The sequence below is a fragment of the Pisolithus orientalis genome (genome assembly GCF_024613125.1).
Source record: "Pisolithus orientalis strain OTSU chromosome Unknown F5J12scaffold_39, whole genome shotgun sequence".
NCBI classification, from domain to species: Eukaryota; Fungi; Basidiomycota; class Agaricomycetes; order Boletales; family Pisolithaceae; genus Pisolithus; species Pisolithus orientalis.
The window spans coordinates 174,627-244,281 of NW_026260820.1; the positions used below are offsets into that span (position 1 = coordinate 174,627).

Below are 69,655 nucleotides of genomic sequence, written 5' to 3' on the forward strand. Positions count from 1 at the left end.
ACAAGGGATGCAAGGGGAGATTGACCTACCAGAGAGTGAAACAACCTCAGATGAACCTGGAAACAAGTCAGATGGTGGGGATGGTGAAGGACACACCTGGGGCAGTCAAAAGAACAAGACAGCAATCGACAATGGCTCACAGATCGCTGATGATCATGGCTGCTCAATGCTCAAGCCTAAAACTCATATTAAAACAGAGAAAAGCATTAGTGGGTCAAACCATGAGCAGAACAATGAAGTATGGACCTCAGAATGTTGACACCAAGTGCTGTCTGTAGCTGTCCATCACTCTGGCTCGATGCCTGGGCCTCCTGGTCCTTATCCAATCCCTATCCCCCCTCTGGGACTTCAAAGGTCATCCTGAGCCAGAAAAACATCTATTCGAGACAACAATCAACACTATTTCATCAATGCATATCAAAAACATAGCTTACTGTCTGTGGAGGATGCAGGGGAAGAGAGTGAGGGTGCTGAGACAGAGGTGAGCACATGAGAAGGTGTGGCAATAGTGAGGCAGAGTGGTGACAACCCAGAAAGGGAAGAAGTTACCATGTACCAAACAAGCACAATCTGTGACAATGAGCCTATGATGTTCGCAGAGGTGATGTGTTGTGCTGATGCTGACCACTGGTATGCAGTGATGGCTGATGAATTAGCAACATTTTGTGCTATAGGATTGTATGAGGTACCATGCCCACCTGACAGAAAGATTATAGTTTTGAAGTGGGTCCACAAGATAAAGTGAGGCCCTACAGGTGACATTGATAAGTACAATGCCCAACTGGTCACAAAGGGATTCACACAGGTCCATAGAATTGATTATATGGAGACATTCAAGCCTGTAGCTAAGTTTTCTACCATCAGAAGCCTACTTGCCCTCACTGCTAAGTATGATCTGGAGATCCACCAGATGGATGTAAAGTCTGCCTTTCTAAATGGCAAACTCAATGATGAAATATACCTCCATCCTCCCCTTGGCTTCCAAGACTTGAATGGCATTGTTTGGTGCCTCTATCACACACTCTATGGACTGAAACAGGCTCCAAAAGCTAGGTACAATCAACTACAAGAAGTCTTTGAATCTCTTGGATTCACATGCAGTGATGCTGACCACAGTCTTTTCTACAAAGATGAAAATGGCATTTTAATTATAGTTGCTGTCTATGTCAACAACAAACTGATCCTCTTGAAGAGCTGTGAGGCCATTGACCACCTCGAAGTCCAATTATCAGCTGAGTATGACCTCTCTGACTTAGGCAAGGCTCAGTGGATCCTCAGTATGGAGATTATATGAGATTGTGACAAGGGAACCATAGAATTGTCTCAGTGTCACTATATAGAGCTCATTCTCGAGCATATGGGCATGCAGGATGGCCATGCAGTGTCCACACCCATCAAGCAGAACTTAAAATTAGAGAAACTTGATGCTCCTGCCTATGACCTACATGCATATCAAAGTGCTCTTGGAGCATCGATGTACACTATGCTGGCTACCCAGCCAGATCTTGCATTTTCTGTGGGTATGCTTGGCAGGCATGTGGCTACCCCTGGCAACCAACACTGGGCCATGCTCAAATGAGTTTACAGAAACCTTCAAAAAACTGTTGATGCACATTTACGGTACATGAGAGACTCCACAAGCTCTCTTGTAGGCTACACTGATGCTGACTGGGCCACAGATGTAAATGACCACCATTCTGTAACTGGCTATGTCTTTACTCTGTCCAGTGGAGCTGTTAGCTGGTCATCAAAGAAACAGACCTCTGTTGCTTTGTCTAGCATGGAAGCTGGGTACATGGCAGTTTCAGCAGCTGCAAAAGAGATACTTTGGCTATGAATGCTACTACATGAACTAGATATGGATATGACCATGCAGCCCACTTCCCTCCTAGTTGACAATCAGTCCATGTGATGAGACCTAAATGACAGGGTTTGTCATAGGCTCACACAAAGAACCTGAAGAAGAAGACAAGAGATGAAGGGAGAGGAGAGACTTAGAAGCAGGTGTTTAGGTTTGAAGACCCAAATGAACTAGCTTGGGAGCTAGTCTGGGAATTGTTGGTAATACTTATAGTACAGTACACAAGGTACAGGGGAGGCATACATGAGGTAGGAGCACAGTATGACATGATGATGATGTCAGTGGAGCAGAACATCCTAGAAGGGGACATGTGCATGCAGTGAGGTGAAGGACTAGACCAAGGGTCTATGCCAAGACTTGAGCAGATAAGATAAGACAAGAGATTAGATAAAGCAAAAGAGAAAAGCAAAAGTGAGAAAGTGTATGTATCATAACAGTCTGCATTAGCCCTGATGAGCAATGCAATGTTCCATGACTGCATGAAGCACATAGCTATTCATCATCATTTTATCCACAAGAAGGTTGAAGATGGAGAAGTGAACATCAAGTACATTTCTACAAATGAGCAGATTGTTGATGTTCTCACCAAGGGACTGTCATGTGAGAAGCATGAACACTTGTCTCTTGGTATGGGAATTATTATTATTTTCTAAAGACTTGCTACACTGAGAGGGTGTGTTGGAACATGTGTCCCCTATGTTTATTTGCTTACAGCATACAAGCTTACATAATAATTCTTCGCACTTAGGCAGTTAGTTTTTCCTCATGCACCTCAGTCTTCTTACCACAGAAGCCTGAGGTATGTTTACTATATTAACCCTACAGCTACCTTACTGATATACTACCATAGACCTTCTTTATAGGTTAGCCTGTTAATATTTAAGTCTTCTTACCACAGAAGCCTGAGACCTTCTTTATAGTCTTAATTTCAGCCTCCTCTTAAGCAGCTGTAGTCAGTCAACATGTACATGCACTTTACAAATTGATTTCAGATTCTTATTTCAGTGTATCTACAATAAACAGGAGCATGTGCATTTAGTTTTCTGCAACCTTGAGGCATTTCAGTGTTAATGTAAGTGGAGTGGGAGAAAGCAGATGCTTGGAAGGGGTGTCAAGCTGGGTGAACTCAAGTGGCAGATATCCACATAATGCTTGCATACACCTCACAAGGACAAATGTGCTGACTGATTCTTGAGAGAGCAATGAAGATTGTGAAGGAAGTTGGTCGTGGGCTGTGATGAGGCTATCACCCTGGGTTTTAAGAATACCTGCCTTAGATAATGCAGTCTTGATCTGCTCATCATCACTCTCTGGCTCAGTGGTGCTATCATCAACATCTGGCAAAATGAAGGTTAGTATCAGGTTCTGATAGCCAGGGGAGAGCATGTACAATTTGACTTACTGGCCCTGTCCTTCAATGGAGTTTTTGCTGGTGTATTGAAAAGTGATGAGGATAAAGATACCAATACCTTGCCAAGATTGGAAGTGGGTACAGGTTGTTTGTCACAACCCATAGACTTGCAGGGCTTGGTGTGTTTCAATGGAATCAACTTGGACTTGTCCACCCCTGTGTTGGACAGGAAGCAAAGTCATTATCTTGAGAGTCTTGGAAAATAACAATAAGTTTATATACTACAGAGCTGGATGAATTGCTTACCACAACACCTGATGCTGGCAGTGTGAAGGAAATGTGATACATGCCAGGTTGTGTGATAGGGAAGTATATCCTCTCTTTGTTACTTCATCAGGCCATAGTCAAACCCATTGCCTTGATGCCAGATGCCTTCAACACACTGAAGCACAAGCAACTTGAAAAGGTTGATGTAGGGAATAGTGGAATGGTTTTGAAACCATTAGTCATTGGATCAGGGATCTAGATTCTACTAGTGTATGACTTACCATTATCTTACCTGCATCCAATGATTTTGTTTGTGTCTATTTGTACCTAGGCCAGGGTGTGTCTGGGTCATGGGGTGCAGTTGCTATCATCTTTAAGGCTGGATAAGTGCTTCCTCTATGATTGATATGTCATGATTTTCAGAGGGTGCAGTCATGCAGAGTCAACTCCTTCCAATCTCTGTGCAGGTGCATGGCTTGGGACTGCTGCCATGCAGTGCCAAGGGCCACAGACCCTTTTCTGTGCTGCCACATGGTCCTCATCACATTAGCCACTGTGGGTGCATTCTGGGCAGGTGGAAGGGCAGTATCCATTGACATGGGTGTGGACTTTAAAACCTTGCAGGTGTTGCATTCTCTGTCATGCACTCTTCATTCTGGATAGATATGTCAATGACCACTTTGGTTGGTTTTTTTGCACTTTCAGGTGGCCACCATGTACAGACAACAAAGGCTGGTGGTGGTGTGAAGGCATATCATTGCCTTTATAACACTGTGTTGCAGTGTGTGTTGGGCCCTGTCTTTCCTGTGCAACTGCACATTTATAGTCTGTTTAATGGTCTGTTGCTCATGGATGACTCTGTGGCTTATGTTATTGTGAGAGCATACATCCCACCATCTATCCCTTGTGACCCTATCTTATTGGAAGCCTCTGATATTGTGCCATTCCCTGGTGATCCTGGTTCTGAGAAGTTCAAGGCTGCTATCCCTGACTGTCCCTGGCCCTTTATCTTTGGTGTTGGCACTGTGACCATGCATGCAGTCTCACTGCCTGATGGTGTCACCAAGGCTTTTGCAGTGACATCATCAGATTTCATGCAGGATGTGAAAATGTCCTCTACTGTTGTGTGAGTGGTGTCTGTTTTGACAGTCTTGCTACTGATTGTTGATTTTGATGCCCTCATACAAGAACATGTCACAGCTTCAATCCCTGACTCCCTCTACATGTGCCTCATATCCAAATCCAGTGCCTACAAATACTACAAGACCTTGATGGGTCAATTCCAAGATTACTCTTTGGTTGTTGCTGTTGAGCTGAGATGTCAGCTTGGTGAAATGAAACTGAAGGATGGAGGAGATGCTCATGCTCACCTTGACAAGATGATAACCATTCATGAAGAGCTTGCAACTACAGGTCAACCAGTCTCAGATGAAGATCTCTTTAATATAATCTTTGCTTCACTTCCATGCAGCTACAATTCAACACTCTCATCACTTTCATCAAACATGAAGTTACTAAATCAAACCATTACTTTGGACTCCCTCATGTCCTACATACTCAATGAGCAAGATTGCTTTGTTATCCAAGGTGGTGGGAAGACAAAGTCTCCAGGAGAAGATGTAGTATTTTCCACAGACAGCTCCAGGAAAAGCAAAGGTCAAAAGACAAAGTTCTCTGGTACTTGTTTCAACTGTGGCTGGACTGGCCACAGGGCAGAAAACTGCTGGGAAGAAGGCAGTGGCAAGGCAGGAAAAGCCCCAAAGGGCTGGAAGCCTAGAGGGAAGAAGGACATGTTGGGCAAAGACTCAAGGGGTGGGAAGGCAAATGCAGCTGCAGAAGCAACAAGCACTGAGCCTGATGCAGTGTGGCTGGCAGGGTACAGTGCAGGAGGTGTTGATGAGTCGGAGACTACATCGGCACTGCCCTATGCCACCCTAGCTCTGGCAGACTCTATGTCATCAACTACTATGGTTGAACTCTATGACAGTGGTGCTTCACAACATTTATCCACTCATAGGGATCACTTCATCAACTTTGAAACCAGTCCCCAAAGTCTGCTATCAAGGTCACCAAAATGTGACAGGTGCCATTTCATGAGGCCTTAGGCTCACTCATGTACCTCACCATTGGAACAAGGCCAGATATAGCATTTGTTGCATCTACTCTGGCCCAATTTACAGAGAACCCAGGCTGGATGCACTGAGAGGCACTAAAATGTGTCTACCACTATCTCATAGGGATGAAAGGCTGGTTGCTAACCTATGGCACAGAGTCAAAGGGCCTCATAGGCTATGCCAATACTGATGCACATCACAGGAGCACTGCCATGCCATTTCTGGCTATGCTTTCCTCATTGACAGGGGAGCCATTTCCTGGGGATCAAAGAAACAGGAACTCATTACCTTGTCAACCACAGAAGCTGAATATGTCACAGCCACACATGCCACAAAAGAAATTACATGGCTACATCACCTTATTGGTGAGGTTTTTCACCCCCTCAAACACCCAACTATTCTATATGGTGACAACCAATCAGCTATTGCACTGACCAAAGATGGTAATTACCATGCATGTACTAAACACATAGACATTCATTACCATTTTATTCATTTCACTGTCACAAATGGTTCCATTCATTTTCTCTATTGCCCAACCAGTGACATGGTTGCCAATACTCTTACTAAAGCACTCCCTTCTGTTTAAGCTAAACATTTTGCATTTGAACTGGGACTCCACTCTGTTTGAGGGGGAGTGTTGGAGTGCAAACATTGTGTGGCTATGCCACTTGCTTACTAATCACATACTCTCTTTTCATTGTTTGTACTTAGTGTAGCCTCAGTGACTGACTACCAGTACACTGAGCTTATATCAACTACAGTTTCTGTGGCAGCTGCTTCAAAGGGAAAGAGTAAGGTCAGGTGGGGGTGGTTGGGGCCTGCATTCACTGCCCAATGTATAGCACCAGTTTGGGACTCAACTTCTGTGCTGATTGAAAGGATTCTGTCTGTATTGTTGAAAGACTCTTTATGTGACATTTCTATGCCACCATCTCATCACCATACACATCATTCATGATCACACCACTGCCAGTGACAACATCCTCATCCCTTGTGTCACCTTTTCATCAGTGCTACACTCTGGACACCCTCATGCAATGCCAATATCCATTAGCCCCTGCCTACACCACCACATTCAACACCTGCCAAGGTCTAACATTAAATGTGGTTGGTGTTGACCTCACAAGACCTGTCTTCTCTCATGGTCAGTTATATGTACACTGCTCTGTCCCACATCTGGCACTGGAACCATGCACAGATTCTACTACCTAAAGGATCCAATTCCACTGTCAATGTTGCCTTCAACAAGATCCTCCTCTAAGCTCCTGGTCTCACACTATCCTCATATATTATTATGATAGAAACCCCATGTATTGGCATCCTTTACAATAATATCATGTACTACCTTCATAGATTTCACCAGTTCATGTCTATTGCCATACCTTTATCTCAATGTAAGCAATGCCATTACTAAAGACTCTCCCAAGTGAGAAATCTATCTAAGACTCCACTGCCAGAGCAAAGCAAGGCATCTCTTGTGTACAAATATTGGTTGCCTGCAATGGATAGCTGAAGTAACATTTTTTTCAACAGGTGAATTGGCAAACCACCAGCCAGCAGATCTAGCAGTCCCACATGCACAATCTTCAGGGATTTGCTTCCTAGTTGAGGAAATAGGTTTTCCATGGCCTGCCAGACCTAAGTACATACTTGCTTGGGGGTGAGAGTAATCTGGTGTTGGAAGTTTATGAACAACCACTGGTTCTAGGCTCACATTATACATGTGATACTCTGCTTATCACAACAACCAGTCACATGACTCATGTCATAATACTCATTACTCATGCTGACTGATGTTTTATCAATCACTCCACTTGTTCCATGACATTCTATTACTTTCTATACTATACATGGTATATACTTTCTCCTTCTAGTAGGTGTACATGACTATGCATTACATGGTCTGTGTGCAAGTCCCCATGTATATAATCTCTACTCTGAGGTCTACATCCCTCAGTCAAATCAACTCAGATTCTACTTTGTTCTCAACAGAACTCAAGCACCTACAAGCTTTACCACTACCACTCAACTCTTACTAAGGCAAGCATTTGCTTTAGCTTCCCCCCATTCTATTCCTCTGCACAATATCTGGAATTCTCTCTGTTGTAAAACTGACAGGACACACTCAGCATTGTAGACACAAGTGCTGTCATTAACAATACCTGACAGGTCACACTACAGGAGGTAAGTATACATGCATGTCCTCAGGGGCTACTGTACCCACCTCAGCATCATAGACACAAGCACTGAGGTGTAAACTAATGTAAACAACTCTATAAGTACAACCATGCCTAACATGTGACCATTGACACCAACACACCCCCACAACAGGACATGTGCAAATGAACAAAAGGGAGAGTCCAAACTAACATGAGTCCTGTGCATAGAGAAAGGAGAACAGAACAGAAATGAGAAACAAGAAAAGTGAAGGTTCCATGTGCAGAGAAGAAAGAGAAACAAGCAAAGCAAAAGTTCCATGTGCAGAGAAGAAAAACAGAAATGAGAAACAAGCAAAGTGACCATTGAAAAACCTGACCTCCAATGCCCCCTCAATGGGACACAAGTGCAAGACCAGCAACATGACAGGAGAAGGACAGATGAGGCAGGACCTTGGTGAGGACATCAGCAGTGTTATGGAAGGACATGATCCACTCAAGCAGAAAAGTCCCAGCCTTGATGTGAGAGTGACAAAAGTGATACTGTACATTGATATGCTTAGTGCAATGATTGTTTGCAGCCTCTCATGAGAATGTGATTGCCCCCACATTGTCAGCATAAAGATGGGTGGGAGGTGGCACCAGGAAACCCACAGACAGAAGGAATGACTGAATCCACAGGCCTTCCTGGATGGCTGCAGTGACTGCCATATACTTGGCTTTGGTGGAGGACAGGGCCTGCATAGTCTGTTTTTTTTAGAGGAGTGAGTGATGACACCCCCATAATAGAACCAACAATATCCTGTCACTGAAATATGATCCTCAGGGTTTGTACCATGCTGCTGTTCCCAGCAGGTTTGAGTGATCTCCCAGGCATCAAGAGCCTGGTCCTTGTGAGCAAGCAAATGTACATGTAGGATGTGGGTATAGTCATCATGGATAACCATGAAGTACAGTTTGCCATGGAAGGTCTGGACTGGCATAGGTCCCCCAAGATCAGTGTGTATGAGCTCAAGAAAGGTAGTGGTGTGGCTCTTAGAGGGTTTGAACAGTGAGCAAGCATGATTTCCAACTACACAGGACTCACAGATTGACTGCAGGCTGGAGGAGCTAATGGTGACACCAGATGCTATTGAAGACAGCTGACTCACTGCCCTGCCACCAGCATGACCAATCCAGGCATTCCACAAATCATAGGTGACCAGGATGTGAGCAAAGGCAGTGTCACACCCCAAAGGTGTTTGGTGATGTGTCCATGAACATAGCAGACTTCACCTAACTCATCAACAAGTTGTGTGCATGACCAAGAACACACATGCATGTATGGTCATGGCTGACTCTGCCTAACTCAATGTTGACTTGTGCATGCATGCATACACTCATATGCCCACACATGCCCACACACACACATGGTCATGACAGACTTTGCTTAACTTGATGACAACTTGTGCATAATGACATGAATGGAGATGAAAGACTAGATCATGAATACATACAAGCTGGGAAATGCTCTTTGATTGGGGGAAGAGTTTTCATGCCAGACAGCTCTGACATTCCTAGGACAGCTGTGGGATGGAATTTCAAGGAAAAGATTGATAACTTCCTCACCATGCACAACTTGATCATTGCCTCAGCAAATCTTGTCTCAGTTCAGGGACCCAGCCAGCAGTCATCCTCATCCTGCAGGCATGATATGCCTGCCCATCTCATCAGCACTATGTTCTTCAGCAATGAGGATGCCTTGAAATACCAAGTCAACGTACACCCCTCTTCCTATCTAATTGATGAAGACCTAGAGGAGGATGCTGACAAAGAGGACCAACATGCCTTAGCAAGGGCTTACACACAGGTAGAAGAGTTGAAGAATACTATCAAGAAAAAGAAGACAGCTTGCTTTGATGGCATAGAAGTCCCAGCTCATTGTCAAAGGCTAGCACTAGCAGTTCCAGCATCAGTCAACATGCTGGCAGCTGCTATCCCAGTTAGTAATTCCACTCCAGCTAACCCTGCCTCATCTTCAGAAGCCCCAGCAGCCAGAAAAACTCCAGTTGCTCCCAATCTTACAGATCTCTGGAAGTTTAAGCCATCTACAAATTCCACACCTCAATTCTGTTACCAAAGCAGCTTTGATGAGGCTGCAGTGACCAAGCAGATCATAAACCAGGTCTTAGATGCAAAGATGGAAATCTCCACTAAAGACTTATTAGCTGTCAGCCTGGAGATTCACAAGCAGGTCAGAGAACTGGCTGCAACAAAGAAGATAATGATTGGGAGTTTAGAAACCACATCAGACATGACACCCTCAGCTACCTGGGTGTCCTATGAGCAGTACTGGGTCAGAGACACAGAAAGGAAGTGTGTAGGCCTTGCTACAGCTCCATTACATGCTGTTGATGGAACCTTAATGGACAAACTCCACATCAAATGTGTTCTGGATAGTGGATGCCAGGTGGTGGCCTTGTGATTGGAGTTGTGGGAAGCCTGAGAGGCCCCTCTCCATACTGACATTACCATGACTCTGGAGGCTGCTAACCAATTCAAAGAAAGTACCCTTGGGGTCATAGAGAATGCCACCTTGTGCATAGGAAATGTTGAGGCCCATCTACAAATCCAAGTCATTGATCATGCACTGTTTGACTTGCTGCTTGGTTGACCCTTCTTCTGCCTACTCTCCAGTGTACTTTGTGATTTCCCTGATGGAGAACAGTCTCTAGAAATCTGCAACCCTAACTCCAGGAAACAAGTTTTAAAATCTGACACAACCTCACAACAGACTGCAACCCCTTCCATGATTCATAAATTCCAAAGATGAAGAAGACTTCTTTGCATGAAAACAAATGTGTCACCACATGAATCCACCTGACCAGGGTTTTAATATCAGTTGAGGACTCATACAAGCTATGAGGAGACTAGGACTGCACTTTCTCCATGTGTTCTCTTTATGTTTCTGATCCTCCTTTATACCCTTTGAAGTCTACCACTCTCTTGCCCACAGACACTGCCATAAATTCCCCTGCAGCATTTATCTATGATTTGCGAGGCAACAGTATGCTCCCTGTCAATCCCTTTGATACTACTTTCATTTCTCTGACTGATCCTTTCTTATTTTTGACTGCTACTACCATTTCTCCACTGACAATCTCTGCCTTATGCTCTACTTATCAGCTCAACCCCATTTATCATGTCTTAAAGTACAAACCTGTAGCAAGGAAGGTGAGGCTGGTACTGACATTGATGCCAGCAGAATTCTGGGTAGAGCATCAGGAGGCTGAAGGCCCACTCACAGACCTGCCTGTCTTACCTACTCATACCCCTCCATTCATGCCAGGTTCCAGGTTTACTCAGGAAAGAGCTGATGAGCTCAATCTGGGCCTGGCAATGTTCCTTTGGCCTATGGAGTTAGACCTAGTATGATGGTTGGTCAGGGAGCAAGAGGATGCCTTTGCTTGGGACACTTCAGAAAGAGGGACCTTTCAAGAGGACATGTTCCCACCCCTGAAGATACCTACACTAGCCCACAAGCCCTGGGTCAAGTGAAATATTCCCATTCCCCCTGCTATTGTCCATGAAGTTGTTAACATCATCAAAGAAAAGATTTCCACAGGGGTTTATGAACTGTCTACCTTGTCCTATCACTCAAAATGGTTCTGCATAGTCAAGAAGGACAGAAAATCTCTGTGCCTCATCCATGACTTACAACCTCTAAATGCTGTTTCTATCCAGGACTCAGCCATTCCCCCCTTCATCAATTCAATTGCTGAAGCCTTCACTTGCCATTTGGTCTATGGAATTTTAGATCTTATGGTCAGATATGATTATCACACCATACACAATGATTACCACAACCTCACTACCTTCCAAACTCCTATCAGTACCCTTTGACTCACCAAACTCCCTATGGGCTACATGAATGCCATCCAGATTTTCCATGGAGACATCTGTTGCATTTTGAAGGACAAAATTCTGGAAGTTACCATTCTGTTTATCAATGACTGTCCTATCAAAGGCCCCAAATCCCACTACCAAAATCCAGACAGGACCTATGAAATGATTCCACAGAATTCCAGGATTAGATGCTTCATCTGTGAGCACCTGCAGAACATCAACTGAGTCTCACACCATCTGTGTCATGCAGGAGCCACCATGTCAGCCAAGAAATGCATCATTGCTGCACCATCCATCATAGTGGTTGGGCATAAGGTGTTGTTCAAGGGTAGAATTCTGGACAAAACCAAAGTCCAAAAGATTAAAGATTGGCCTTACTGCACAAATGTTACTGAAGTTTGCAGATTTCTAGGTCTCTGCTCATACTGCAGGATCTTCATCAAAGACTTCACTAAACATGCCCATCCTCTTGTAGAGCTGACCAAGAAGGATGTCCCCTTTGAATTCCACAATGAACATAGAGAAGTGATGGAGTATCTCCACCAGGCAATTGTCTTGTCCCCTGCATTGTGAACTATCAACTATAGTTCAGAAAGGAAAGTCAGCTTAGCAGTCAACACTTCTAACATTGCTGTTGGGTACCTCCTCATGCAGGAGGGGGAAGATGGAAAACACTACCCTGCTAGGTTCAGCTCAATAATCTGCAATGATTGTGAATGCCACTACAGCCAAGCTAAGCTCAAGTTGTTTGGACTATTCCATGCCCTGCACAATGTCCAGCTTCATATTTTTGGCATGCAGAATTTAGTTGTTGAGGTGGATGCACAGTACATCAAAGGGATGATTAACAATCCCAACCTACAGCCTAACATGACCATAAATCATTGGATTGCCAGAATTCTTTTATTCAACTTCAAGCTTGTACATGTTCCAGAACACAAGCACACAGCACTAGATGGACTTTCAAGGAGGCCAAGAGCAGAAGAAGATGAGGAGGGAGATGAGGACTATGAGGATTGGGTAGATGAGTGTGGGGCCTTCACTGTTGAGCTCTTGAATTGTAGGGAAGCACATTTCAAGTCTCAACCTTACCCCTTGGGAATTCTGAGCATCATGTCAGACTCATCTCTCCCCCTGTCACAGAGTCTAGGTATCTTTACCACTGAAGAATTGATGCCCAGAATCCTCAAGACTGAAATTCCAAGGTCAGAGAAAGTGAAGCAGAGAGAGGAGAGGATGAGAGTGGTGAAGGAGTTTTTGGAGACAAAGAAATCACCAGAAGGGTTGGAAGAGGTGGAATTGGAAAGCCTAGTGTGTCTTGCAACTCAGTATTTCATGAAAGGAGGGTAACTGTGGAGGAAGGATCCCCAGGGACAGCATCAGCTAGTGGTACCCTCACACAAACACCTTGGAATTCTCTGCCAGGCCCATGATGACCTAGGGCACAAGGGTATCTTCTCAACTTGCATGCATTTGCTGACTCACTTTTGGTGGCCCATGCTAGAGCAGGACATCCATTGGTATGTTAAATCATGCCACAAGTGCCAGATCCACCATTTGGATTGCATTCATATTCTGCCAGTTGTTGCCATTCCCAAACCCCTATTCTACAGGGCGTATACAGACATATCATGAGTCAAAGCACAGTTCAGTGGTGAAAACCAACCAAAACCAACACAAAAGACAAAAGAGTGAGTGGTGGTGTGCCTATGCAGTACCTAGATGGTAGAACCTTTGATTTGGGTGGGTTTTTGTGAGCTACAACACTCAAAGACAAGTGCTGAGGGTTGGGGGTGCTCCTGATGAAGAGGGAGCAAGAATGTGATAGAAAGTGATAGGGTAGACTGCTGTCAGCCTGCAGAAGGATGGATGGTGACTTAATTCAATGTGCAAACACTTGGTAAGCAACTGGTCACTGATGAGTAAGGAATGTAAGCAAGGGTAATCATCTTGGAAAGCATTGGTAAGCATTAGTAAGGATTAGCAAGCCAAAAGGCAAAGGATCAGTAAGCAAAGTCAAAAGATTGGTAAGTATTGGCAATAGGTGAGTCAAAGACAGTCAAAACATCAAAGTACAAGTCAAGTGATGTCAGGAACTGGGAAAGTGCACTGGAATCACATTAGGTGGAGGCTGTGCATGTCACATCTCAAAGAGATCACTTCTAGGCCAAGGTGGGATGACAGAGAGGCAGTGCTGATCTGATGCTGATATAGTACATCCAAAAGTGGACAGGGTGAGTCAGATGTCAACAGGGGTCAAGCTTTGGGGGTCTGTGAGGTGACAGGAGCATAGGGGATTGCAACTTTCCCCCCCAAACCATCCTCTCAGTGAAGCAAATAAAAACTTCATGAATGAGGCTCTGTTGGAAGAGAGGATGAAGGGGGTGTGTCTTCTGCTGTATCTTGCAACAAGGAGGCAAGATGTGCATCATACTCATCATGGATGCAATCAGGGAGAGTGGAGAACAGTAGATTATACTGTAGCTGTCACAATCTTGGAAGAATGATGGATGAGACCAGTATGAAGACATTGCAGGGAGCAGGGAGGAAGGATCCATATGCTTCTTGGACTGGAGAGACTGAAATGACCACATAAGACCTTTCCAAGCGAATGACAGACCTGAGGCAACCAAAGAACATCCTCCTAGAGGTCATACTGACAAAAAGAACATGCTGTCCAAGCTGGATGGGCTGAAAGGGCACAGACAAGGGTGGGATGTACCAGGATGCTTCAGGACAGAAGCTGGTAGGAACTCCTGGTAGATATATGTAGCCATGGTCCCTAGCAAAGGGGACAAGCGAAATGAGCATCTTTTGGAGGGAGTGCTGTAGAAATGTGTGGAGTGTGCAAATCCTTTCCAATCTTGGAAGGTAAGATCGCGTGGCTGAGCACTACAAGCAAGTGTGGGAATGGTCTCTGTATCTGCAGAAATGGTGGAGATATGTCAAAAACTGGAATGCCATACATGGGTGCTTAAGAATTTTAGCCAGCACTTAACTCACTCCCTTTCTTTTTCTCTGGCACTGATGACTTGTTCTTGTGTGAGGGATGACTGCTGACATTTCTGGCTGTCCTTCTTTGCATGAGGGCTATGGTCTTCATCTCCATTCATCAGCTGTATCCATGTCCACCTCATCAAACACCTTTGGTGTGTGACAATGTTCCTAATGCCAAAGTCAAACAGCTTTCACTACATCACCCAGGCCTATTGTTCACTCACCAGTTACCCCAGGTGGGTTATGCTTTGTGCAGAGACAGCCAAGTCCATTGGAAAGTTCATTTTCAAACAGATTTTGTGCCATTCAGGTGGCATTGCAGAGATTGTCACAGATAACAGGGGACCATATGTCCTTGCTCTCAACTGGCTCTCCAAGACCTTTGGAATTTGTCACATATGCATCTCCCCTTATAACTTGCAGGCTAATGGAGTTGTTGAACAGTGGCATTTTCATGTAAGAGAGGCAATGGTAAAAAGTTGTGGTGGGGAAGCATTGACATGGTCAGAGGTTGCCCCTGCAGTATCTTGGGCAGAACAGGTTATGGTCCACAAGGCAACTGGGTTTTCTCCATTCTATATGGCTCATGGTGTCAAACCCAGACTCCCTTTTGATCTGGTCAAAGCAACATTTTTCACCCCTTTTGAAGTGGAATTCTACTTGACCACAGATCTCATTGCTCACTGTGCTCACCAACTCCAGAAATGCCCAGAGGACCTTGCTCACATCCATGATCTGGTCCTACAATCACACTTTGCCTCAGCCAAGGATTTTGCTCTGTTTTGCATGTTCTATCAAAGACTTTAACTTTGAACCAGGGTTGCTCATCCTCATTCAGAATTCCTGCATTGAACTAGAACTTGACTGGAAAACCAAACTGTGCTACCTAGGGCCTATGATCATTGTCAGACACACAAAAGGCAGCTTGCACATACTTGCAGAATTAGATGGTGCTGTCTTGAAATTCTGCTTTGCTGCCTTTTGCCTATTCCCCTATTTCCTGAGGAATAACACTCATATTGAAGTCACCCAGCTGACTGGTGCTTCCATGCAAGACCTGGATTGCCTTGAAGATGATTTGTTCCCAGACCCTATGCTCACTGGCATCCATTTGGATGAGTCAGATGAGTAGCCCATCTTTCTTTTTTCCTCCATTCTTTCCTTTCTCCATTCTTTCTTTTATCGATACCTGTTTTATCTCATGTATAAAATCTGCACTGCTCACAAGAAATGCAAAAAAAAAAAAAAATTCCACAACACTTCTACCTTCAGAAGTCTTACTTTTCCTTCCCTTACTGTAGTACTAATACTGACACATGAAAGACTCTTACAATTTCGGAAAATACAAGTATGAAAAAAAGACAAAAAAAAAACAAAAAAATCCCCAGACACTAGTACACTATTTACAGGTCCTGCAGTTTGTCCTTCAACCTTCACAACTCCTCCCATCTAGCCCATGCAGTCTCAATCTGATGTGTTACCTGCCTTGCCAACATCTCCAGCAGCTGGTAGACCTGCTCCAGCTCGAATTCCTCACCCTCAGCTCTCACCTCGAGCACTTGCAGATGTTTGACAAAGCTTGCTGTTAACCACTCATGTGGGTTTTCGACCTCCAGAATTTTGGTGACCAATGGAGTGGCACTCTGGACTGCCTCTTCAACACCTCCTGGTTCATTTAGCAAGCCAGTCGCAGTTGCAGAAAATGGCTCAAACCTGATTTGCAGTTCATTGAAAGGGAGTGTCAGGGGGGGTTCATTGACAGGGGCTGGTGAGAACAAAGGTCCAGGTGTTGGAGTAGCCCCACAGAAAAAGAGATGAGGGGTTGGTGAAGGATTGCAAGGGGAGGAACATGGTTCTGGGGTAGGCAAACATGTGGGGGTCAGATCAGGTTGTCATTTTTGAGGTGGAATGTTCAGAGTGAGTTTCTGGGCAGGTCCAGTCACAGGTTCTGCTGGGGCTGCCTTTGAGGTTGTAATCGATTTGACTTGTTTGTGGGACAGCCCTGCCTCCAAAACAGTACCAGAGTTCTTTCACTGAAGGTGGTGTCAACTCATTCCCTTGTGGAATTTCACCTGTGCAATACTCACCTTTCTCCCTACTCCATGAGAGCATGAGCACTTGCGCTTTTCCTTCCTGCGCCATTTGCAGGACAACTCTGGCTCCCTGATGCACACAAGGTTTGCCTGGGCACACATCTTGCAGGGCTTGTTGTCCCAGCTGTGCAAGGTCCCTTTGTGGAAGAACCTGCCTCACCTTTGCCTTCACCATCACCCTCATCATTGTCAACATCATCAGCCAGCTTGTCCTCCTCACTGGTGGCCTGTGGAATTTTCATTGAAGTCAGCAGTCACACTTGGGGTTGTCAAGGACATAGAATGCACCTTCTGTTTCCCTTTTCCCTTGCTCACACTACCAGAGCCCCCCCCAATCAAACATGCAGCTCCTCTTGACAGGCATCCTTCAGTGTCATCTGGTGCACAGTCTTGACCCTCACCTCTTTCTGCTTGGCCCTGGGTGCCCATGGATGGTGCCTTGGCCAACCTCTCAGCCTCCAACCATGCTCTCTCCTCTACCCACTCCTGGTAGTCCCCAAAAAGGTCATTGATGTTGAATCTACACTGCCCTTCTGGCCACTGAAGATCTGCTATTGCTATAGCTGTTGGGATCACCTTGTTCTGCTGTATCACAGATTCTTTGGTCATGTTGTGTAGGTTGGTGTCATGCACCTTCAGGATGGAGATCTTGTTCTCATCAACATACTTCCACCACAAGTAGATGCCAGCCTGGGGATCAGTCAGCACATCATGTTGCATGGGTCTCTAGTGCACTCACCCAAGTCTGGTCCCAGTCCTCCACCCACTCATATATTACCTCTAAGCTCTCTTCAGGCCATGGCACTGCATCAATTTGCACCATAATGTGTCTTAGAGCTGCTGACAGCAAGGTGGTTGCCTGGTCCCTCATGCTGCATACTGGTCACACATCATGGATTGAGTAGGCTTGCATATCAAAAATTGGGTATGGGCTTGGGTAGTGGATACAGGTGTGGCTGGGGAGTGAAAGTTTGACAAGTGGTGAGCCACCTTCTGAGTGCATTTGAATTCCACAGGGCCATCTCATACAATGTGGAATTTCCCTCTGCATGAGGCAGAATTCCAGCCATGTGCCATCATTGTTACATAAAGCCTGCTGATATTCTGTGCTCATCTCTGTCACATCTCAGTTTGGTCTGACCAAGGACAGTCAGCATTTGAAGTCCCCAGGAGGTGTAGGGAGCCATATACTCCCTGAGGCTGGAACAGGAGTTGGTCACTAACTTCTGCTGGCTTTCAGATGCTTTTGGGGTTCTTCCCACTTGTAACCTCACGTTGCCTCCCAACCCCTGTTGCCCAGCCATCAATAAGCTGATCCAGAAATTCCACATTCGCCCAGAGTCATCTGGAATTCAGTAGCCAAGCCACCCCCAGCCATGTCACCACTCACCCATGTCAGTCACTTTTACAACAAACTCTGGTTCATCGAAAAATACAACCTCCCAACATGAAAGATTGCCCACCCCTGGGAATCCAGGGGCTACAAAGGAAAAACCACAGACTGGGTGATGCACATTGCATCCTTCCAAGCCAAGATTTTGGGGAAGAACTATGCACATCCACACCTACATCCTCAAGCTCAGGAATTGGGAGTCCCTCCTTCTCAGAATGCCCTGGCTCCAAGAACACAACCCTATCATCAGCTGGACAACCCAAAAGCTGATTGGCTGGGGGGAACTCAATCATGGGCTGGATAAGAAGAACCACATCCATGGTACTAATTTCACTAGGACCATAAAAGTCAACAGGACCTTGATCTTGACAAAACTTGAGGCCTCACACATTCAGGCAGATGTAGAGTTGCCCCCAGAGTATCAGGAGTTCTCAGTAGTCTTCTCTGAAGAAGAAATCCCTCTTCCACCTCACCAAGGTTTCCTCAATCATGAAATTCACCTGAAGCCTGGCTTCCAGCTGAAGAAAGGAGCAATCTACCTGTTGTCACTCAACAAGAACCTTAAGTGCAGGAAGATTTGCCCCTTAAAGTCCTCACAAGCAGCCCCTGTCTTTTTTGTAGGAAAGAAAGACAGGAAGTGACAGTTAATCCCAGACTACTGCTACCTAAATTCTCAGACCATCACCAACTCCTACCCTCTCCCTGACATAAAAACCCTCCTTGACAAGCTCACTGGCTCCTGCTACTTTGTCAAGTTCAATGTCCATTGGGGGTTCACCAACATCCAAGTGAAGGAGGGGGACAAGTGGAAGAGAGTGTTCATCACCCCCTGTGGACTCTTCAAGTCCACCATAGTGTTTTTTGGACAGTGCAACTCCCCACCTACCTTCCAGTGGTATATGGATAGCACTTTGGGGGACCTCAAGAGAAAGCAGAAAGCAGTCATCTTCATGGATGACATAATGTTACACTCAAAAGTGAAGGAGGGACTACATGCAAATGTCCACAAGTTCCTGTGTGTTGCTACAAAGGAACACCTTTGCCTTAAACTCAAAAAGTGCACCTTTGAGGCCAAAGAAATAGAGTTTCTTGGGTTCATGATCTGTCAGGGTCAGTATGAGCCTTTGGAGATCAAGATTGAAGCCATCAGAACCTGGCCCACTCTGACAACCCTAAAGGAACTCTGTTCCTTCCTCAGGTTCTGCAACCTCTATTGGCAGTTCATTTCTGGTTTCTCGCAGACAATGCACCTGTTGCACAACCTCTTGAAGAAAAATGCCAAATGGACATGGGGAGCTGAGCAGTTGACTGCCTTTGAGGCCCTCAAGAGGGCCCTCTCCTCAAAACTGGTCCTCCACCTCCCCAATCTCCAAAAACCTTTTGTCCTGCATACTGACAGCTCTAAACTGGGCACCAGAGCAGTTCTGTCACAAGCCAATGACTCCAGAACCTTACACCCCTGTGTGCACATGTCCCAGTTGCTTACCAGAGTGGAACAGAACTACCAAGTCTATGACTTGGAAATGTTAGCTGTCATGCATGCCCTCAAGCAATGGTGCCCCTATCTACACTCTCCCCCAGAACTGACCAAGGTCTACACAGACCATCAGAATATTACATACTATGTGCAACCACAGAAGCTTATGGCCCACCAGGCCCACTGGCAGGCCACCTTGCAGGAGTACCCACTCCAGTTCATCCATGTTGCAGGGACTAAAAATATTGCAGCTGACACCCTGCCCTGCCACTCTGACTTCAATGTGGAGCCCACTACCATCTCCACCCTACTCCTGAAGGCAATTTGGCTTGAAGGGGGGGGGTGAGACCTCCTGTCACTTCCATTTTCAAGCTTGATCTACCTACCAAATGCCTACCTGAGGAAAAGCCAATGGTTCCAAAAGGAAAAGGACATGTCTTCCAGCTAAATGCCAATCTCTATGAGAAGGCTAGGAAGTCTTTGGCATCCCTGACTGTACCCAAAATGACAGAAGGATCTGATGGCATAAGGAGAAAAGGAAGAAGAATATTCATCCCAGAACCCATTCACCAAGATGTTCTTCAGCAGTATCACAATCTGCCCATGTTCAGGCATCCCAGGGTGAAAGCAATGATGAAGAAGATGAACAAGTATGTGTGGTGGCCCAGAATGTACCAGTCCATCAGGAAGTACCATGCCAGATGTCCTGTCTGCCAGGCTAACAAGGTCAACATGCACCTGACAACACTGCCAGTTACCCCACACAATGTTGCCAAAAACCCCTTTCCATTCAAACAGATCTCCATGGATCTCATAACTGATCTACCCCTGTTGGGAGACAAGTATGACTCTATCCTTATGATCATTGACCAGTGTTGACAAAAGGTGCATTCTTCCTGCTGACCACCAAGACTGTTGACAGTGTTGGGATCACTGACCTCTACCACATCTACATCTACCCACATTGGGGGGTACCCAAGGCTGTTATCTCAGACTGCAGTCCACAGTTTGTCTCTGCCTTCCCAAGGGACCTTTACAAGGCCCTTGGCATTGAAATGAAGGCATCCACCACTTACCACCCACAGACAAATGGGGAGGCCAAACATGTCAACCAGGAAATCAGTACTTATCTTCGAACGTACTCTGACCAAAGTCCCCACAGCTGGCATGTCAAACTCCCTGATGCTCAAATGGCACACAACTCATGTGTGCACTCATCCCACAGACACCATATTCCCTCATGTACAGGTTTGACCCTGTGCCATACCCCACCAGTCAAGCACCTGCTGAGTCACTCACAGGAGATTGCCTCAAACAGCTGGCAGCCAATTTGGATGTGGCAATAATTGCACATAAAAATGTGCAGGAATTAATGAAAGCCCAATCAATACAGAGTTTGCCATAGGAGATAAGGTGTGGTTTGATGCTTCTGACCTAAAAAGGGATGTCCCATCAAAGAAGCTTGCCCCTCAACATCATGGTCCATTTTTAATTTCTGAATGGATCTCCCCAGTGGCATACAAGTTGGTACTACCCCCTAACTGGTGTGTCCACCCCATTTTCCATGCAAGCAAACTCACCTCCTTTGTTGAAACAAGTGAGTATGGTCTGGCCAAACCCCTGCTGCCTCCTGAACTGGTAGGAGACAAGAATGAATGGGAGGTCAAGACTATTCTGAAACACAAACATGCCTGACATGTCAAGAGCCACAGTGGTGAAAACCTGCAGCCAAAATACCTCTACCTGGTAAAATGGCTCAGTTTCCCACATAACCAAAATAGTTGGGAATCAGAAGACAACCTTATAAATGCCCCAGAGGTTCTCTCCAAGTACAAGTGCATCCACAACCTCTGAGATGTCATATACTCCCAACTATGAAAACCCCAGCTCAGACTACTTCAATAACAACTTCTTCACTGACTTCAATGAACCCTACAATCCTTCATGCCTCTTGGCCTCCTTTGAATGCCCCAACACCCCTCTACACCTCTCAAGCCCACCTGTGCACTCCCCCCAAGCAGTACATTCCACATCCCCTGCACTACCCACCAACCCCACACAAGGGACTCCCTACCAACCCCTTCATGACTCTGTCACCTCTATCATGTGCCCATACCCATACTCAGTTGTTTGTTCAGTCAGCAGTACCCAGTGAGCCTCTAAGGATGCCTGAAAGGGAAAATCCAAGGCTCCACCTGCCACTGAACCTCACTATGATGCCACTTACCAGTCTTGCAATACCCCCCCACTCTCCCAAGCCAGTTACAGATCACCAACCCCTGGCCCTAGCACTGGTCCATCCTCTTCAGCACCAAGGACTGTTGAACCAGCCATACTGTCAGCCAGTACCCCTGTCCCTCAACCAGGAACCAAGCCCTGCCTGGTACCTGAGGCAAGCCTCTTCCTCAGTTATGTTCAGGTACTTAATGACTTTGAGCAGTGGGAATCATGCAGCTGGAGAGCAGGAGAACAGCACAAGCATCTTCAGGTGCTGTCCAAGATCTTTGGAAGCTCAGAAATGATCAGCAAGTGCATATACGACCAGGTTGCCACTACAGAGGGAACCTTTGAGGCCCAGACTGCTAGTGCCCTTGATACCTCCAATGCCACCATCCTCCAGCAGGCATTGCAGACTGAGGAGTCCATCATACATATCATGCATGGGGATTTCAGGCTGTCCCTAATTGATTCCTTCCACTCCTTTCTCAACCAACTCCCAACCACTGATGTGGTCAATGGCCTCCTCACTTCTTCAACTCAAGCAGCAAAATGAGGATGTCACATACCTCAGGGGGATAATGGAAAGAAAGAAGAACAAGAAAGCCCCAGTAACTCAGGGGGTTTACAATGCAATGGAGGAGGTAGCCTGCCTCAAAGAGATGTCAGCCTGGGGAGTGGCCCTCACAGCCAGGAGACTGGACCAAGGAGTGTATCAACATGTGACAATAGCATTGGTGCTAGTACTGGTTTGATGTGCATCTTGCTTCTTAACATGTTCCTTCTAACTGAGGCAACACTTTTCTTTGCAAATGTCCTAATGACTGCTAGCTCTGACAATAAACTAACTTTATCTAAGCATGTCAAAAATTGGGTGAACATTGTTGACACAAGTTCTACATGATCTTCAAGTGCCAGTGCCAGTCCTCACACATCAGCTGCACCACCTCCATCCACAAGTACCCTCACTACAAGTACTATCAATGTTGAGTCCCATGTATTCAATCTTAGCTCTCCACTGCCAAATGACCCCCAATACAACTACAAGTTCAAATCCCAACTACTAGAAAACTTCAACTTGCCACCTGACTGCAAAGATGGCAAAGCTAGCAGGCTGGTGAGACCTCTGGTTTTGGACATCCCCACTCTTCAAAATGTTCTCATTGAGTATCCTTCACATTGAAATGGTTTTTACTCATGTGATGGTAGTCTCAGTGCACTGCCACAATGGCCAAGGATTGTGAGGCCAATGATACTGCCACCAGACTCACCAATGTCAAGAGGAAAGTAGCTGAGTTGGAATATGTCTCAACCTCTGAGGTTGAGGGTGATGGCATTGATGATAACTGCAGCAATCTAGACAATGCCATCTGTGTTTTGGGGTGCAAGAATGCTGTGGCCAAGGTATGTGCTAACCACCTTTCCCCATGTTCCTTCATCTTTTATTTTCTTTCAGTCATGTGTCATAGTTACAAAGGGCATGCCAAAGAAGATCAAGATACAAGCTTGTGACTCTATGTCCAGCTTATTGGCCACATCTACTAGCAAGAGATCTATCAGAGTGAGCAATTCATTGAGTCAAGTGCAGACTGTCCCTGCACAAGTGCATTTCAACAATTTGGATCTCCCCTCAGATCTGCATAAAGATCAGAAGTGGAAGAGGGAAGTTATCCCAATGCTAATCCTATGGGCCAGAAACCAAGAGGATGCATTCAACATCACCAAGCAAGACATTTGCAGGGCTCTACAGGAGATTATGCCAGTCATATACCCCATACTCAAGAACATAGCAAGTAGCATTCTTCCCAGCTCACCCATGGTTTCCATCCCAAGTCCATTTCATTCTGACTTCATCTGTAGCTGACCATGTTCACCATAGGCATCTCAATGCTTGTGTGATTGGAGGCACAGCTTTGCCTCCACAGCCATTGCACAACTCATAGCTTTCTTCCTCAATCCTCAAGACCCATCACCCACTGTCACACACCAAAGGTGTTTGGTGAGGTGGACATGGATACAGCTGATGAATGGAGATGAAGACCATAGCCCTCATGCAAAGAAGGACAGCCAGAAATGTTGGCAGTCATCCCTCACACAAGGATGAGTCATCAGTGCCAAAGAAAAAGAAAGGGAGTGAGTTAAGTGCTGGTTAAAATTCTTAAGCACCTGTGTACAGCATTCTGGTTTTCAACATATCTCTGCTGTTTCTGCAGATACTGAGACCATTCCCACACTTGCTTGTAGTGCTCAGCCATGCAATCCTGCCTTCCGAAATTGAAAAGGATTTGTGGACTCCACATGTTTCTACAGCACCCCCTCCAAAAGATGCTCATTTCACTAATTCTTCTGATATGGCCACCTCCATGTCAATCATTTTGCTTGTCCCCTTTGCTAGGGACCATGGCCACATATATCTACCAGGAGTTCCTACCAGCTTCCATCCTGAAGCATCCTGGTAAATCCCACCCTTGTCTGCACCCTCTCAGCCCATCCAGCTTGGACAGTGTGTTCTTTTTGTCAGTATGACCTCTAGGAGGACGTTCTTTGGTTGCCTCAGGTCTGTCATTCACTTGGAAAGGTCTTATGTGGTCATTTCAGTCTCTCTGGTCCAAGAAGCATATGGATCCTTCCTCCCTGCTCCCCACAATGTCTTTGTACCAGTCTTGTCCATCATTCTTCCAAGATTGTGACAGCTACAGTATGATCTACTGTTCTCCACTCTCCCTGATTGCATCCATGATGAGTATGATGCACATCTTGCCTCCTTGTTGCAAGATACAGCAGAAGACACACCCCCTTCATCCTCTCTTCCAACAGAGCCTCATTCATGAAGTTTTTATTTGCTTCACTGAGAGGATGGTTTGGGGGGGAAAGTTGCAATCCCCTATGCTCCTGTCACCTCACAGACCCCCAAAGCTTGACCCCTGTTGACATCTGACTCACCCTGTCCACTTTTGGATGTACTATATCAGCATCAGATCAGCACTGCCTCTCTGTCATCCCACCTTGGCCTAGAAGTGATCTCTTTGAGATGTGACATGCACAGCCTCCACCTAATGTGATTCCAGTGCACTTTCCCAGTTCCTGACATCACTTGACTTGTACTTTGATGTTTTGACTGTCTTTGACTCACCTATTGCCAATACTTACCAATCTTTTGACTTTGCTTACTGATCCTTTGCCTTTTGGCTTGCTAATCCTTACTAATGCTTACCAATGCTTTCCAAGATGATTACCCTTGCTTACATTCCTTACTCATCAGTGACCAGTTGCTTACCAAGTGTTTGCACATTGAATTAAGTCACCATCCATCCTTCTGCAGGCTGACAGCAGTCTACCCTATCACTTTCTATCACATTCTTGCTCCCTCTTCATCAGGAGCACCCCCAACCCTCAGCACTTGTCTTTGAGTGTTGTAGCTCACAAAAACCCACCCAAATCAAAGGTTCTACCATCTAGGTACTGCATAGGCACACCACCACTCACTCTTTTGTCTTTTGTGTTGGTTTTGGTTGGTTTTCACCACTGAACCACACTTTGACTCACACTGCCAACACTGCAAAACTATTACTTGATCATTTCACATTCTTATATGAAGACCTCAACATGACTGTTCCTGAGAAAGCCTTCCACTCCATTTTTGTGCAACAGCTGCTGCTGAGCAGCCATTTGACTGCAACCAAAGGATACATTCAAGTCCCCACTCTTGACACTTCATCTTTGGTGAAGCATGGTGTTGTTGGTGCTCTTGGACTTTGTGCTGCTGCAGTAACATTTATCAAGGCATTGTCATAGCTACAGTATTGATTAGTTTTTTAGCTCTCCCATGGCTTGAACCTCATTAGATCTGGTGATGTTGAGCTCAAGTCCCATGTCAACATCAAAGATGGTATTGCCAATGTGGCAATGAGGTTTGTGCCAACCCCCATCAAATACAACATGGCTTCAGGGAAGGATAGCAAGACTGTGTGCACATTTTCAGACCAGAATTGGGGAGCTTCAATGAGGAAGTTTATGGGGGCCACCAAAAGAAGATCTATTGCTCAGCTTCAAGCCATCATAGAGCTCACCCTTGCTTCACTTGCAATAGGGAAAGAACTTGACCCCAAGCTGTTGAGTGATGCAGGATCTGATGACAAGTATGCACTTATCTGTAGGTTTTCATTCCCTACTGGTTATATGATCCACTGAGTCCACAACAGGATTCCTAATATGTCTTCCCAATTGCTATCACTAGTCCATCTACATTTTTCAATCCCTCACTTTTACTGTTGCATAATCTACTTCACTGCTACTTAGCATGTGCTTAGCAGATATTAATTGCACCCTGTTGCTGCTTATCTGCTTGACAGAACAGAACCAATGTTATTTCAAGTAAGAAACTAACAAGCTAAGCACACATTAAGTAAAAAATAAGCAGTGCTAAGTAAGTAGCCAGCAGAAGGATCTACTTATCCAAGCAGGCAGCTTGGCAGTTGGTATGATAAGCAAGTGTTAAGTCAGTAGCTGTCAAGTAAGGATAAGTAAACTCGTGATTTGCTGATGTGTGTTATCTGCGAATGTTTGTCATGACTACAGCGAATGCCATACCTCTGGGCACTTCTTATCTTCCATTGGCAAAAAGCAGGCATCCCGCGGCGCCCCGCTGACCTTCGTTTGATTCCGGTCACTCAAAAATAGCAATAACAACAGTATCTAAGCATCTGGAGGGGTCTCCGGAATTACTCCCATATTAGACAGTTAATGCCCCCCTCGGGCCCCCCCTGGCCGCAGTGTCTCGGCATTCCCCGACGCGTACCCCTTGGGTGCGGGTGCAGTTGGAGTTGTGCCACACTGTACCCATACCCGTGACTAAAATACCGCGGTGTTACCTGTACCCGTGAACAACCCTACGCTCGAGTCGAACTGGCATTATTAAAATTGAGCAAGAACGACAACTACTCGAACGCCTTCGCAACGCCTTCTCTGCTGTTCAGGTTCAGAAAAAACACGATTGATGAACTCCTCAAGCACTCCGTGACATCCCCGATTAGCCGTTTTCCGTTTCAACTCTTTATTAAATAATCTATTAATGACTGTAACCGTCCGGTTGACTTTGCCAATCGGTCTAGCAAGAGGAGGTTGGCTAGGGTGTCGCTTCGTCGGAGAGATGTGATTCTGATGTCCCCAAGTCTCTGGTCCACTATTGCGACACATCCTTTGTGGTCTACCTCTCTCATGATAGCACATGCGAAGACAAGTCGTGAATGTCCACTCGACATCGAAATATCCGACTGGCGATTTACCAGAGTTCTATCGGCTCCTTGGCCTTGTTATCTGCTGTGGCCCTCAAAACCCTTCGGCTACAATGTTCTTCTCTAGGGGTACCACTGAAGCTGCATCGATAATGTTGCTCAGAATGCTAACATTGTCTGGGCTGAATTGTGGAACTCTACCTCCTGACAGTATCCACTTGCCACTTTTCCAGTCTTTCATGATTCGTCCTTGAAGGTCCCATGTCATTTTTGGGTGCCATTGTGATTCCAAGGCTCGATCATTTCACCTACTTGCCTCCGATGCTCAGCATCAACCGGTCGCGGGTATTCGAGGATCTTAGAGGAATGCCCAGCATCTTCGCCTTCGATATGCTCGGAGCTCTTTTGATTTCGCGGACGTCAAGGATACTGCAGCTGCCTACGCGGCGTCCCCTGGTGTACGCCATCTAGAAATGGAAGCGCCTGCTGGCCGAAGATATAATTAGAGGAAAGTTCTCAAACGCTCAGCATCACTGCCTTCCAGATGCTCAGAGCTCTCTTGGCTATGCAAACATTGAAGACGCTGTAGCCGCTGTACGGCGTTCCTTGCTGTACGCCATCCAGATATGGAGGTGTCTGATTTCGTTGCTTTTTGCTTGGTGGAGCGTGAAGACGTAAAGATATTGCTTTGACCACCGTGGGCCACCGGACGTGCCTTGAGCACTTGTCCGTCGAACAGTTCAGCTGCGCAGATCTCGGTGACGGCCTCGTTAAACGACTTCGCATTCGAAAACTCCAAGGCCGACTTGCTTTGCATATGACATAGTCTGAGTTCTCTACTGAAGAAGGGCTGACCGTCCCGTGGTTGATCTCATTGTGCAGCTCATTACGTAAGTATTGCCTACTGGAATTGAGGGGCGTTCCGCTGACGCTCAATCTGACGGTGCGCCCATCTGATTTGGTACGTGTTTCATCCATGCATGCGGAGTGTTGTGGGCTTCTCAGGATCTCTATGGAAATCCTCCTATCGCGGGTATGGTTGAATGGGTAGTAGGCACTGAACTCGTATGTACAGGTACTGGAATGGTAAGTGAGTGGGGGGACAAGTTATTTTCCCGACCACCAGGATCTCTGCTCTGCTATCTTCAACCTGGCTTCGCTCCTGGGGGCTTAGGCCTGGGTTACATAGGGGAAACACCTGACCCATATGCCTATCAGTTCGCAAATACGGTGCTACCAATGGTATCGTCCTTGCTCTGCGAGATCAGTGACGCCGGTGAAAAATAAGGGGTGGGTCGACCGAACTTATCATTCAAGTGTGGATGTGAGCGGCACCTTGGGCTGAACCAAGTGAAGTGCTGTCTGGGGCCGGCTGGCATTGCCGTTGTGAGCCTGGTATAACCGTTGTTGCAAACCCAATCTTATGCAACAATCCTACCAGTGGCTGTCTCCCTCTCCCTGCGGGATGAGTAAACACGGGTACGTCAGAGGAGAAGATGAGGCTGGAGGCCTGCAATGTTACATCGTCACGTATGCAAACACGCCAAGACACTGATTCAATTTGCTATCGTACACACGAGCGATCAAGACATGGATACCGTTCGTAGGTTTTACATTAACATACAATCTGAGGCATCATCTCAAACCCTCTTTGCTACGGTGAGGATGTCTTTGCCAACTCGCACCTTCGATTCCTTCAATGGTATTTCGATGTCGTTGCCGTCGTCGTCCTTGCCAGGCTGCATGATCGGCGTCACGGTCACGCCACCGCCGAAGATGAGGCAGTGGGTAGATCCTCCGAAGTGGAACATGCCCAGCTGATCGCCCTTCTTGAGTACCTGACCCTCCTTGACGGTAATATCGCAAGACGACACCTCGCATAAGCCAACACCCACGAAGCACATCAAGCCAACGGGCTCCTCAGCTTGGATAAAAATCAAAGCACGGGTAGATATGGCCGTGACGAAGTCCTGCGAGCGAGTAACGACGTCTGGATCCTCCTCATCGTCCCAGCGAGCCGCGAAGTAGGTAGGCGGCGGTTGGTTACCATGATTCATGCCCGCAATGAGGCGTGTCTTTACGACGGTACCGTTTACGGGACTGCGCCAACGGTGATAATCGAGAGATGCAAGCATAGCCTGGATAAGAGTCCCGCCGACGAAATGGTCAACAAGTTCATCTTCTGCGAGCATATGGTTGAGGGAGTAAGGGGTGTTTTTGAGCCAGAATCTATCAATCCTCTTGAGGTTGGAGTGGATGTGGTTGATGGTGGACGAGCATGCTGAATTAACGATCGCTGGGTCCTCAGGAAAAACAACGGCGCGGTGGGCGGCTTTCAACTCCCTGACGAAGAAATCGTCATAGGACTTGTAACCGTAGTGAGGATCGCTGGTATCACAAATGTAAATGCTGTCAAATGTCTGCTGCGCAGGGTCTCCACCAGCGTACTCGACAATCTCATTGAGCGCTGCCGTACTGAGCCAGCCGCCGTCTCCACTGTGAAGGACCCTCTTGGACGCTGGTGACGCGAGGAACTCGTTCCATTTCATGAATAGCCTGTAGAATTTCTTATTTACTCCAGGGTGGGTGAACGCGATATAGCCCGCAGGAGTGTTGCAGAAACGTGAAATGACAGCGTAAAAGGGAACAGACGCCGCCATGTCGCTCGCACTGTCCCCGCCATGGGAAGGTGCTGTCGTCAGGATCGTGTCGAACATCTCCATTAGGTCCTCATAGTTGTTGATCTAGACTGAAATGAGCCGCGTAACGGTCACAAAAGCCAAAATTATATACCTTTGCATTACCCGTTCCATCAGCAGGCGGGGGAGCCTGCTCGAACATCGCATTGAACGCATCGTAGACCACGCGCTCCTTTTCAATGTAATCTTTGAATTCCTGCACTATAGTGTCCAACTCGCGGACAGTGCAAACAAATTCCTTCTCGCCGTCCCGGACGCGGTAGTGGCACCGCAGGGTGCGGGGGTTAACGCTAACGCCGGATTTGCGTATCGCTGACTCCAGCTTCTCCCCCACCTCCGCGACACGCTTGCCGGTTTTAGGGCTACGCCCATGGACGAGACAACTACGCCCGTAGTATTCGTCCACGAATCTGTCAACGACTGCTCGGTCCTTGGGAAGCCATCTGCAGACGGTGGTTTGGGGCATGTTCAATGCTGATTACTGTCAGTATGAAAGTGTGGTAGTACCACGAGTTGAAAGAAACCCACGAGTATGACTATTGTGATGGGGAACAGATATTGCAGAGACAAAAGCCTGAGGAATGAAGGAAAAACCTGAGCCCTTTTATCCGATCCAGCCAGCCGAAGTGTATAGGGCAGGCCACGCTGAAGCAGCAATGCGATTGGAACTTTCGCTTTTTCTCACAAGAACTCCGTGTCAGTTGACCATGGAGCAAACACAATTTCGCCCCCGCTGTGTGGAATGATACGTAACCGAGAGAAGGAATGGGGAGTACGGAAGCAAAACGTAAGATCCGATCAACCCCGGAACGTTGAAACGAAATTCCCTGCAAATCACGATTAGACCGGTAAAGTGACACATCGCCGATACTGATGATCAGATAAATAATCATGAACTAGATGGCATTGCAGGTATCTGTCCTGGAAATCGTGGAAGAGTTTACGCTCTGCTGCCTAGCTGGATCTGGAAGGACCGTATAGTTGATGCGCCATGGACCTGTTAACATACCTGATTGCAGCACTAGAGTGTGGCTAACTGTTGATCACTTCATATTTTTGGGTCCTATAACACCATTGGACCACCTTGCCAAACGTTCCTCTCGAGGTGTTATTGCCGTTGCTGTCGTCGTGGTCGTGCTCGTTTGTGGTAGTCATGGCCGTTGAGGTTGGCACAGGACTTAACCCATTGACCTACTGTAGTAGGCAGTAGTGTTGATCCACATTTGGCAGGCATCATTCTTCCTGTCATTAGAATCGCGGCATGCGAGAAATGCTGTCATGGCTATATACATCCTTACTAGATATATCGTGTAAACGAGGCTCAGCTGTTGTGTTCTTCTTCGGTCAAAATACCACAGCATTCCTCCACATCTAGGCATTACTCGGCAGGCATCATTCATCCTGCCATTAGAACCGCGGGGAACGAAAGCACTTACTAGAGTTCAGGACCACACCTTTTCTTTTCTCCAAGAGTAACATACTCCATTGATCATGGAATATAACCGGATAGAGGGAAGGGGTAGACCGAAAACCATCGTATGCGGCATAAAGTAGCCCGCAAAGACCCTTTTTCTTCATTCTTCGTGTATATATGGGCAGTGAGGCGGCTCATTCTTGAGCTGAAGCAAAGGCTTGTTAGCGAAATCAAGAAGGCAGACCACCTCCGTCAGTCAGTCTCTGAATCTCTCGAGGACCCACTCGAATTCCAGCAAGTACATACGCACTGACACCCATTCAGATAGGCAAAACCCACGTTTGAACCAGTCAGGTGATATATGATCTTCGATTGACAGTTACATGTCATAGAATGGGGGTGCCACTAACATACTGGCAGTTCAGAACGCCGTATTACATAGATATTGGTAGGGTCACTTAACGTTATTGGGCACATTGTCATCGTTCGGATTTCGTTCGGATGCGACTGGAGAACTTCACCATGTTGCAGGTGCCCGTTTTGGGCAACCGGATTTCAGATCTCGCAATTTGGGCTGGAGCCTTGATTAGTAGCTACCTTGATAACTACGGCCTAGCAGTACTACATTTCAACAATATTTTTTGTACTGAGTGCAGAGTTCTTCATCAGTCGACATACCACGAATGATTTGAATAATTTCCCTGTAACGTTCACCGGCAAGGAGATTTGAGAATTCGACGACACAAACTACCCCCTCACGGTACTCGTGCAATGCGCTGCTCAGGGCAGCACCGGCTAGTGCAACGAGACCATCGATAGTAGCCGCATCGTCGACGTCCAACGACTTGAAGAGTGCTCCCGGCATTGTCCAGGTGGCGGATATCAATAGATGGGTGAGGGCATGATGCCCAAATCGTCGGGGAGGATCCTATGTTGGTTGTTAGCAGGGAGTGTAGTTCAGCAAACAAAGTACATACCTCCGTGTATAAGAAGTTATAATCTCGAAGTAGGTGTTGGATGCGACCACAGACAGATTCTCGGATTTGCGTTTGGTCGAGCAAGAGGTCATCGTCGCACACATTGATACCATAGCCGATTAGGACCTGCGCACACGCAACGTTCTTGAAGAGTGTTCGGATGCTATTAGGTATTTGGAGAACCTGAGAGATCGCTTTGCCATCTTTGGCTCTGTCAAGGACCCAGTGGGGATCTGGCATGGCAGTCACGAAGCGTTGCGGAATGAATGTGAATAACGCATACCTGTTATTAGAGTTCTAAGCGCGTCAGTGATTGCATCCTCTGCGAACGAGTTTGCTTCGACTTGGGTGGGGAAAATGTTTGTACAAACGAGTCGGCGGCGCATGCCATTTTTTGCTTCCTGAATTACCTTGCTTAGTTGATCTGGTGGGAGTTGCGTTATATTCTGAATTGGGGTTTCGTCGGTTTCGTTCGTTGGAGCTTCGGGAGTTGGTGGCGGTAGTAGTGTAGAAGTTGGCGGAAGCGTGCGACGAGTTTGGCGCCGGGACGTGATCGTGTGATTGGCTCCTGCCTGGCTTGAGATTAGCTACAATACCATCATACTTAACTCATAAATGACTTACTTTGATGACGCCGATGTTGACAAATGAACCACGCTCTGTTTCAGAGAAACGTCGTGGGCCATATGCAAAGACACGCCGGATGCCACTTGAAATAATAGGGTAAGGGCTGGGTCGTGCAATTTGGGAAATTCGCTGGGAGCCCTCGAACGACAACTCCTGGGGGTATTGCAAAATCGATGGCGTCGGAAGACACATTGGCCGTATTGTCGTAGCCAAGTCCGGTGCCCCACAGAATGGGAGGGCGTCACCAGCCGGGTGATGTGACATCGGGGTTTCTGAGAGGCGATCGCGCATCAAAGTTGTGCTTGGCGGGGCTGGCGTCTCAACTGCCCATGGCGCTGTCATATGGGCGAAGGCTGTTGAGTATGACGTCGGGTGAGCCATCGATGATGAAGGAAGTGGATAGTCGTATGATGTGCCGTCGGCCACCAACGATGAGGGAAGCGTATAGTTGTATGTCATGCGAGCAGCTGTCGACGATGAGGTTGCATATGTCTCATCAAGCGGCTCTTCATGAAGTGCCAGCATAATGGGCTGAGAGGCTCCGCTGGGGTCTTCAGTGGTTTCATTGGGAATGCCGAGCTGAGACCCATCAGGCTGTAAGCACGGGTTAAGACCGCTGCCCTTTGCGGGTTTCTTCATCTCCTGTCAGTATTGTCAGATATGTCATGCTGAATTGGCAAGGAGTATGGCCGGCGCACCTTTCGTCCCCGATTCCCCCCCATCGTTATACAATGCAACCTAGTTAATTCAAACGTAGATTTCTCTCAGTGAATACAGGGACAATGAATGCAAATTAGGCAGGTCAGCGAGATTGCGCGATTTGGCAGACTTCTTTCCTCATTTAGAACATCGCCAGAGTGATAAAGACGCATGGACAGCATGCAAAGATATTACATAGCCTTCGATGTGGTGTACAATGCGGTGATACAGTCACTACACATTACGAGTCATAAGGCTTATCTGTGAAGTAATTACCGTCATTAGCTCGTAAGGGCTCAAGGTTAAGACCATATACCATTCAGAGACTTCCGTCGGAAAAAGAATCCCCTCGGGATCGCTCGTGTACGGAACCTCTGGGTCACTTGTGGGCGGGGCTGGTGGATCGCTTGTGGGGGGGGCCTCTGGGTCACTCGTGGCAGGGTCGCTTGGATATAACGGAATCTCAGTGTCACTTGGGTTAGAATCCTCTGTATCACCGGAATCTGCAACCCCAAAGTAGAAGCTCTGAGACTCCTCCGACTCGTCGAGGACACCCAGAGAAATAGCAACTTCCTCAGTGTCCTTGAAATCCTTCTGCATGGCGCCCAGTGCTGCAGCGTCTCTCTGCAATGCTTCCATCAAGATGTCCCTCTCCTCTGGGCGACCCTCAACCCCACCAAGATCTAGACAGCACTTCTTGAAAAATTCAAATCTAGACACTGAAGTAGTATTCTTCTCTTGGAGATAGTTGAGAGAACGGTCGAAGAAGCACTTCCACCTCTCAAGTCGTTCGATCTCCCATGTTGCAGTGATTATACGGTAACGGGTTGCTTCGCAGTCGGCATATTGAGCCATTACGGCCTCCCACAGAACATCGCTTGGAAATTGAAACTGTTCTAGTTCTGTTCTGGCTGTCTTTCTCCTAGCCTCTTCGACCTGGTAGAGCTTGAGTCAAATCTCATGAGGATTACAACCAGGAATACCTTTCCAGCTCCACCGTCTGCGCTTTGAGGGGAGTGCACGACAGCTGAAAAAGCCCTCCTCATAAAGGGGACCTGGGGCGATGAATGAATGTTGGTAGCACTTGCGATATGGAGACGACCTCAGGGACAGTGATGATGTAGAAGGGTTGGAGGATGTGGGGAGCTCAGAGAATCAGGGATACACCATTGATGACCTTGGAGGAGAAATATCCCCTGCAGAAAAGACTAGGGCTGACAGACTATGAGACAACATTGCAGATGCAATGTGGACAGAGTATCAGAGGTATCTAGCTGAACAGTAGGTACAGTTGATCTAGGTACCCAAGAATCAGAGGAATAGAAATGTTCAAGCTGTTTCTGTAAATAAACTGACTGGGCACTCTTCCTCAAGCTGAGATACCCCTCCACAGCAGCCTGACTTGTGCCAAACAAGTCAGCAACATCAGCCATCTCATTATCAGACAGACCTTCCTCCTCTGAAGCAAGGTGAATTGCAGCCATGTGTCATTGTGGGGATGTCACCAGAGAGGTTATAAACAAAGTGCCTCCAGCTGGTGCCTCAGTCATTGATGATGATGGCATTGCAGCCACAGCATCAGCAAGGGATAAAAGTGCATCACTGGCAGAGGTAGTTGCCTGGGGGCCAGATATATAGCCATGGCATGAGGTAGTCACTGTCCTCTTGGCTGGGGTTTTTGGGAGGGGGGAGAGCTGCATTGCAGAGCACTTGTGAGACATGGGTGTCAGCTTATTCTGGGTCAGACAACATGTTTAGTGGGCAAGAAGTATTCACACTTACCTCAATTGTATTATCCTCAGACTCTGTGTCCAAGTCAGTAAGGGTGGCATCACCTACATCCAGGCCATCAAGAGCATCTACAGCTGAGATATGACTAACAGGACAAAAGGCTAGACTACCAGTGGTAACTACACCATCAAGGCTCTGCAATGGCATCATACAGAGGGAATGGAGTGGTCTGCCAATGCTTCACACTCTTATGAATCTATTGATAGTTGTCAGTATAGAAACAGCCAGGTAATGTGGACTCACTTCAATGTAGGCATCCCAGACCTCCTTTGTGGCATGCACCATCTTGGTCTCCTCATTCCACCCAAACCCAGATGCCTTTCAAAGCTCCTTGACAACACCATAGTCCTTCTTGAGCTGGGGCATTCAATCAGCATGATAGACTCCTTGACAACCAAACTCACCTTGGCCCAATGTGTTTTGCACCATTCAACAGTTTTTGGAGCTCCACCTGACTTGGTTTCACTGCCCTGAAGGGCCTTCTCAACCTCAACCCAGGCCTTGCACTTGAATCCACTATCTGTTGCAAGTACATTGTCCTTGGCTTCAAGGAGCATGCTGACAAGAACTGACTCATCAGCACTGGACCACGATGTGGCATCTGCCCTTGTTCGTGGTGTGGCTGTGCCACCTGTTGTGCCCAGTTCAGCTGTGGAAACTTGAAACTCCTTCGCAGACTTTTTGGCCATAAGGACTTGGGACAGAAGGTGACAGGAAGACAAACAGAACAACTATGCTCTGGTAAAATAAGGGCTACCAAACAGCAATCAAAATTTTCCCTCATGTTGTGACATTTGACAGACCACAATAAGGCCCATCAAACACTCATCAGGCAATATTTCACTTAATCAAATTTTCATGATTTCATTTGAGTTTTTTGCAGGAAAAATCATACTTAATTGCATCCAAACGGGCCCTTACACTCAGCAAGTACTTTAACTTGCTGTGCGGTTCCAGGCAGATCATTTTCTATCGGAGTCCGCCCGCTTGAATTCTCGTCCTTTGCACCTTGACCTACAAAGCGTATACGAACCATGCGCTACGATCTCCCAAATGGTCAGATTCATCATCTTTCGCCATAGAAAGCCTCATCTCTGCCTTCGCACGGTTCTCCCGTGAAAGGTAAAACAGATTTAGAGATAAGACCACAGCCTGGCCAATGGACATGGCAATGAATGTGATCGTGGCTGCCGTATATTTTGGAGCAGGTGACAGGAAACCAAGCAACCAGATGGCGAGAACGCCACCTAAATTACTTGAAACAATTGCGAAGGCAATGCTACTTGCTCGACGGATGTGAGGTGCGCTGTTATTGGCGAGCCAAGTGACGCCAGCTGGAGCACTAGCATATGCGCCAGTCACAGAGAAGAAGAGTGAGGCATATTGAACACGCTGGGAAGTGGCCGCTGAGTTGTCGAGTCAGTAGATTGGGGGGAATACAGAACATTTAACTATACCATAGAACATGGAAAACCCGATTACGGACCAGATTGCGAAAAATATCACTGTAAAGCCACGGCATCCGTACCGATCAGAAACGAATGCGGAAATCATGGAGGCTGCATGTTGGCAATGCGTCGGTAATTAACAACTCACAGCGCCGGTTTATGCTTACCTAAAAATGCAGCGGCGAAAGGGGGAACACTCATTAGTTGTGCTTGATTGCCTGTGTACCCCAAGCCAGCAACGACTGTTGGCTCAAAGCTGCACATATAATGTCAGGCAGAAGGATACCATTAAATACGGAGACTGACAATGAAAGCCCGCCAAATAGTGTCCCTCCAAAGAATACCAGAACACAGAGCATTAAAACTTGCGGTGAACGAATTGCTCTTAGCACTTCCATCCAGCTGAAGTCGTCGGGCCTATCATCATCGGAGATGGCCTTGCTGCTCTTCAGTTTCGAGACAACATACGATCTTTCCTTTAAAGATAAAAAGCGCACGATTTCTGGGGACCGAGGCAAAACGAAAAATGAGAAGATACCGAATACGAAGGTGAACAATCCCTCCTGGAAGCCCCATGGATATCATGCTCGGTGACATTGAAAGGAAGACATACGAGAATGAATATCCATGCCCATCCTGGTTTTCCACCTATTCCGTCCATCTGCAGTATAGTAGCGGCTAGTAAGCCAGAGAAAGCGCCTGTTAATGACACTGAGGCAAAGAAAGCCGTAATCCTGCAAGGGAACATCATGAGCTCGTGGGTACTATCATTGGCGTAATAAAATCCCTAGACTAACCTGATCTGCAATCTTTCTCTGGGGTAGAAAGAAGAAAGATGAAGGACAAGCCCCGGAAAGAGGCCGCCTATTACGGGACATCACGGTTTATGAGAGATTTGGTATCTTATACATTTCTAATTTTACCTTCGGTCAAGCCCAGAAAAAACCGACATAAAAGGAGTCCAGTGTAACTAGTAACAAGTCCTAGATAGAATCACAATTAAGAGAAAGATGTCGATCACCCGAGAGTCGCGTACCTTGCATTGCAGAAACTATGCCCCACAGGGTAACCATAGCAGGTAACATGAGATTTAGTCTGACACGCTACAAATTATAAAGGTCAGAACAATATACAATCAGAATTAGGGACCAACTTTCAAGATCAGGTTTGAAGGTAACTCCATAGCAGTGTAGGGGTTACGTGGTTCAAATAGAAATTCCGCAACTTCCCTTGAACGTGCTTACATATAAGTGATCGTTAATGCCAGGGTATACTGTGGACAGGATCAGATAGTCCACAAAGACATCATTCAACGTCAAAGCTTACTTGGTAGTTTGACATTTTCAGTGCTGTCTGCATACCGGCAACACGCGCATTCCCAATGTTATTCCTGTCCCGAATGTCCGGGAAGCTAAACTGAGCGGGCCTTCGAATGTACGAAATGCATAGCACGGCTTACGAGGGAAGAAATCAAGTAGAACATGGCGCACATAAAGAGGACACATCTATCAAGCTTCCTCCAGACAACGCGTTCCAGGACAGCAGAATCCTCCTCAGAGAGGTCGTCCTGAGCGGGATTGTCGAGGGCGTCCATGCGCTCTGGGAATGAGAAGGATTGATCTCTCAACCTCGTCTCCAGGGTACTTAAAGAAGCTCCCAAAATCGAGGTGACTACACAGGGGGCGGTAAAATCCTGCGTGTGTCGGTTCAACAGTTGTTCGCCAGCCCGGCTACTGGCGTCTAACCATGTCGTAAGGACCATTGAGAATAGGAAAGTCTGGCTGGTATCCGGACTAGTGACATATGTTCCACATGCTTCATGGCCCAAAGATGTGTGCAGGTACAAGGTTCGAGTGTTTGGATGGTCGAAAATGGCCCGTTACTGCAATGTGCTGAAGTGTTCCTAGTAGTATGGGCCACTACTAGCTAGGGATTACTACGAATTCAAAACCTGATTGACGTCTTTCCTACCCAATTAGTAGTCTGTCGTTGCGGCAAACCAGAGACTCGACCAAGACTCGACGGAACACAATAACCGTTCCCTCTCGACTCCCTTTTCCCTGATCGATACCGCATTGAAAGAGGAAGGCCAGCCGTTCCCACTGGTGATGTTTGCGATCCGAGTGAACCTCTTCTCTCAGAGAGGTGTGCTCAATTGTTGTTCAATCCATGAACCCAAGTTCGTGGTCTCTCATTTCGTCGGCTATGGTATACAGTGGTTTACAGAGCTTCATATGGCAGTACGACTCGGCCTGCGTGTGTGAGACTAGTGTCTGGCAGTCGAGGTCACGAAACCTCTTTCCACACCTGGACTAGGACGGTGTCCAGGAATACTCTTATGACTTGAGGCTTAATGACGGTCTGACGGAGTTCGACAAGTTTAGCTCAGCACCCTGCCCACACGTCCGCACACTGCAGCGATTCGATTTACTCCTCAAGTACTAACGTGTACATCTACGAGACACGCTTGTGAGCGCCTAATTCAGTTCTCCATGGGGTACTTGCTGGCTTTTCTCCAACGTCATCAGTTCCACCAACTTGTCATAGTATGGCCCGTGCAACTGCTCAGCAGTCGCCATGCGGAGTGGTGTCCTGACATACTCTTTTCCATAACCAAAGTTCTGAGAAACCAATGCTTTGATGGCGCTGATACTACCTAACTTTGAAGTTGCATAATCACCCTGTCCCAATTGTGCCTGGAGATTCATTGCTTCGTCGATTTTTCCTTCCTGGTACAGTTTATAGAGGTTCATGTGCAGCTTCGGAACGATGTTGGGAAGGGCACCGATGGCGCCTGCACTCCCCGATAGCAAGCCCTGTAGCAGCACATCTGATGAACCGGCGAATGTAGCGAATTCGGAGCTCGGTTTGGCAGAGGTAAGTCGGTGAAGTTTTCCTATACTTCCACAGGACAGCTTCGTGCCGACAATATTCGGATGATCGGAAAGTTCAAGGATAACATCTGACTCCAGATTAATCCCCGCTGTGACAGAGGGGAAGTTGTATATCAGGTAGGGTAGCGGCGAGTGGTCTGCGACCTTAAGGTTCGTGTTATCAATCATGCAACTTTAAAGAGTTTTCTCATAACCAAGGACATACCTCGCGATGGAATGCCAAGATGGCGTCTCTGGTCATCCGTTTTACCCACACTGATGGGGTGAGTACGATTACAAAGTCGGCCCCCGCTTCTTTTGCATCTGCGCATAACTTTTTGGACTCCCTCGCAGATGGGGCGCCACATCCCGCGATGATAACGACGTTCTTGTAGCCATTCTCGTCTAGTGTTTCACGAGTGAGACTTATGGCCTGCTTCCGCTCCTCGTGAGACAGGTGCTGGGCTTCGCCATTGCTACCCTGTACGATGATGCCTGTCAGACCAGCCTAGTTTTGGGGGTGTGACGGCGGTTGGTCAGTTTACATCGCAGAATTGTCGGAGATCAGATAGGCATCTGGGTCACCTGGGCAAGGCGGAGAACGTGTGCCTTGATGGCTGGAATGTCAAAGTCTTCATCTTCGTTGAAGAAGAGGACGGTGGGTACATATATTCCCGGAGGAGGGGGTTTTGACTTGGACATGGCGATAAGAAGAGGACAGTCTCTCAGCCTTAATAGTCTAGTGGTCCCGAATATGTATGAGGGCATGTTGCACGTGACCTGCTTTACGCGAAGAGTCAGTTCACTGTCATCTCGACTTCCTTCACCATCTGAAGACATCCTGACACACCAGCAGTTTCAATGTTATCACACACTCTAAAGAGTATTCCAAAGTGAATACAGCACATTTTCTTATGAATCAAATTATGAGACTCTTGTAAATATTGATTTTGAGCAAACATATAAAATTTATCCAAAGTCTACATTGTGAAAAACATTGAGATGTGTATCCAAAGACAATTGAAAACTATATATTGCAAGAATGTCACAAGGTTATTGACAATAATATCTTCCTAAAAAGCTGGTAACAACAGTAAAAGTTCAAATTTGGAAATTGCTTCATAGGGGATGCATAATTCAATAACTAAATATCAGTTCCAAGATGCTCAGAAGACATTGGGCAGAGAGCAGACCAACAATTGGCTGGTGACTGCCCAGTGATCTCCATATTAGGCATTCTCCAATGTGATTAAGCATATCTAGGTGACAGTGTGATTGACTAATCTCCTAGTAATGGTACTGGAGGGAAGCATGCAGCCCAGGCAGTATGTAATATAATGATGGGGAGTGCACTGCCTTTGTTGTTATAGTTGTAGGTAAATTGACCATTCTGAGGGATACACCTCATTTGGTCATTTTCATGTCCAGAGGCATATCAATGCAGCTCATGAAGGTGATGTCTATATACAGATCCTACATGTGTCTATACAATGTGACTATATGAAAAGCACTGAAGAAATGTCAGTAAATTGATCATGATTAGGCTGAATGGCCTATCTTGCAGCATCAACAAGTCACACAGTGATGACCAGGCAAACATCATATAATGGGAGCTGAGTCCCATTCTCTAATACCACCCCTTTCAGGGTTTTTTTAGTTTGACATTTACTGATGTGGTGAATTTTGTCTTTGAGTGTGCCCTTCAGTATTAGGCAGTGCTGACCAGTACTTGTTGGGTTGGCAGGAGAGTGTGATGTTTGATGATGGTGCTTGAGGTCATGGTGGCTGACACATGCCCAGGAGGCACCATGTCATGCTTCTCCAAAAAGGAGGTGGAGCTGCAAGGATGGGCTGAATGACATATGGGCAAAGCCATCAGTGGCTGGGAGCTTCAGCCACAAGCAGCCTGAGGTAAAAATTTCATAGTGATGGTTGCACCCAGTCGATTAGTCTTGTATAAACAAATTAATTAGCACTAATGGCAGTCACCATATTGGCCACTGACCTACACAAGTAAGTATGCTGACTTGGATAAGTACAGGACCATTGGCGACTAGGGCAGTGCTATGAGGAGACTCAAATGAAAACAAGTAACACTAGAAATACAGATTTGTAGCCAAGGAAAAATGACAAGTGTGAAAAAACCCAAAAAAAGCTGAATGGCCCAAAACTATGACTCAAAGAACTAAAAATACAGGGGCAAGGGCTGACAAGCTTGATAACTGATAATGATAGGAGGAAAGAAAGTGGCCTTAACATGAATGAAAATGGCATGACAAGGGATGGGTGAGCAGGGAAACAGAAAAAATGGCACTGGTGATGTGGTAGGACAAGTCAGAAAGGAGATCTGACATGTGAGAAATATAACTCACCTGGCAATGCAGTAGGATGGGTCAGAAAGGTGATGCCAGATAATAAGGGGCAGAGAGGTATGATGCCATACCTGAGCTGTGAGGTCATGCAAAAAGGGGGTAATGGGACCACCTGATTGCACCTCATAAGAATGAGAGAAGTCCCATGTAATGTGCCCCTTGGTGACCCATTAGCTCAGTAACAAACCAAGTTTATACTCCAATAACCAAATTAATTAGTGCTAATGGTGGTCACCATATTGGCCACTTACCTATGTAGTGGTGGTAAAAGGGAAAAGGTGTTTGTGAGAAAAGTTGTTGTTGATATACTGAATGCAACTCATGATCACATGCATGTGTCAGGTTTGGTGCTTTGCTTAAGTGGCTACCATGTGATCATAAGTTGCATTCAGTATATCAGTGGCAAACTTTCTCATGAACACTTTTCCCCTCTTTTCACTATCCCACAGGTAAGTGGCTGATGTACAGTGCTACCTGTGTACTAACTGCATCCCACAGTTGTGTCATATCCTTTGCAGTAAGTCACTGGCATGATGTTCAATTCACAATTGCTCATTGCAGTTCAAGCATTCCACCCAATAAATGTGCATGGTAGGGTATTGTGAGCAGCATCTGACTTGATTGCCACTGCAACAGTGATTGGCAACTTGAAGTACAATGTCTGAGTGCTGTTGAGTGTTTAACCCAATAAACATACATTTGTATATATGTAGACACTGTCAACCATAATAATTAAGGTAGCTTGTAGTAACTTATCAAAGTGGGCATTACAGAATTTCAATAATACCAGTGTAGACCAAGATATAATGAAATTGCACATGCTTGAGTACAGATAGACACAATGTATAGCTGCACTACTTGGTTATTGATCTGACTACATACCCCTAGATCATTCTTATTGTCCACATCAAAAGATACTGCTGAAGTTTGTACATGTTAAGTCAACTAGCTCACTCTACTCCTCTTACTGATGAATTCAATCATTAAATCATTCTCCACAGTGGCCCCCCTATGATCTGCCTTTGGTCAGTTGGTATTAACTTCATTGGGTAGGCAGTAACTAACTGCAACATCATAGGTGAGCTTCACCATGAAGGCAATGGTGAGTAGTTGCATTAAGAATTGTATTGTGGTGTGTATAACCCCAAGCAGGGCCCACAATGAGCATTTTCTCTGCCCTGGCTGCAATTGCAAATCCCTCTTTGGCTTCTTCCAAACCATTATTGTATTGTCCATGTCATTATTGGAGGACACTGCAATGATTCCTGTGTGATCCTCCCCATCATATGTCTGATGCATGTGGGTGTAGGATTGTTTCTACATTTGTGAGGATGCTCACTGTAATCGTCTGTGTCAGTGCCATCCTCGAGTGCTGTAGCACCTGTCACTGGGTTCTGGTATTCATCTCGAAGATATATACTAACCCATTGTCAGATCCCCCAATGATCATCAGTGCTGTCCTCTGTGAAGGCTACTTGTTTGGGGTACATTTTTAGCAGTTTGGTATTGTACATCCTTATGCAGCTTCTGTCATTCAGTCAATGTAGACTAAATCCACTTATAGCATTATCTATGACAAATAAACTTCCCATCTCATCGATGCATGCAGAACCCCTAGGTGCAGGTCAGATCAATTGGTTTGCTGAAATGTTAAGATCTCTTACTCATGTTGTCATTCCTGTAGACCTCATTTTGGCTGACCATCCTGTTGTCACTTCGTAGAACATGTCTTGCAAAGGGCAATCTTATTAGATCTGTATGCATGAGTCTTGGGTCCTATTGTCTTACATGTCTCCATTGTACATCCTGAAAACTATGACATTGCAGCCTTGGAGGTACACATCATGAGGAATGGACATCGTTAACTTGACACTGAAGATGTTTGACAGTTGATTCCTAGAATCTATTGTCCAGGCCTGAACTCATTTGTCCTGCATTGTCATGATGATATGAGTCCCTGTGCTGTTACTTGCATCTGAAGCAATGGCCATGATTTCATGGCCTCCACTAATCCTCCTGGCAATTACTTCCTTGAATTCGACCACAGTATGTGGGCACTGCCTCCAGATCAGCAAGTAGCCCAGTCCTGTCCCACAGCACAAGGTTTCTTGTATACTGTTGTTTTGTGCAAGCCAAGTAATAGTTGTAATGGGATCTTTGGGACTTCACATCTGCAGAGGTTGGGGTAGCTGAACCTCTTTGCATAAGTCCCATGCCCTCAGTCCATCAAAACCTGCCAACTAATATGCATGGGATTCGAAAATAACACTACTGAGTTCCTACCTCCACTTGCCAACAGTGTTCCAGAGTTTGACACTGCTAGACAGAGGATGGCATCCTGGTGCCCCTGCAAGTGGCACCTGAGTGCATACTTCATTGGCAACTTGAGAATAGAGCTGAATACCATTGGGTAAATTGTTCATTGGTCAGGCAAAGTTGTCAATGTAAATACATTGTATCCATTATTGTTTAACACCTAACACCTGCATAATGTTGTAAAGGCAAAACCCAGGCATTGCCAATGCAACAATTCTATTATTTTTGCACCCTCATGACAGTACCTACCATGGCTAATAGAGGTGTGTTTCCTTCTGACTATGACCATTACAACATTGACCATTACTTCAGCTCCTCGTGACATGTAATTGTAGGAAGAATCCCCAATCTGATTTTAACAATGTGAACAAAAAGCTCAGTGTGAAATGCAATTTACATAATGATGTAAGTGGCACAACTAAAATTACTACTGTAACTACAATCAGGTAGCAGATGCCCATGACAATGGAGGTGCATTTTCCTGGCTGTGCTGGAGACTGACCAGATCTTTATCTTTACTTTTGAGCAATTAGCTGCTCCAGACCCATTCTGTTCACCTGACTTGGGTGATTATCAGTGATTGGTCCATACCACTGCATGCATCTGGATCATTTTGCTTCCTTGTACTTGAAACTAATACCCAATATGTACCATGCCAATGACAAGCAAATCTTGTCCTGATGACAGGGAGGGCCCTCATCCATATACCATTAAAAAATCCTTGTAGTCAATATGTACCATGCCAACAACATGCAAATCTTGTCCTGATGATGGGGAGGACCTTTGTCCATGTACCATAAAAGAAGTGGTAAGGGGCACAGTTTGACACAATTTATGAACTAAATTCCTCTTCCTCTTCTGCTCTATGCCAGCTTGATCTCAACATTTTCAGTGTCTCTGTACATTGTGTTTGAGGTTGATGAGCATGGAACTGCAGTAAATCCCAGAGGAAAACCCCTCCCTCTAGCATGCCATGCTATACACCTTGCTGATGTCCAGTGAAGGGAAGAATTTTTGAGCCAGAACCTTCCCAGTGAATCCACATGTGCTAGGTTACATCTTGCCTGCCATGTATCTTCCACCTTGCATCCTTCACTGCAGGCAGAAGTGGATGAACTCACTTCTGCCCTCCCTGCTTTAACTATCTCTGAACCTGCACATGCTGTGTCAGATCTTGCCCACCATATATCTTCCACCCTGCAGTCTTCATTACAGATGGAGGTAGGTGAACTTGCTTCTGCCCTCCCTGCTTTAACTATCTCTGATGCCCCTGTGATGGTGGGTACAAATGTTGCACACAGGTAACATGGCATAATTGGCATGTACAATTTGGTAACTGAATGTTATGGCACAGCCATATATCCAATCATGAAAGTAACAACTGCACAGTGAAAGTGCACAAGGTACTCAATGCTATTGAGAAACAGATCCAAACTCTACAACAATTCCCCTCTGCCAGCTATTGGCAACTTTGTCCTGATCTCGAAGCAGTTAGGAATGCCTTGGGCAATGTAACAAGACAAGTGGATTCTGTTACAAAATGCAAGAGAGAACTTAGCAGTTTGTGTGACAAGTTAGAAGAATGCATCAGCCCTGAGGATAATGACAATGGGCCTATAGACTATGACTCATGTATGCATGTCAATTGAACTCACAATTTGCTACTAATCCTGTTAATGTAGTGCACCACTTCAAATTATCAATCAATAAATGTGATGAAACAGTCCAGGTCTCCCTTCTCCTTGCTACTGTTAGTGTGCTGGTACTGGGTGTTAGCCACAGAGCTGGGGAATTTTTCCTACAAATGATTTCACACCTCCTCAGCTTAGTATTTGACTTGGTTGGCCTGAGGGCAGATGCACTATGTGAGTGCACTCTTTCCCAAATCCTGAAAACTATACCAGCTGCACTTTCCCATTTCAATCTTGAGCCATGCACAATAGTGTATGCTGTGTGTCCTGTCTGCAGCTATATATACAAGCCTCAAGCCAATAAAGGGAACTACTCATACCCTGTGCTCTGCACAAATGTGCCTCACCCAAGTGAGGACATCTGTAATGTTCTTCTAGTTAAGGATCTGGAGGATGGCTGCAAACATCCCATCAAGCCCTTTGTTTACCACCATTTCCATGACTTTGTTGGAGGCTTACTTGTGTGGCTCAGGTTAGAAGACTTCTTGGACAAGCCATGTGATCACCTGGTTGAGAACCTACATCACAAACCCTCCTTCCTCAGAGATGTCTGGGATGGCAAATTCCTGTGGACATTCAAAGGACCTGATGGAGAAAAACTATTTGTAGATTGTGGGGATGAAACTTGCCTTGTATTCTCCTTTAATGTTGATTTCTTCAATATTGAAGGAAATCAACAATGTAATGCGACTACCTCTTGTGGTATCATATCCTGCACATGCCTGACCCTCCCCCTGGACATGCATTATAAACCCAAAAACATGTATCTAGCTGGTATTATCCCAGGCCCAAATGAGCCTGTTGGTGACCAGATCAATTATTTCCTGGATCCCCTGATTGATGACCTGGTCACCAGTTGGGAACAAGGCATGCACTTCTCTCATTTGGGCACCCAGAGAAATTGCATTGCCTGTGCAGCCTTGGCTTGTGTTGTATGTGATCTTCCTGCTAGCAGGAAAGCTGCACAGCTAGCTGCAGCAATGAGTCATTTCTACTGCAGTACTTGCAACTGCAGTTGCATCAGTACCCTCAGGTGAACAGATGTCACCTCTGATGACTGGAAATTTTGAAATAACACCTTTCTATGATCACAGGCAGAATCCTACAGATGGGCTCACTCAGTTGCCAAATGCAACAAGATTTTCACTACTTATGGCACAAGATGGTCAACACTCCAGGTGCTTGCATTACTGGAACCCTGCATGTCAATTAGTGATTGATCCGATGCACTGCCTCCTGGAGGGGTTAACCCAAGATGAGATTCATGAACACCTGGGAACTCATGACAGTTATGGCAAGTAAAAACCATATAGCAAGTGCAACATGTGTGGCATTTGAGCACAACTTTCAGCAGCCCAGGTGAAGACAAGGTTGTCAACTTAAACCACAATAGTAAAAAGCAAATCGGCATCATTCAGATGCTGCTCCTCAGTGCCATGGAGGACTATTGTGATGACAGTGAAGATGATTGAATCAACATAGCTTGCCACTTCTCCCAACTAGAGAAGAGACTCAGGGTGAAGAACACCAAAGCATTACAGTACATGGCTGAAGGACTTGGTGTTCGACCAACACTGGAGAGGGGGAGTAGAGTGTGCAAAGCACACTGGGTAAATGCATTATCAGCCTGGGTGAGTGCCACTCCATGATGAATACCATTATCTTATCTCTGAATAGCATCAGGATGAAGCCCATGAGAGCTCCCCCTGTTGTCCAAACCTCAACCCCAGAAGTGATGCACCAAATCCAGCAAGTGATCAAAGACACTGATGACCCATCATGGGTGAGATCAGTACCACATAATTTTGGCAATACATGGGCTGGTCCCTTGATAGCTGATGAGTGGCATACCTTAGTCACAATTTATGTCCCCTTGGCTTTAATCAGCTTATGGGGACAAGACTCTAAGCATTGTGCTGATGAACTAGAGTCACAGTATCTTCGCATCTTGGAGCACACAATGAATCTAGTCTCCACTGTGTGTGTTGCATGCCTGCAAAGCATGACTGAGGAGTGGATGACTTCTTACTGGCACTATGCCAGGAGTTGGCTGAAGTCCCTGCCAGAAATCTTCCCCCATGTGCCTATACATCCAAATTACCACATGTCTATACATATTTATGACTATCTCAGACTTTTTGGACCTGTGCAGTCCTGGTGGTGCTTCCCTTATGAATGTCTCATTGGACACTTGCAACATATGCCCACAAACCACAAATTTGGTACATTGTCTTGGAGTTCTTCAGGGTCTCTATAATGCTCATGCTATCCACAGGCCAGCAAGAAGAAACTGTTTACAAACATTCATATGAAGTTCCCAACTCAAATCTTGGCTCTCTTGCTCAGATGCTCCAACAATCATTCAGCAATGTAAATCTCTTTTCGACAAATACCTATCTGACTCCAAAGGCTTGACTTATGACTCTAACTACAAGTCAAACAAACATCCTTCCCCAGTTCCAAGCAATCTTCATAAACTCATGTCATCAAGGTCACTTGTCTTCTATTTCCATTTCTGGTTTGGCAGATCCACTTTCAGTGGCTGCTCCACCCATGTTGGCAACAGTTTAATCTTCTTCTACCCCAGAGGCTGTACTTGTACTGCTGTTCCTGGCAGTATCAAGTACATTGTCATGCATGAAGGGGAAGTTCATTTTGCTGTTCAGTGCCAGCTTCCTGCTAGTGAAGATGTGCCCAACATGTTTAGTCATTATCCACACTTCCCTGCATCCTTCTATAGTGCTAAGCTTTCAGACATACTAGAGTTTGTCTGGCCATTGTGGGTGGTGTGTCATTTCATGCAGTGGCAGTATTCTCAGAGAGACACTGTCATTCTTCAACTGCTTCAGGTATGTCATCATAGCCACATTGTGCCATGCAAGTAAAACTGTTTTAGGACTGAGTGGGGCCTTTGGTTGAACATTAATACAAGCATCTTCTGGTACAGCAGCTCATGAAATTAGTATTGAGATTAGTACATGAGATATAAAGACATATAGACAATCAAATACATTATACACCATGTACAATGACCTGCATCCTCTGAAATTCTTTGTCTGATGTAATGCTGGGATTCCTTTCTAGCCAGTCAGGTTTGTACAAGGAAGGCAGGTAAGCCTTGTACAGGTTGATGAGATGATGGAAGAGGATTAGATAGCCTGACACGCTTAGCTGGTTTGGCACCTTTAAGGGAGAAAATGGCTTGATCTTCTCTGCATCTAGAATTGATGAATCATAGTTCTTTGTCAATGTTGCATCCCCATGGCAAACTGTGAACTTCGGAAAACCATTTGCATATCTTCTTCCTTGCTGTCCTCAGAACTCATGCCATCAGTGCCCAAGTGTTTGACAACATTGGAAAGCCATTTCCAGATGTCTCTATCTTCTGTTCCCTGTCCCATCACTGTGCATAAGAGGGACTTTGTAATGATTGAATGACAGTGGAACTTCTGCAAATTTGTCAGATGATGCAAGCAAGGATGAAAAAAAAAACACTTACTGCTACCCTACACATATCCTTCCATGCTGTCCTGAGGGTATCTGTTTTTTCATGTGTCAACCTAGTGGAAACTTGGTCAGGCATTTCCAGAATATCATTCTCAAGTCTCCAAGGTCTTCCTTTATTCCAAGTCACCTTGATCCAATTAAATTTGTCTTTGATCACCTCTTTCCAGTATAGCATCACTTCTTGGCAGGGAGGTCCACTTCTCTCTCATGTGCAGTGCATGCAACTCATTTAGCAAAATACCAATAATGGCTTGGTTCCAAACTGATGAAACTGGGCTTGAGAAGTCCCATTGCAAGTTGGGGAGATTGGGGCCTGGACTATTGCCTTCAGTAAAATCCATTACCACCTCATGTGGAGGTAGTTCATAGGCAGGGAAGTCTTCATCCCTTGTAACTGAAAAGATATTACTGAACAGTTCCCTGATGTGCCCCTATGGTACATTACAACACAATTATCATTAGAAAGACATTGCAATGGAAGTAAATCACTTGCCAGATTATCATTATGCTCTTGATCATTCAAGATCTCCTGTTTCACTCTAGTTGACTGGCAATGTTTCCTGGAGTTAACTTTGCAGTGTGGGGAAGGTGTACTGTAAAGAGGCTCTGCAGTACCACTTCTTAGCATCTGGACAACTTCTTCTGCAACTGAGCCATTTGTGGCTTCCCTAAGAAGTGTTCTGGAAAGTCTTTTGGCATCCACACTTGTGCTTGCATGAGGTTCTTCTTCGACTACAGTGCTGAGTTGTCTGATCTCCACCTGTGGATCAGACCTGTGAGGAACTCCAGATGGCAAAGAGGATATGTGTGGCTGCATAGAACAGGATGATTGGTGACTCTGCTTAAGGGCTTCAAGTTGGTGCACAGCACCATTGAATTTTTGAGCCAATGCTGCAAACTCAGCCTCCTTCTCTGTCTATAAATGTGATTTAGGCACTACACATTCATAACAAAGAAGCCTTACATTTACTCTAGTGATATCATGATCTAGTTTAGCTTGCAGCATCCTAAATTCAGCTTGGAGATTTTCAACCACAGTCCTTTGCCCTTCTATGGTTGTGTCTCAGCTCTTGAGTTGTCAGAAAAAAATTATGGCCATTACATGTGACTGTATGTAATTACAATGAATGATGTATGTTAGTGCCCAGCCAATGGGTAAAGTTTTCATTGGCATGGCATTGTAATCTGGGGGTTGCCAATTGGATTGCCTGACAATGGCTGGTTGCTGCAAGCTGGGAACACATGATTGGAATGCTATTGTTAGTCATTGACTGCCAATTGGAGTGCCTGACAATGGCCAGATGCATTACAATGCTATTTTAAGCCATTGCCAAGCATGTCAATGGGGCAGAATCCAATACAACAATCCTATAATTAGTGAAATGCTATTATCTTCACTGTAACATCCACAATCCATATTGCAATAGTATTTTTATTGTAGCATCTTTCAGATTTGTTGCTATGACCCTGTCCATACTACTATTCTACCACAAGTAGTAACTAGTTATGCAGTTTCATAGGTATCTTCCACTCAACCTGATCTGATGTATCCAAGTCTGGATTAGATCAGGTAATGGATGATGTTTCATAATACATTACCAAATGCATTCCAAGGGAACCAGGTGGGGTGGGGTGGTGGCACTGGGCTGCCTGGCTTAGGGTAGGATGGCAACCAGGGAGAAAGGGATTCCATTCATAGCAAAGATGTGAGGTGTTCTGTACAGTGTGGAATGACTGATGAGTGCACTGCTAGGATAGGTCCATGTACCGATGCCATAGAACAGAGAAGAGGGAAATGAGGAAACATGAAGGTAACTGCATTATTGGCAGTCAGAGGGAAGGGTATAGCAAGTCCAGGTGTGCAGCATGATTGGCAGCTGGAAGGAAGGGATAGTGAATACAGGGGGCATGGTGCACACTGAGGAACCAGTGGAAGAGAGGACAGGAATGACTGCAGGGACATGCAGCATAGTCAGCAGTGAGGGAAGCAGATAATGAGTCCATGAGGATGTTGCATGGTCATGAACTGGGAGGAAGGAATAGTGACAGGTCCAGGGTGATTATAGGTGGGGCAAGTGGACAGCAACAAGTCTGGGTGCACATTGTATGGTTGGCAGTTGGGGGAAGGGGATAGTGAGTCAGAGGTACCTGGATGATCATGAATGGGACAGTGACAAGTCTGGAGCATGCCACATGGCTGGCGACAGTCAGAGGGAAGAAACAAGTCTGAGCCAGGGATGACATACAGATGTGATGCATAAATGTACATCAAGTGATAAAGCCACTTGCAGAACAGAGGAATCCCAACTGTTGACAAGACAGTTAGGAAGTTGGCAGTGTGGGGTGCCATCAGTTAGCACTATATAGGATCAATACCATACAACAGTCAACTACAATACTTGTCCTGAAATCAAATGGTTTGTGTGAGTAGTGAGCACATTCATTGATTGTTCACCTGTCTTTATTGTCGAAGTCAGACAACAGTGCTGCATTGAACAGTAACTGTCACATTGGGTGCAAGATCAGACATTGACATGTAATGACAGTGGTGGTTGAAGGGAAAATGTATTCAAGTCCCAACACTGCATGCATTATAACTGCAAGGCATAATTATCCCAAAAAGGTAATCCTCATCTGGATACTGACATGACAGTCAATGATAATCAGAGTTCTGGATTGGTGTTTCAAGTCTGCTAGGCTGTATGTATGCAATGTTCTACCACCCTATGAAGTCATGAGTAGGGCATATCAAAACATGAGTTCATTCTTTCATAAAACTAATCATATCTCCCACTGCTACCTTGACTTGGCACCCTCTTCTGCCTACTCACCTCCACCAGAAAGACTATCCCAGTGAGGGGAGAAGACAGAAGGATAACAAATGCATGAAAAATAAACCACACAATGGAAAACAGGGGTGAATGAAGAAGAGCATATATGGTCATGGATGGCACATGAAGAAGCAAATATAGTAGTATATGTTGTATGAGGACAGGCACTGAAGGGAATAAGTCTGGCAAAGCGAGAATGGAATAGATGGCCATCCATGCCATTCCACAGAGGGAGATCAGGGTAGCTTGAAAGAAAAGAGTGCATCCATACTATACAAAAATGATCAATTCAGATGCAATGGCAATTCCATTGTACATGTGGAATGGATGAATTCAATAGTGGACATTGAACAGGAACTGTAGGTTTGACAAGGCTTGAGGTGCTGAACCATCACCAAGAATGAGTAACACATTGGGCCAGCTGCAAGGGTGGGAGGTGCACTACAGTGACCCAATTCCACCACAGAACAACCCACCAGGTCTGCCATCCCAACTGCAAACTTTGACCTGATTGCAACTGAGTGACCTTACCACTTCCCTCCAACTGCAATCTCAGTTGCACACCCAGGGCATGCCCCATGCAAATCAAAAAGTATGAACATGCCCTTCACCAAATATCACCTTCCCTTCCACAAGTTGCTCCACATTGTTGGCCTACAGTGCCAGCAGCATTGGCTTGCAGCTGATGGGTCTGTGAATGAAGCCTAGCAATGATTTAGAGAGTGAAACAATAACAAAGGGAATGGGTGTGGCACTTACATCCTGTCACTGGCACAGTGGTCTTCTTCCTCTTAGACCACTTTTCTTCTGCCAGTGCTTGCCTTCTGACTTGTGCTGGTATTACTGTTCTCAGGAGCATGGCACTGAACACTCCAGTCGAAGATGTAGTCACACTGGAAGCCCTTGCAAATGAAGAGGTCATGGAAGAGCTTGTGAAGGTAGGAGTAGTCAGGCTTGTTGTCAAGCCACAGTGCTCAAGTGTAATTGAGGAATATGCCAAATTCATCAGGGAAGTCATGGCACAGCAGGTCCATGGGGGCAGTCATCTCCTTCTTCATGATCCAATCATACTTCTGCTTCTCAGTGGCAGCCTTGAGGCCCTGCCAGGGAAGTGTGCCACAGAGGAAATACATGAGCATGTAAGCAAGGGACTCCAAGTCATCATGGCAGGCCTGTTCAACAACTAAGTGAGTGTTGATCAAGGTATAATGAGTGGTCCCTGTGAGGTTCTCATTCTCCCTATATGGAATGTGCAGATGAGTCTTGGGGTCATGGTACTTTGCAAGACCAAAGTCAATAATGTTGACTTGGTTGCCTCATTTCCTGATCTCCATCAAGAAGCTGTCAGGCTTGATGCCATGGTGGATAAATTTATGAGAATGAATATACTCAATATGAGACATCTGGGGATGTAAATTAAATGGGAGAAAGATCCAAATGTATTTATGAACCAACTGGTCAGCTAGCAACAGCATGGTCTTAGGCTAAACTTGCAGCTGCAAAAGTTGAAGAGGTCCTCAAGGGATGGACCAAGCAAGTCCAAGACCATTGCATTGTAGTCACACTCTGTGCTGAACCACCTGACAAATGGAATGCTGACACTGCTGGCCAGAGTCTTGTAAACTTTGGACTCATATTCCAACTGAGGGTGCTTTGCTTTGATGGGCTCAAGCTTAATGGCGACTTCTTCACTGGAGGTGATGTCAATTCCGAGGTAGATGTCACCTGGGGAGTGGTAAGGGTAGGCATACATTCGAGCACATAATGACTCTGCCTACTGAATGTGTCCAAGCCTATCTTCTTACTGAGCCTGTACTTCCCATTGGTGCAGAGGCCAAGTCTATGAGAGGTGTTGTCTGTCATGGTAACAATGACTGTATGATGGGACTGATGATGTAGCTGGACAACAGAATGAGTGTGCAGAGTGAGGGCATGAAACACAGTTGAAATAGCAAGATGCAGCAGGCTGTAAAGCACAGTGTAAGTGACATGTCTCAGGTCATTAGCAGACACTCCCTTATTTGTTGTGTAGAACCAGCCAGACTGCAGGAAGGTGAGCTCAGATGGGCACCACAGCTACCTCAGGGGATCAAGGGTGTTCAGATGATGTCCAACACATGAGGTTTAGCATATGAAGATGGTGCAAACACCAGGGATAGGTATGGCATCAAGAATTTCACCCACAAATTTTGACCCAGGGTGACATTTCTTCAGCAAGGGGAGTTGCAACAAGAGGGAGACAGTGCTGTTCAAACTTGTCAGATGTTCCCTGAACCTATTTATTGGCTTAAAATCGTTGAGTCAGGTCACAGGAAACAAAGAAAAAGATCCACTGTATTTAAAAAGAGTGGTTATGACAGTAGTGCATATGGCACATGAAGTAGCTAAACAGCCCAAAACTTGACTGACCATGACAATATAACTACTTACCCTTTCCCTTGTGCCACATGACACAATGTTCCTTTGCAGGTGGTTCCCAGGCATTCACTGGTGCAGCTGCTGAAACTTCAGCCATCCTCAAGCCAGAATGACTTCTTCTGGCAGATAACTCCTTTCCATGACTAGATATGGATGGTAGAGCTGATGTATGACTGCCTCTGAGTAAAAGATTTGATATGTCAACTGAAAGTGCCAAGGAGACTGAGTTTGCCTGAGAAATGATGACTGAGTCTGTGGCATGTCTGTGGGTTGCTTCTGGCATGTGACATGAAATAGAGGTTGAGTTGAGTCCATCAAAGTGTAGGTCAGGAGGAGGTGTCAGCTGCCAGGGGCCATTCAACTGCACCAAGATGTTGGACTCCCATGTGGAAGCTACTGAGGTGTCATTGGATGAGCCTAATGCTGCACTAGCAGAGGCAATACTCAAGGTGTTCCATATGCCCTGATTGAAAAACTCCATCACTTCCAATGACCACTCCTGTTTTGATGGGTGACTCAATAGCTCGATAAAATACTCAAAGTTGTCCTGATACTTGAATCCACTTTCTTCACCAATGGTCATAAGCTCATGATCACTCAATAATAAGTACTGTGCCTGTTATACATTTGTCAGAATATCCAGACCAGAAGAAAAAGGTGACATGAGACTTACAAAGGTAGCAGCAATGGCGATCAGGCCAGCTGATCCCCAACTTCTGACCTTGTCCCTGTGGACCACCCTTCACTTGCTAGTGAGGACTCCCTTGCCAAAAACCATGACCCAGATGATCTTATAGAAGTAATTAGCATATATATAGTCATAAGTAGTGAAGAAAACTTACATTAACCAGGAGTGGGGTTTTGAATAAATCCCTGGCCACTGGGGTGTCTGGTTTGGGCAAGAGGATTGGTGAGAGAGGGAGTGAGCATCCATGTTCCCTGGGTGCATCTTCAGCAGCACTCTCACAGCCTCGTTTGATCCATGCAGAGCTCTTGAATTCTCATTTGTGAATAAGTCAGCACTAAGTTCCAAGTGTGCAAAGAGTTGCTGCATGTTATCCTTAACAGGTTTGAGGATGTTGGGCCTCTCAGCCCCAACTGCATTTGAAAACTAAAGGTGATCAACACCAGCCTTTGAATTATGGATTGGGAATGTTGACTTACCACATGGCCAAAGTTACCATATGTTGTTGCATGGACCTTGAGGTCACTGGGTAGCATGAAATAGAGTTCTGCTTTAAAGCCTGCAATTTTTGATTCAGTCAGATCATATCCAGGCAGCAGAGTGATGAGTGGGAAAACATCTTTAGGGACCCAGAAATGATAGAAGAAACAATACTTTTTTGCCTGGGTGATGATGTTGTTGTCCAATACAGTGTTCAGATTGTTCTCAACAGCTTTCTTGCAGCTCTGCAGGAGGGTGGAGAGTAGACTGTTGTAGTCAATTTGTAGCTTCTTCATCTGAATGTGAAGCTTCAAGTATGCCAGCTGAGTGGCACCAAGTGCCTGTTACCATAGTGTAAGTGATAACTGTGTTGAAACTGAAAGAATGATAAAGAAAAGGGACATACACTGCATAGCTGGGGAGCACTAGCATCCAGAGGTGGTTCACTGCATGATTCTACACCATTCTCAAAGCTCCTCAAGATCAGAGGTCTCATCATTGTCAGAGTGGTCCAAGCATGAGTCAGTGCCAGAAGAATCCAAACCAACATTATGAAGGGCATCTGTAAAGTCCTCATGCATGCCTACAAAAGAGAACTTGATGATGATTTGAGCCAAAGTTGACAAGAGGACAAAAACACCACTACTCAGCCTGGGTCTGTTTTATGTTGCAGGCCTCCTTAAAAGCTTTCAAGCCCACCCTGACTCCGAGAAGAGAGCTGCTGGGTGATGTAAAATGCCTGTCCAGTGAGATGATTACAAGACATGTTTACTCACATCACCAGCAATGTGCAGCACATCTTCAGGAATCATTTCAATGGGTGTTTCATCATGACAATGCCATGTGGTCACTCCCTGACAGCCTTACCAGTAATAACAGTTATATCACAATGCAATAAGATGTAATAGCACAGTGTACAAAGAATCACATATTGCAAACTGATCATGTTCATTCTGACACTGGCCCTCCAACATCCAGGTCTGATTGTTCTGACCCTACCAGTGTAGAACCAAATCAGTTTGAATGAAGTAATACACAACAACAGGGACCACTTACCCAAAGTATTGCCTTGAGTTTTGGCTGACATCTGGTCAGAGTCAGAACTTGAATCCTGTTTAGGCTGCTACTAGGTGCTCAGCACCAAGTCTGAGTCCATCTCTTCATGCGAAGGAACAAGTCACCATCAGCATGCTCAACAACTAAAAACTTGCCATGGTGGCTCAGATCTGGGTAAAGCAATGTGCCCTGAATGATTGACTTTACAGGAATGAATATCAATGCTGCATGGGATATGGCTTTGACTTGGGTAAGTTGGAAATCTTGGTCCAACCTGCGCACTCTGGTCCCAGCTGTGAGTGGCTGAATGAGTGCAAACTGAAAAATGTCCTCAAATGCCACAATTTTGCAAGTGAACATGAATATGAGTTGAAGAAAGGCAGCCTTGGTCTCTGAAAGTTGAATGAGAGTGCAATTGTATCATGGCTGACCATGGAAACTTGGACTACATCTGATGTGGTTCATGGCGAACCTTCCAGTCCACCACTGAAGCATAGCTAACCTTCAAATACCAGTACTCCCAGACCTTGAGGGGAATGCCAGGGGATCAGTCTGTATACAGATGAGGAAGTAGGACATACTGTATCTGTTCCTTGTAATCATATCCACATGTTGAGGGGGTACCCATAAGTGGGGAGGCAAGCATTGAGGAAAATTTCCAGCCTCCAATGGAATCCCTCAAATGCCCAATCATCCTGGTGAGTGTTCTTGACATCAGAAAGCAAGCTAGGTTGCTGGGGTGCACCAAGCCTGGTGTTTCCTTCAAATGGCTCATCATTGTCCTTGTTGTCATTTCTGTTGCCATTGTTGGTGAAATGAGTAACACATTCATTTCCTGCATCAATTCATGCTTGAATGAGTTTGATCACAAATCAATGATGGTCAATATGGAGAATCTAAATGAAACATTGTGCAACAACATCTCTAAGTAAGGACTTGATATGCACCTGCCCCGCAACATCCTTTCCATTAGAATGATCCTGGTATGCATCTTTGAGCAGAGCGTGCATCTTCTCATTCAGCCAAGCACTGTAATTATGAATAGCACCTTTGCTCTGAATGTTGTGGGTAATGTGCTTCCAGAGGTGCACCTTGGGAAAGTTCCAATTGTCCTTGAGGCCTGTATCATGCAAATGATGAATGCAGGATTGGTACACCTATTTTCAACAATCATTGTATGATAATGGACAACCAAAGGAGCAGAATACCTTGAGTTTTCCCCTGAAAACAAGAAGTTCATGTTTGATCATTCTGAGGGTTGCCTCAGTGTGTACATCAAGCCCAATGAGAGTTTCAAGCTGTAGGTAGCTGCAGATCATATGCAGCAACTGGTACCCAGCTTGAGATGTTGTGGACATCAAAATGTCAAGAGCAGTGTAGAAACACTGCTATTCCAGATCATTAGCCATGTTTAAACACACATCCTAATTAGATTACCCTGGTGAGATCTTGCATTTTGTTTCTGTCAGAAAATGTGATGTGGATCATGGTATCAAAATGTGCAAGGCCTTGCCAATGGGGAAAGGCAGAAACCATGAGAGATAGTCAGCCAGCCCTGCAGCCCAATTGAATTGTCTTACCATTCTTCTAAACATGTCTCAAAATCATGGCCAAGTTCATTGACAACAATCTTGAGCTCCTCATGCATGTGCTTGCCTCCCAAGCCACTGTGCAGGGAGTGAAGTGGCTCGAAGCTTGCAGCCTGTTCAGGCTCTGAGTGTTCTACCAACCAAAAAACATTCTATCATACATTCTGTCAGTCATAAACATAGATTATGTATGTCAAAGCCCTACCTTGATGGGATGTAACCCAAGAGATTTCAGTTTCTTCTCACTGGCTGACTTCTTCTGCTCATATAATGCCAGCACTTCTTGATGTTGCTTGGTAGTGCACATTTTGTATGTCTTTGATAAGTCCCAAAGCTCCTCAAAAGGGACTAGGCAAAATGGGCATGGGAATTTGCATTTTGTGCCTCATATAAGTGTCATCACACAGCTAAAAAGGCTGGGTTTCATAAGTACAATCAATTTGCAGACAAAATAGTGCTTACAGTTCTTTGTAGTCAGCTGACAAGATATGAATAACTGGAAAGAGCCACTGGCAAATGTTGTCATAGCATTCATGCAGGTAGCCAACCTTTGAGAGCTCCACAGCCTTCTCAAGGAGCTTATAGAAGGCTTCATGCCAGATGACATGCTTGAAATTTACATAGCCAGTCTTTCTCTCCTCACTCACAAGCTTGGAAACCTGCAAAAACCTGTTCGATCAATTTATTACTCTAAAACAAAGAGATATTGTACTCACAATTGGAAGCCAGCCTACCATGCAGCCACCACTGTATTGTTCACCATTGCAAATGTGAACTGGGAGGTTGGCACAATGTGCTACCATGGGGTAACCCTTGGCAGTACCATGAGATGACAGCGATGTCTTGTCAGCATAAAGAATAAATGCAAATGGAACAGCATTCTCTGCATGCATGGGTAACTGTGACTTCATTTGCATAACAGGAAGAAACACAGTGAATTTACACAGTACAATGGTATGAAATAATATTAATTACAATGCACTTGAATATCCCACCAACAATTGCCCATCCAAGGTTCAGTGTAGAAGTGTTCATACATCTCACCATCAAGTTTGAAGACCCATTCAGCATCCCAGACAAAGTGCAGTTCAAGAAAAGGATTTTGCAATCAATTGAGGGCCCAGTCCCACAAAGGGCAGATGTGGATGGGGAATGTCACATCACTGCCCTTATAGGGCACAGCAATTTCAAACTATGAGAACTGACAAGTGGCTGGGAAGTGAGCCACTTGTCAAAAGCACACTGGAAATAAACAACTTACTGGTGTTAGTTGTGCCACTGCTCTATCCAAAGCAGTGCAAAGCCCAGCATCATTACACAGTGTGACACTTGCTGTTCCTTGCCATATACAATGAATCAACTTGAGAAGGGAATCTACCTGAGTTGAGCTAAGCCTGGCTTCAACAGTGACAGTGGCAAAAATGTAATTGCCCTCCAAAGCAAAAGGGCGCCAGGGCTCACAGTCTGGGGCCATGTATTTGAGGTTTTGCTGGCCAAACTCTTCAGCAGATTGGAAAAGCATTGGGCACTTGCTACAGGGATGAAATTCAGTCTTGAATTTGGGACAATGGTTGTTTTGGCCATCTGGCACAGTGGAGTTCACTGAGTGACCCACCACTTGGGCTGCAATTGACATGTCAGAATCAAGATTCATCACAAACAACAGGAGATTAGTTGAATTTCAGTCAGAGATGAACATTCTAAACTTACCTGAGTCCAGTATATTCCTACCATGAGGACTCATCATACCCATCCACATGTCATCTTCATTGAGAGCAAAGCCAGTTGGTGATCCTGTCTCACAAAGTGTAAGCATTGAGAGCAACACTAAGGCAGTCTATGTACTTGGAATTGATTGTGAAGGGCCTGCTGACAGCTGCCTGAGTGGTGCTGGTATTACAGCTGCTGCAGAGCCCAAAGGACCCAGTGACACCAGGGTGCACTAATGATGTGGATGTAGCTGCTGACTGCTTCCTTAGCAATTTCAGCTAGTAAACAACCATTGTAAATTAATGGACAGATGAGAGGGGGGAAAGGTATTGACTTCAACAAACATCTCATATGTATGCCTTATTGTGTTTGTCTTGTTCTTTGTGGTTCATGTGCTCCTTCACACAACTGGTCTCATGCTTTTTGATTCCTTGTGGTAGATAGAGATTACCTGCAGTGCTTGCAAGGTTGCTTAGTGGACAACTCTTTTGACTGCTGGTAATTTTGATGTGGGGGCATGGTGGATGGAAGGCAACAGGCAAAGCTGATTTGGGTCTGAAACAACCCATAATATTACAATATGTAATTGATAAGTTAGATCAGAAAATTGATAATGATCACATCACATGCACTTGCAATGATTCATTGGGCTTAAGGTGCACATCCAAATACTGAATGGAGTATTGTTATGGCATTGATATGATAAGACAAGATAAGATATCATTACATTACCATTGTTATGCCATTGAATTAGGCATCTCAGTCACATGACAAGCTGCTGGGATTGTCATGGCACTTTACTTTTTTGTGACAGTTCTTGCTGGAGTTGCACATGTTCTGCAGCCAAGTGTGAAAGTTCCATGTTTCTGTCTCCCTGTGGAAAGGATTAGGGATTAGGTGCAAGGGATTGTATCTGACAATAGACATACATCTAATCTAGTAAATTCATGGTCTAGTGCAGTTCAAAGCATCCTAACATTCTGGTCAAGGCTTTCGAGCAACATCCATTGCTCCTGTATAGTTGTGTCATGGACATGAAGTTCCTTCCCTACATGTTCCTCATATGTGCTGAGTGATCAAGTTTTGTCTTCCAGCTCCTGTTGTACCTCAGCCAGTGCTAAGTTGTATTTCTTTTCAATAGTTAGGCATGTTTCCTTGAAGGTTTTCATGAGTTCATTGTGCTCCTTCACTTGCTCACACATGAAATTGTATAAGTCACTGCAAAGGTTAGATGAGTAGTCTAATTCCTTCAGAAACACTTTCTGCCAGTACAAGTTAGACAATACATTTAAATAGGTGGATAGTGTGGAGCACTCACTGATGAAATGAAGGGGCATCTAGGTAAACAAGATCCTAAGGATGTGATATCACAGGTGGTATTTGCTGTGATGGGGTGTTTACCCAGACTGGATCCCACAGATCTAACAACAGCAGTATCCATGGGGACAGGGTCTGCCTCCTCACCCACAGACATGATCACCATGCTTGAACATATATTGATTGTGGGTTCGGTGTCCATGACTGTACTGGATGTGATTGCCATGGTTTTACAGATATTGATGGACTCAGTCTCTTCAGTGTCCATAACTGTACTTGCCATAGTTGCATGAGCATCAACAGCTCCTGTCTCCATTGATGGCAGGGAAGGGCTGGAAAATGACAGTTGGGAAAGGCTGGGGGGTACTGCATCTATGGGTGGTTCTTGAGGAACAAGCAGGGAGCACAACATGGATTACTTACCACTCCACAGATCATCAATGCTCTCTCCAGACAGGTCGCCATTGCGATTCAGAGGTGTCAATGGGTAGCTTTCTTCTCCAGACACAAACAGCAAGAAAAACATTGTTAACAGATTTCAACTTGTTAAGTAAACACATTATATACTCACCTGATGTCCATAATTGGCAAAAGGATCATACAATGATTAGTCTAGCATCATCAGATCATTGCCAGGGAGGTGTTAGTGAGAACAATTTAGATAACAATAGCCTTGTTACTAGTATGCAAAGTGGAGAGCAACCTACAAAACACATTCTTGGGTGGCAATGATTTCATTGAGGGGACAGGCACTTTTGAAAAGATACCAAAACTGCTGTCCTGGACAATAGGATGAAACAATAATCTAGAAGTACATAGATCTTATCTTTATCAATGGCTCTTTTGTTGCCTCTAAGCCATGGGCTCCAGCATACACAATTTCGCATTTATTTACACTTGTATTTCAGAGTGTATGAAATCTCAAAATTGTGCATCACTCACAAAAATTCAGGGGAGGAGACATCATGGGGAAGATCACCTACAAAAATTCATAATATATCATCCCCCACAACAGGATTTGGAAGTGTACTTACAGGAGGAAGAAGCTTGGGGGGAGGGGATGAAGTGGGACACATCACCTGTGAGATACCCAATAAATTAGTCTACCAAATTGAATTCAAAAGTTTACTTACAGGATGATGAAGCCTGAGGGGGAAAGGTATCGCATACACCTGGTGTATGTCAGTAAATCACTCCACATGACATCATGACATGAGTTTCACATTGATCTCAGGTTCCATTGGTGATAGGAGCAAGTTGCTGTAGGCCTTGAAACAATCAGGTGACAATTTCTGCTATATGAGGAAATGGGCACTTTCGAAGACTGGCAAACCTATTGCCCTGGACAATAGGACGAAACAACAACCTAGAAGTAAAGAATCAGATTGATAACTAAGCCAGCAGTGTGGATGCACTTATGCTTATCTTTGTTGAGTAGCTCTTCTGTTGCCTTGAAATCGTTGGCTGTGGCATACAAAATTTCATTGTTTTGTCTACTTCATTTACTTATCTATGTCTACACTTGGATTTTGGAACAATATATCAGTCACATCTACAATCTTCCTATCTATGTATTTGATATTTGGAACATTGGCATAATCATGTTGATTGCTGTTGGCACAGTTAGTCCATAGTAGCAGTCAACATCAGCCACTTACCTGTGGAAAGAAGGAAAAGGTGTTTGTGAGAAAGCTTACCACTGATATACTGAACACAACTCATGGTCACATGGTAGCCACAGCAAAATCACACATTGCACAACACATGCACATGACCATGAGTTGTATTCAGTATATCAACAACAACTTTCTCATGAACACCTTTTCTCTCTTTCCACCCCCAACAGGTAAGCTGCTTGTCAGCTCTTTGTACTTCGCAATCTATTAACTGTCTTCGCTTGCAGTCCACCACTAAAGATAGTGTAGCAGTAGACACCCATAATATTAGAGTTATGTCAATATTGATAGTAAAAAGATTACTATCGATGATAGTTCATATGGGCTACTGTTAACCTATGTAACAGGTTAGATCTGTAAAGGTGTCATCTGCATCATTATTTACAGAAACTCTCTTCACAGGCCCTTGTGAACTGGTGCACCCTTCTATGATGCCACATACCATTGCAATGATAATGTTTAACCAAGACTTGTATTTGCACATGATGCATTTTGATTAGATTACTATTAAATAGCCTCAAAAACACCTTGAATAAGTTGGAAAACTATCTTCAGGCTACATCAAAGTCAAGTTTTGCTGCTGGTTTAGTTATTGATTTGACTATCTATATATTCCATTTATGCATCCCTGCTTGACCAACAAGTCGTCCATGCTAGGGGGTTGCCAAATTGTTTTCCAAAGTGGACCACCTGCCATCTGTCTCTAGTCAGTCAGTATAAGTTGGTCCCCGATGAGGAGGGGCTAACCACAATATCATAGGCAAGTTTCACTGTGATGGCCATGGTAAGCAGTTGTGTCAGGAACTGCAACATGGCACACATTGCTCCAAATAGCACCCACACCAAAAACCTATTTCCCCCCAGCCATGCTGATGAATCCCCCTTTGGTTTCTTCCAGATTGTTATTGTGTTATCCACACCATTATTGGAGGATGCAGCAACAATTCCTGTATGATCCCCCCCTTGGTATACCTGATATATGTGAGTGTGGAATTTCTACTGAATTTGCAAGAACACTCACTGAAATTGTCTGTGTCTGTGCCATTTTTGAATGGCATAGTAGCTGCCTCAAGGTTCCAGTATTCTTCTCAAAGACATATACTAACCCATTATCAGATCCTCCAACAATCAGCATACCATCCTCTGTGAATGCTACTTGCTTTGGGTATGTCTTTAGTGGTTTGGTATCATATGTCCTTATGCAGCTTCTGTCACTTAATCAATGCAGACTGAATCTGCTGATAGCATTATCAATCACAAATAGACCTCCCATCCCATCAATGCATGTGGAGCCACTATATTCACTTCAAGTCAGCTTATTCACCCAAACATAGGGTGTTACTCACATCATCATCCCTGTTGTCTTCGTTTTGATGACCATCCCATTGTCACTTCTCAGAATATGTCTTATAGGTAACAAATAATATTTTGTTAGATTGGGATGTTGGTGAGTAGGTTTCAGGGTCTCACATGTCTCTGTTGTACATCCCAAAGGCAATGACATCACAGCCTTGGACATATACAGCACAGGGAATTGATGTTGTTAACTGGATGCTAAACATGCCTGAGAAGCAGTTCATGGATCTAGTGTCCATGCCTGAACATGCCCATCATGTGTTGCTACAATGATATGATTTCCTGTGCCATTGCCTGCATCCAAAGTGATGGCCATGATTTCACAGCCTTCACTAATCCTCCTGCAAACCACTTGCTCGAACTCCACCACAATGTTTGGCCACTGCCTCCAGACAGCCAAATAACTGAGTGCTGTCCCACAGCACAGGCATTCCTGAATTCTGTTGTTTGGTGCGAGCCAAGCAATGGCTGTGATGGGGTCATTGGGACTTCGGATTTGCAGAGGTTGGGGTAGCTGAAGAGAAAATCCCATATCCTTAGTCCATCAATACCTGATGATGATTGTGCGTTGAATTCTGAGCAAAAAACTACTGATGTCTTACCTCTGCTTGCCAGCAGCATTCCAAGGTTTGATGCTGCTAAACAGAGGATGGCATCCTGATGCTCTCACAAGCAGCAGTCTTGCATGTACTTGGCAGGAAACTTGAAAAGCAGATGGAAGACCATGGAGTAATGGTTTAGCAATCAGGTACATTGATGATATATTTACATTGGTATTTGTTATTGTTTGATATCTTCCAGTGATGGCATAAAGAGTGCACTGAGGACCACACATGATGGGTGCAAAGTCACAACAAAGTGCATTCATTTCACAACTATGACTTTTATTTTATCTATTATATTTTCTGTAGCCCCCTGGTGACAGGTAACAACAAAAGGTCATTGATATTGCTTATGCCATCACAAATAAGGCTAGCCAAGCTAGATCCTTCCATATATAGTGACTCTGGGGCAGTGGAACTTGCAGATTACAATCCCACCCTTACACTCCCCCTTACACCCCTGGTAGCACACTGCACACACTACCTGGTGAAGATTAGCATGCCTTTTGCTCAAGCCAAAGACTGCCTTGCAAGGGCTTGCAATCATGCAAAACTATTGGTTCCCTGTGGGTACAGTTTTCTGATCCTAGTGCATGTTGATGACAAGGCTAGATGATATATACACATGATGTGCCAGATGGAGTGTTTGTCTTGGTGCACCTCTTACCAGAGGTGGACCATGGAACATGCATCATGCAAGATGTTGGCATGTTGCACCTTTATATGTCAGCTTTATGGCATGTTGCACCCTCATTTTCTTGGCCTACATTACAGGTCTGGCCTCTCTCATACCATCTCCAATGCTTCATTTCTGCTGTGTGTTGCTCTGCATGAGCTGGATGTATGGTGTTGTGCATGTGTGGGGTGTGGCTCTTGGCTTCAAATTCCCAAAGGACATCTAAAATCTATGCATTGTGCTACCTATGTAGATGCAGATGACTTGGGTGATCATCAGTGTGTATGATTTTCATTCTGGGACACAATTTAGGTTTGGCTTGGATATTCCAAAAGGCATCTTTGTCAAAGCTTAGAGAAAATGCTGTTACTCCAAGACAAAAACAAAGCACTCTATTAATAAGCAACCTACCCCTTAGAGCATGTAGGTATCAAAAACAAACTGAAACTGGACTGAATCCCCATGCCTTCACAGTCCATGAGATTGCAATCCATTTTGCCACTTCCCTATCTTAGACCAGAAGTCCTATGACCCTCGCCCCTCTTGCCCTCACTGACAGAGACAGTGTACCAACAGATCTGGCACATCCAAACAACACTTCCCACAACTCAAAAACTATGCAAACTATTGGCCTGTTCTTGACATAATGCACCTTCAACACCTTTGACACAAGCTTCTTTCACCAAGGCACCAACAAAGCCATTGTAGAGAGACAACCAGAAACTCATAGATTATCTCTCTAGTCAATCTTAAATATGCTTGTACATGTCCATTGTAGACAGCATATGTTCAAGTAAAATCATCACTACTGGTACAGAATAATTGTGATCTCCACGTTTTGTTGAGTGAAGGGGCAGAAAATCGCCTTGTATCTATCAAGAGGGAGGGGTCTACCCGATGTGATATGCAGCATGCAAGCATTAGGAAACACTCTAAGCCAAGGGCTGCAGTGACCCTGAAAAATGGTTAGAGGCAACAAAGTAAGTGCAGAGAAGAATTTACAATTGCATTGAAGACATCTGGAGTACTAAGGATTGGGTGGATTCCCCTAAAGGTGAGATCTCTCACAGGGATTATGTGCTTGTCATTTATTGGGAATGTGATGAATGCTGCAAGCTCATTGGCAGAAGTGATCATGGGCATTGAAATTTCAAGATGGGAAAGATGTGGGAGGTATTCCATACATGACAAGATGTCAGAAAAGACATTTGGATTTCTTTCAGGATGGTAGGGATGAAATGTAATGTATAGGCATTGGAAGTCACTGGGAAGGGTGATTACCTTCAGAAGGGAGAGGATCCTGGTTGTGGGTCCTGGTTGTGGGTCCTGTGAGCTTTTGAAGGGAGTGAATGACAGAATGATGAGTGATATCTTCCACAGACATGGTAGGAAAGCCAAAATGGGAGATAGTTAGCTTGGAGACAGCCTGATGCACAATTAGACAGGTAGTGAGGGCACCATATGGGCAAGTTTGGTCCACCTCCAATTCAATGAGCGAAGGCAGGTTAACCTTGCCAAGGAGTACCACCCACTGTAAAGGACTTAGGCCTGTATTTTTAAGCTGTAAAATTGTCAGTGGAGCACTTCACAGCACAGAAAGGGTAAACTGGACAGAGTGGGGAAAAAAGAACATAGGCAAGGAGATATTGAGGGCTGTCAGGGTGCTTGGAAACAATTGGATCATGTGAGGAATATGGACCAAGCCACCAGAAGTGCTATGGCTGCTTGCATGATGTTCAGTGCACCCAGAGCCTAGTATGCTTGCTAGCAGAGTGCCAAATATAGGGGACATGCCTGTCAGGTCAACATATAAGTCCAAGTGCACTTTACAGACTGCTTGTGTATCCTTGAGGGAGTCGAAGAATGTGCACATTGCACCTAGCTTTCATCTACTTAATGTTCATTAAGGAAGAGTGCAAACACACACCTAATTGTTGCCTGTTTAATGTTTGTGAAGACCTGAACCACAGAGTCTTCACTGGTTTAAATGCAATGTGCCTCCACACAGGGAGGGCATCACAACCTACCTCATTCACATCCAGCCAACCAGCAATTGGCAGCCTGAAGCCTACTGTGACAAGATAACAATGACCAGCAATGCATTGTAGTCATCAGGATACTTGGGACAATCTTCAAAGTGAATCTGTGTCCAACAGCAGCTCATCTGGAACTTGTGACAGATGGCAATCCTGGGGCACCTCCTAGATGCTATAAGAAAAGCACAAATCTTGACACTGCTAGCTACTTACATATTTTGCAGGGAGCCCCATGCAACCACATGCAGGTGGCTGGCAGGAAGTACCCCTCACCTTCTTTTTGGAAGGAGGTCCCAGGGTATCTTCTGCTTTGCATTTGGGAACCTGCCCACACAAATTCTTCTATTAGAATACCATTTAGTATCAAATAAGAGTGAGAAAATATCCAGTACACACCAGCATGGCTTCACACCTGGTGATGTTGTGCATTGAGTTTCCAGCACAAATCGCCAGCTAACCCATTAAATATGCAGAGGACACCAGAGGCTTTATCAGACAACATAATAGACTCGCCAACTTGACACTACATTTGGTTGCCTACTGCAACAAAAACATCATCAGAGATGGACTCTCAATATCAACCTTTCCATCACAGTTGCCCTCATTTGATTGTAATTGTGTTTGTGATTGTGTCTGCCACTTATGTCACCACATCTAAACAGCTGATGGGCCTTTTGTTTGACATGTAATATTCCAGAAAACCACAACACAGTATTGCATTGGAAGATAGCTAAAATATAATCATGGTGGCTAATGAATGACCTAAAGATGCATAGTTGATTAAATCAAACATGTATGGGGTTAGTATGTGACCTACCAGTAGTAATGGGTATGCAGTGTCAGAAGGTGCATATACCTAAATACATGACAAATTTGAGGGATCTTCCACATGGGGGGAAGCCTTCCACAGGTGAAAATCAGGAATGGACAAGCAACAATAACAATTGACATGCATCAGTTATTAATTGCAGTTGCAAAAATGAGTGACTTACTTGGTGAGAACAAAAAAAAAAGAAAAGAACTGACATAATTGCTGCAGCAGCAGCAGGATACACATCAGCAGACAACAATGGTAACAATCATGAGGACCTGGATATGCATGGTTAACTGGGGGAGCTGTAGATTGTTCATGCTTACAGTAAATCTATATGAACATTCGAACTACCATCAATAGTAACCTTTTCAAATTTAATTTTCACATTGATTGTTGCATCATACCATCTTCTCAAAGAACTATTATCAATAGTGAGATAACTCTAATATTACAGGTGTCTACTGCTACATTATCTTTAGTGGTGGACTGTGAGTGAAGATGGTTAATAGGTTGCAAAGTACAAAGAGCTGATGAGTGGCTTACCTGTTGGGGGTGGAAAGAGAGAAAAGGTGTTCATGAGAAAAGTTGTCATTGATATACTGAACACAACTCACAGTCATGTGGTAGCCACAGCAAAATTGCACATTGTACAATGCATGCACCACCACATGACCATGAGTTGTGTTCAGTATATCAGCAGTGAGCTTTCTCACAAACACCTTTTTCCTTCTTTCCACAGGTAAGTGGCCAATGTTGACTGCTACTATGGACTAACTGCACCCACAGCAATTAACACGATTATGCCAACATTCCAAACATCAAGTATGTAGATAGATATAGTAGCTAATCTGTAATGGCTTGTAAAGAATTGGTTTTGAGCAGCATAGAATTTTAAATACACTCTGAATACAAGAAAGACAGAAAGATTGTACCTTCAGGCTACTGTT

General features: G+C 45.2%; 13 protein-coding genes across 13 annotated transcripts; 4 read left to right on the forward strand and 9 right to left on the reverse strand.

The window, feature by feature from the left end:
* Nucleotides 1–4,156: 4,156 nt before the first annotated feature.
* F5J12DRAFT_703306 (uncharacterized protein) lies at nt 4,157–4,582 on the forward strand (the record flags this gene model as incomplete). The annotated part of the gene is made up of 1 exon (XM_051740534.1): nt 4,157–4,582. A coding segment is annotated over one exon (426 nt), but the record flags the coding sequence as incomplete, so codon positions are not given.
* An 11,485-nt stretch (nt 4,583–16,067) lies between these two features.
* F5J12DRAFT_896421 (uncharacterized protein) lies at nt 16,068–17,550 on the reverse strand (the record flags this gene model as incomplete). Its single annotated transcript, XM_051747939.1, has 4 exons — nt 16,068–16,399; nt 16,888–16,954; nt 17,016–17,417; nt 17,467–17,550. 4 exons carry the CDS (start codon nt 17,548–17,550, stop codon nt 16,068–16,070), a joined length of 885 nt encoding a protein of 294 aa, XP_051596416.1.
* A 5,491-nt stretch (nt 17,551–23,041) lies between these two features.
* Nucleotides 23,042–23,678, forward strand: F5J12DRAFT_896423 (uncharacterized protein; the record flags this gene model as incomplete). Its single annotated transcript, XM_051747940.1, has 2 exons — nt 23,042–23,218; nt 23,271–23,678. 2 exons carry the CDS (start codon nt 23,042–23,044, stop codon nt 23,676–23,678), a joined length of 585 nt encoding a protein of 194 aa, XP_051596417.1.
* A 1,742-nt stretch (nt 23,679–25,420) lies between these two features.
* F5J12DRAFT_785560 (uncharacterized protein) lies at nt 25,421–26,124 on the forward strand (the record flags this gene model as incomplete). The annotated part of the gene is made up of 3 exons (XM_051743262.1): nt 25,421–25,582; nt 25,634–25,967; nt 26,114–26,124. The coding sequence occupies 3 exons, from the start codon at nt 25,421–25,423 to the stop codon at nt 26,122–26,124; spliced, it is 507 nt and encodes a 168-aa protein (XP_051596418.1).
* A 2,564-nt stretch (nt 26,125–28,688) lies between these two features.
* On the reverse strand, nt 28,689–30,213 carry F5J12DRAFT_726001 (Phophatidylserine decarboxylase-domain-containing protein; the record flags this gene model as incomplete). Its single annotated transcript, XM_051741687.1, has 2 exons — nt 28,689–29,792; nt 29,842–30,213. The coding sequence occupies 2 exons, from the start codon at nt 30,211–30,213 to the stop codon at nt 28,689–28,691; spliced, it is 1,476 nt and encodes a 491-aa protein (XP_051596419.1).
* Nucleotides 30,214–31,702: 1,489 nt separating this feature from the next.
* On the reverse strand, nt 31,703–33,614 carry F5J12DRAFT_855008 (uncharacterized protein). The gene is made up of 5 exons (XM_051746660.1): nt 33,464–33,614; nt 32,763–33,407; nt 32,422–32,710; nt 31,840–32,371; nt 31,703–31,782 (listed from the first exon to the last, which is right to left on the reverse strand). The coding sequence occupies exons 1-4, from the start codon at nt 33,485–33,487 to the stop codon at nt 31,917–31,919; spliced, it is 1,413 nt and encodes a 470-aa protein (XP_051596420.1). The 5' UTR covers nt 33,488–33,614; the 3' UTR covers nt 31,703–31,782; nt 31,840–31,916.
* F5J12DRAFT_855012 (uncharacterized protein) lies at nt 33,615–34,676 on the reverse strand (the record flags this gene model as incomplete). The annotated part of the gene is made up of 3 exons (XM_051746661.1): nt 34,448–34,676; nt 33,781–34,400; nt 33,615–33,725 (listed from the first exon to the last, which is right to left on the reverse strand). Coding segments are annotated over exons 1-2 (680 nt in total), but the record flags the coding sequence as incomplete, so codon positions are not given.
* Nucleotides 34,677–36,265: 1,589 nt separating this feature from the next.
* On the reverse strand, nt 36,266–38,232 carry F5J12DRAFT_855017 (major facilitator superfamily domain-containing protein). Its single transcript, XM_051746662.1, has 12 exons — nt 38,163–38,232; nt 38,030–38,098; nt 37,948–37,976; nt 37,857–37,899; nt 37,740–37,806; nt 37,627–37,686; nt 37,501–37,567; nt 37,317–37,437; nt 37,010–37,266; nt 36,871–36,959; nt 36,713–36,814; nt 36,266–36,661 (listed from the first exon to the last, which is right to left on the reverse strand). The coding sequence occupies exons 1-12, from the start codon at nt 38,193–38,195 to the stop codon at nt 36,270–36,272; spliced, it is 1,329 nt and encodes a 442-aa protein (XP_051596422.1). The 5' UTR covers nt 38,196–38,232; the 3' UTR covers nt 36,266–36,269.
* Nucleotides 38,233–39,103: 871 nt separating this feature from the next.
* Nucleotides 39,104–40,359, reverse strand: F5J12DRAFT_855026 (aldolase). The gene is made up of 4 exons (XM_051746663.1): nt 40,162–40,359; nt 39,803–40,084; nt 39,232–39,741; nt 39,104–39,172 (listed from the first exon to the last, which is right to left on the reverse strand). Exons 1-4 carry the CDS (start codon nt 40,342–40,344, stop codon nt 39,158–39,160), a joined length of 990 nt encoding a protein of 329 aa, XP_051596423.1. The 5' UTR covers nt 40,345–40,359; the 3' UTR covers nt 39,104–39,157.
* A 7,700-nt stretch (nt 40,360–48,059) lies between these two features.
* Nucleotides 48,060–48,370, forward strand: F5J12DRAFT_896429 (uncharacterized protein; the record flags this gene model as incomplete). Its single annotated transcript, XM_051747941.1, has 2 exons — nt 48,060–48,177; nt 48,231–48,370. 2 exons carry the CDS (start codon nt 48,060–48,062, stop codon nt 48,368–48,370), a joined length of 258 nt encoding a protein of 85 aa, XP_051596424.1.
* Nucleotides 48,371–53,267: 4,897 nt separating this feature from the next.
* Nucleotides 53,268–54,156, reverse strand: F5J12DRAFT_907145 (kinase-like domain-containing protein; the record flags this gene model as incomplete). Its single annotated transcript, XM_051748882.1, has 3 exons — nt 53,268–53,608; nt 53,764–53,984; nt 54,110–54,156. 3 exons carry the CDS (start codon nt 54,154–54,156, stop codon nt 53,268–53,270), a joined length of 609 nt encoding a protein of 202 aa, XP_051596425.1.
* Nucleotides 54,157–54,715: 559 nt separating this feature from the next.
* Nucleotides 54,716–56,438, reverse strand: F5J12DRAFT_785566 (uncharacterized protein; the record flags this gene model as incomplete). Its single annotated transcript, XM_051743263.1, has 5 exons — nt 54,716–55,327; nt 55,385–55,439; nt 55,554–55,822; nt 55,876–56,217; nt 56,283–56,438. 5 exons carry the CDS (start codon nt 56,436–56,438, stop codon nt 54,716–54,718), a joined length of 1,434 nt encoding a protein of 477 aa, XP_051596426.1.
* A 2,070-nt stretch (nt 56,439–58,508) lies between these two features.
* On the reverse strand, nt 58,509–60,337 carry F5J12DRAFT_785567 (uncharacterized protein; the record flags this gene model as incomplete). Its single annotated transcript, XM_051743264.1, has 8 exons — nt 58,509–58,673; nt 58,727–58,869; nt 58,984–58,999; nt 59,070–59,180; nt 59,238–59,404; nt 59,783–59,804; nt 59,900–60,144; nt 60,232–60,337. 8 exons carry the CDS (start codon nt 60,335–60,337, stop codon nt 58,509–58,511), a joined length of 975 nt encoding a protein of 324 aa, XP_051596427.1.
* Between the last annotated feature and the right edge of the window lie 9,318 nt (nt 60,338–69,655).

Coding starts and splice junctions, on each gene's coding strand:
- F5J12DRAFT_855026 (XM_051746663.1), bottom strand. CDS start 40,344: ATGCCCTCATACATATTCGGGACCACTAGACTATTAAGGCTGAGAGAC. Junction 40,085..40,161: donor ACGTTCTCCGCCTTGCCCAG/GTGACCCAGATG, acceptor CCCCAAAACTAG/GCTGGTCTGACAGGCATCAT. Junction 39,742..39,802: donor TCTTGGCATTCCATCGCGAG/GTATGTCCTTGG, acceptor ACGAACCTTAAG/GTCGCAGACCACTCGCCGCT.
- F5J12DRAFT_855008 (XM_051746660.1), bottom strand. CDS start 33,487: ATGGGGGGGAATCGGGGACGAAAG. Junction 33,408..33,463: donor GGGGGAATCGGGGACGAAAG/GTGCGCCGGCCA, acceptor CAATACTGACAG/GAGATGAAGAAACCCGCAAA. Junction 32,711..32,762: donor TCAACATCGGCGTCATCAAA/GTAAGTCATTTA, acceptor ATCTCAAGCCAG/GCAGGAGCCAATCACACGAT.
- F5J12DRAFT_855017 (XM_051746662.1), bottom strand. CDS start 38,195: ATGTGCGCCATGTTCTACTTGATTTCTTCCCTC. Junction 37,977..38,029: donor TGAAAATGTCAAACTACCAA/GTAAGCTTTGAC, acceptor TCCTGTCCACAG/TATACCCTGGCATTAACGAT. Junction 37,267..37,316: donor GGGCATGGATATTCATTCTC/GTATGTCTTCCT, acceptor TGGGGCTTCCAG/GAGGGATTGTTCACCTTCGT.